At 47.9% G+C, this 71492-nt stretch overlaps 1 protein-coding gene across 9 annotated transcripts; it reads right to left on the bottom strand.

Annotated features, from left to right (window-relative positions):
* Window positions 1–40803: 40803 nt before the first annotated feature.
* Window positions 40804–63849, bottom strand: VEGFA (vascular endothelial growth factor A). Of its 9 annotated transcripts, XM_069852578.1 has the most exons (9): window positions 62891–63495; window positions 57150–57201; window positions 51838–52034; window positions 50058–50134; window positions 49616–49648; window positions 49309–49455; window positions 46800–46871; window positions 45527–45658; window positions 40804–43284 (listed from the first exon to the last, which is right to left on the bottom strand). In XM_069852578.1, the coding sequence occupies exons 1-9, from the start codon at window positions 62954–62956 to the stop codon at window positions 43263–43265; spliced, it is 798 nt and encodes a 265-aa protein (XP_069708679.1). In that variant the 5' UTR covers window positions 62957–63495; the 3' UTR covers window positions 40804–43262. The 9 variants fall into 9 exon arrangements, with proteins under 9 accessions (XP_069708679.1, XP_069708681.1, XP_069708682.1 ...); XM_069852580.1 differs by lacking the exon at window positions 45527–45658 and having other exon boundaries at window positions 62891–63849; XM_069852581.1 differs by lacking the exon at window positions 49309–49455 and having other exon boundaries at window positions 62891–63472.
* Between the last annotated feature and the right edge of the window lie 7643 nt (window positions 63850–71492).

Genomic DNA, 71492 nt, shown 5'->3' with positions numbered 1-71492 from the left:
ATGCTGCTTCTTTCAAGGTTAACTCTAATTTCTTTGCACTTGCAACCAGACCTCTCTGACTCAGTCAGCCAGTGAGGTCATCTCCTCTATCAGATGGAAAGAGCTAAAACGTGACACAGGAGATCTCTGCTCCATTGGCTGCTTATCACAGTACCTGCAGCCAAACCAGAAAACTTACTCAGTCTGCCAAATAAAAATACCTCTTGTGGGCACATTCCTTGCAGAGAATGTGAGAGAGCAAGCTGAGAAGACAGTGAGGGAGGGCAGCAAGCAGCAGTCAGATAGAAATAGAAGAAAAGATAGATAGATAGATAGACAGAGACAGGACAGTAAGTGAGAGGAAAAAACATAGGTGAAGAGCTATTAACATGAATGAAGAGACAAGGACACAAGTGGTACAAGGGGCACACTGATTTTTTAGCAGTAAATGCCATATCAGAGAACATAACTGATGGCACAGTGCTGTCTTGGGCATGCTCAGCGAAATCCTAGCGCTGTTGAAGACTATGGCCAAAATCCCATTGACTTCAGTAGTGCCAAGAAAAATGGAGCTGCCCCATGTGTTTTCTCTCCCAGCAGCCATCTCTGGCCTCTGTCAAAATCCTTCTTGCAACCTGATTCTGTTTCTCTAGTTTCAGCCATTACACTGCCAGAACCAGGCCCAAAGGGATAAGCAGGGGATAGTGATGCACAAATGGTCTTCTTGTGTTCCTCTTATTTTCCATGTGTGACAAGTAGCTAAGCAGGCAGCTAAGGGCAGAATTTAGCCCCTGCAACCCATCACCCTTCCAAATGATCTTCAGTTCTGGCAGAAGTTTTTTCTCAGTGTCAGTGTACCTTGTCTCTGCCTTGGGAAGAGGACCAACTTCCAATTACTACAAAAGGTAGCTGTAAGTTTCCAGTTGTCTCAGAGCTTTATCAAAATCACTGGAAAGATTTCCACTACCTTCAGAGAGCAAAGAGTGCAGTGGCATTGGACTGATGTAGAGTGGCAGACACGCTGCAGCCAGCTCTCACAACAAGGTGTACTGCAAGAGCTTGCTCTGTCTTATTACTCACTATGTTTTAATTATGCAGCTATCAAGTCTATGCAATGTGGCAGCACATAAGATGTGTTAAAGACTCCTTGCAGTGCAGAGCTGCCACAGGATGGGCTGGCCCCAAGACAGATGAGATCTCTGCCGTTCTTGCATGGCTTCCCACACTATGCCCAGCTAAGCTCAAGGTCAGAGTCATTAACTTCAAGGTGTCCCACTGCAAGTGACCAGATTACTGAAGGACCATCTAACAATTGAGCTGAACATCATGGCTGACAACTTGACTTGTCCGGCATTTGGAAAATCTCAACTAGAGGATGAACATTTTTCCAGCTGGCTGAAATAGATGTAGGCTCATGCGTGACGTGAGCTTCTACAAGGAGACACCTCATATCTTTCTACTCCAAGTGTGAGGGCATTTCTTCAAAGGACTTTTTTTGTCCTTCAAAGATACAAACCAAAAGTGAAAGGAAAAATAACACCCAAATCAAACTTGCACAGCAAGGCATTCCACTTTTCCTCTAGCAACAGCCACACATGTCCTCAAGCTCCCTAAGTGTTCAGAAACTGGATCATGAAGGGATTGTGAGCATCCCTATGCAGAACTAGTTCAAAGTTTCTCATCATGGTAGGGAAAAATGAACTTGTTTCCTTGGAACAAAGGGCATGGGCAAATGAGTGAAAGTAGTCCACCTCACTGTTCTTTCTGCACCTGGAGGGGAGGAAAACATGCTTTCCAACTCTTCTCAATAGCTGCCTACCCAAGCATCCTAATCTACCTTCAGCAACAGTGAATATCTTGAGGGGTTTTGTGCTATGCTGTCGTCAAGGTAGGCAATAGCTTACGGTGATTTTGCTGCCTCTGTAAAGCAGATGCTCTAAGCGTTTGTCTGCTTAGTCAATGCTTATGTTGAGTCATCAGTTAGGAGAAAGAGAAAGGAAGGGAAGGGGATCTACAACTAATGCAAGATGAAGCGCTACTTTACACCCCTGTGGCTCTGACACTTTAGTTTCAGTGGATGCACTTGCACTCACACCAAGTGATCTGTTTACTCAAATGTGGTCATGGACATAAGCAGCATAGACATTGCCTAATCGTGAACAGCTGCCACCTTGTGAGGCACATACGTTCAGAATTGGGTGCGTGTCACTTCAGTTAACATTGGAGGCTATTACTCTGACTTGGCTATAAAAGGAAGGATGGCAGGGTGGGACCCAGGGAAGATATGAACACTGCAGCAGATACTGGAAATTGTTCTTGGCTCCTAGCAGCATTGTTTGATCTGTTCAGTAGGTCATGTGCCAACCAGCCACCTCTCTACGTGTGTTTAGGCAGCTCTTGCATGTCTGAATTCTCCTGGCCAGCTGGTTGCTTTAACTCCTTCAGCTGCCTCAACCTCCAGGAGACAGGCAGTAGTGGAAGTAGCAGAGCTGGAAAGCAGTACGGGGCTTGAGTTAAACAAAGATGCTTTCTAGAGTGGCAACAGAAACAGGGAATTTTCTGGGACCCCTGAATTAATTGTGCCCTGTGCTGTTGCTGTTGATAAAATATCATGACTTCATCCTCCTGAGAAGTCTTTCTTAATATGTCTTTAACAGAAAACTAATCAGGGCAGCCTCTGCTTTCTCCAGCTTTGTAATCCTGCCATGGAAATCTGTAGCACAGGATGAAGAGACAAAAGAAGTGGCAGCATATAGCACAACTTGCTATCAATAATTACTGGCAGGGAGGGGTTTGTATGCCTGTCATACCATCCAGCTGCAGTTGCATACACCCCTCACAAAAGCAAATACTAAACCTAGAAAGCTGAAAAAGTGATACTGTTCATTGAAGGTTGTAGCAAGCCTGTGACTTTGAATCTCACACCTACTACCCCTCCCCTCCTATACTTTACCCTGTTATCACCTGATAGCTGTTAGAGTACAGGGTCTGCATAAGTGCTGTAGGCATCCCCTGAAACAGGCTTACATGGGCATCTAGGCAGTGTACTGCATGGGGAAAAGTTTTCTAGATCTTGTGACTGCTTTCTTTAGAAATATTCACTAACAGATCTAAGACAGGTTTTGATGTGATGTCCTGTTGCCGCTGCCACATATTGAAGCCCTTATACCAGCAACCCATCTCTCTGTTTGCTCATTCTGCTGTGATGATCCAAATCCTCAGGTCAAGTAGTAGAGAGCCAGAGTCATTCCCCAGAGCTTGTTTCAGCCTGTCAACAGCACTGCTGAAGGCTGAGCAGGCCTTGCTCTTCCCCATCCCTCCATTCAGGATGACAGGCTGGCTGCAAGGTGGACTGTGACACCTTCAGACATCGCACTGTTGTTTGCCATATTGCAGCCTGAGGAGACCCAGCTGGTATCCCAGAAATTTCAAACAGCATCCATGAAGATTTCTTTGTTCCACTTGCTCTGTGCTTCTCCCATGTGGGTGATACATTGCCCTTTTTTACAGCTCAATAAAAGCAAGGGCAGAATCCTGATCATGGAAGATGAGCTTGGAAAATCCCACAGAGAATGGGAATAAAAGAAGGGTGGGGTCCACTCAGCAAACAGGCCTGGGGCTGCTAAGAACGTGCAGTGCCTGGAGACCATACGCAACATGGGGAAACTATTTCCGACTACTTTACTGGCAAAACCACAACACATTCCCAATAGTGTTTTCTGAAGCTGAATGATTTTCACCTTGCTGACAAGAAGGCTAATACCATCCAGGGTGCAACTGAAGTTAGGACAGTCAAACTGACATATAAATCACATACTGTGAGAGCAGAGTAAGTCCGTCATTTTCCAGGAATAGTGAGAAGAGCAGTTAATGATGAAGGAGGTTATGGGCTTGCTTCTGTGATCCCTGCTCTTTCTTCAGAAGGGAATGTGTTGGTATATGCAACTGGTCAGGAAAGGGAAGCAAGGAATAAGAAGGCAATGACATGGCCTCTAACCATCTGCTATGAAAAATCTTCCACTCATCTTCGCCTGTTCAGGATAGAATATACTGCTAATGCTACCCTTGACACAAGTCTCAAGCAGGGTAGTCAACACATTGTCAACTTGCCTCACTTCTCTGCATTTGCCTGTGCTCCATCAAGCTGGACACTTTCCACAGGGACTTGCAGAAGCTGGGCCTTGTTTGCTTTCAGTTGATTTTGTTCTGTTTTACACCAGCAGCTTCAAATGCCAAGTATCATCTCAGTCCCCATTTACCATTACCAGTGAGCACTGCTGGTTCCACCAAGGTAGAAGATTAGTACCCAGCCCATTGCACTGACTGGGGGGCTCTGGTGTGTATGGGTGAGGGAACAGGCACCACTGCAACGTGCATCCTCCCAGAAATGAGCACCGATGGATTCTCTGGGCCTCTGCCACCTCTAAGTCAGCTCCCTCTGCCTTTAGGTCTGCCATCAAAGGCAATGCCACCTTGTTCCTACACTGCTTGTCTCCTAGCTGCTAGCTACACAGCCATGAGGAGAAGTCCTGTCAGCTTTGAGAAGCAACCTTTATCTCTGTGTCTTTTAAATGACAGGCATCTGCATGGACTTAACTGCCAGCAGAGAACTTCTGTGGGCCTGGAAGCATGTCTGGATTCCCGTTGAGACTCTGCACCTCTGAAAGATGCTACAGTTGTTGGCTTTTTGTAGCTAGGGCTTTGGGACTTCTGAGCGCTACACAGAAAGGCCCTAGGCACTGCAGTAGAGATATCTATCCACATGAAGAGAAGGACCATCCCAGAATGTTGCACTGCAATGTAAAACAAGCCAAGATGAGCTGGGATGCGTGCCTCCCTGGTGAGCATTAAAATAGCAATGACAAGCTAACCTAGAAGTTTAAATATCAGAGAACAGGACACAGCAGTGGAAAGACCCTTTTGCATCCAGTCCTCTGTTACAATAAACAACCATGACACACAAATGTGCTCAAAAGCACCTTTGTAAATCAGGCTGACAGGTGCAGTCTATCAAAATACCCTCCTTGAATGTGAACTCTTCTAGCCACTTAGCTGGCAGCAATGAGCATAGTGGCAGGGCAAATCAAACTGCGGCCAGCTTCAGCAACCAGGATGGATTTGTTAGACCAGGACATGGGCACTGTTCCTGGTACGTGTCTGGATAAAATATCAGAAGCATCATATTTAGACTGATTTTACCATGGATAAATTTCTTTTATAAAACTGTAGCTTTAAAAACACAAGGAACTTATATACTTATTAACCTTTCATGCCCTAGCCTCATGTGCTACTTGCAGAAGAGACAAGAAATACTCCCTTGCTCAAGCTTTCTACTGTCTACATATGGCAGATTAAAAAAAAACAAAAACCAAACTTTTTTTTTTTTGCTGAGGAAGGCAAGTAGGAGAACATCAAGAGCTGAGTATTTATCTACTATGTTGAAGTCACTTTAGGCTGGACAAAATTCCCCTTGTTAATATGGAGCAGCCTGTAAGGAATTACAAGGCAAAATCAAATGTTTGAACTGCTTGTTGGTATTGTTATAGTGCTCTGTTTAACTGCTCTGACAAACCTGCCATTAGTTGTAAATACCTTTGCTGTGCCAAACCAACCCAAGTACTCCTAAGTTACTCTGGGTTCCCTGGCCTCCTGGCAGCTATTGCCCTTTCCTACTTGTATCTGTGGCTGGGCAGTGCTTTGGAATGGGTGCATGTTTACAGAGGCTGCAGCCTGTGAGGAAAACACCTGGCCACACGCAGCATCCTCACCCATATTCCACCAGCACACAGTGCACTTGGACTTAGCATCCCAAGTGTCCTCATGCTTGGCAGCCAGGGCACATTTTCCCTGGTACCTTTGTACCATCCTTTCCCACACCTCATCCCCCTTCACCCCAACCTGCCTGACCACTTGGGTCCTCACACCTAGCCCTAAGTGAATGTTTAGGTCCGAGCTAGTGAGGCCTTTATTACATTTTTATGTGTTGCGTATGATCCGATTTTTCTTTATTCTTTTATGTGAACATAAGTTCACCAGAAACTCAAATACATCTCACTTGCCAGGTGATGACAGATCTCCCAAGATGAAATGGCGTATGCACTAAATGCTTGCACAGCCTGGCCCCGGAATGATCATGCGTTTGTTAAGATTACACGTGGCCCTGTGACTTCATCATTGAGAATATCCCTAAATGCCACGGCAGCCTGTTACATTCAGGGGATACAAAATGTCCACAGCACCCCATGAGCTCCTCCACCACTGAGGGACCCTGACTCCCACTGGCAAGGCAGCAGCAGCCAAACAGACCAGCATGCCCCTCCATTTTTGTCGGTGTGTCTACGACACCATTGAGAACGTGTGACGAGCCCTGTGTGTGTTCACCCATGCCCTATGGACTCTGCCTGGAAATGCTGCACAGCCCTGTGATCTTGCTGCCTTGGCAGAGGTGGCGTTCAGGGAACCACATCTGAGGAGTAAATATTTGTCACAGTGAGCCATCCTTCTGGCCGACATCCTACTGGCTGTCAGGAAGAATCACACCAGGTTAGAAAGACACACCATCTTCCTTGCTTATCACCTGCAGCAGGCCTGCAACCAAGAACATGTGAGTGCCCTGCATCAGCAAGCAGCAGCTCACCTCCTCAAGCAGCAGCTCGCCTCCTAATATGTATGGCAGCAGCCAGCAAAGTGACATGCATATCCCCCAATAAGAGTACTCAGGACTCCTGCATCCCTACAGTGAAGATCACCTGCTGCTTGCAGGTGATGGTCGGTCGAGCACAGGGCTCTCTACTTCCCGTGCCTGTGCTCTGCAAGAAGGGGTCTCACTGTGGTTTCATCCTGAGATCCTGAAAACTGTAAGACTCAAATAGGTTAGTCCCAAATGCTTCTCAGGGAAAATCAAACCCTTTGGTAGAATTGGGACATGCACAGTTTTTAAACATTCCCTCTACGCACTGGTGCAGTTTTTACTTGGTGCATGAACCTACAGACAAGGGGAATGGTCCCATCTGCACAACTAGAGAGACTCGGTGATGTTCTTGTCCTGCAGCCTTCAGACAAAGCCAAGTTTTCCAGTGTCCTACTGGAAGGTTCTCAAAAGTGATATTATGGGTAGGATAAGAGTCTCCAGAGATTAGTTCTGAGCACAGCTCATTCCTGACTGTGGACATCTTTCAGAACAAAACTAGCTCTATTATTCCTTTAGGCATGACCCAAAATCATTCCCATCATACTTTGGAATAAACATTTGTGTCATGTCAGCAGAGAGGAAAGCAAAATCTTGCCTTTGCTCTGTGTTGTACCTATGTGGCTGCATATCACAATGCTGCTAACTGGCTGTTCTGTTGGTGTACTCAGTGCTGCACTTGCATCCTGGGTTCCTTTTCTGAGCTCAGTCCCTCAGTCTCTTGTCCAAGCAGCTCATGTTGTAGCTGGGATGTCCCATTGGGCCTTTTCAGAAACAAAGCATGCCCAAAGCTCATTAGCAACCCCTTGGGATCAAGTGGAGTCACATTGAGTAGCTGCACACAGAGAGAGACACATGGTCTACAAAGGGTGTCCATGTAAATTACACAGATGCCCCAAGAATTGTGCATAATTTTGGAAATACTCTCCGGGGAGCATGGTGTAGCACAATTTCTATCTCTAGTGTAAGTTGTTAGGTCTATCTTCTCCACTTGGGATTTGTTTGGTTAAGTGACTTTGAGTTTCTTTCATGGCTCAGGATGTTTCATGTGTGTTCCCTCTGCTGGTACTTTGTAAGAAGGGTCAGGCATTAATTTGTGTGGGTTTATAATTGATGTGCCTGCACCTGGAGGTCCCAATAGCAATTTGCACCAGGAAGAATGAAACACTTACAGGAAAGCCTTGCTCATTTTCTGCACCACAAGGGAAGTCTCTGGACCCTGCACATGACTCAGATGTGGTCCGCAGCAACTGTAGGATTCTGGCATCAGCCTGGTGGTTTTGCAGGGCTGCCTGTTGTGCTCTAATCACCTGCTCTCATCGGGCAGCTGCCCCAGCGTGACGGGTTTTCCTGCCTCTTCAAAACACAACGCTGGCCAACGGGCATGGGCAGAGTTTACTGTTGTCATTTTTCCACATGGCAAACATGTCCTATTTGTCTGTGGGAAACTGCTACCAGGGAAGAAGTGGTGACTTCCTTGTATGTCCTGCATGTTACCTTTTCATTGCATCTTCACTTTAAATCTCAGGACTGAGATTTTCAAATTGCCCAAAAGGCTTTGAAAGTCACATCTCCAGCATCTTCATGCAAGAGCTGCAAGATAAAATGCTCTTCAGCTCTTCAAACATTCTCAGTTGCTTCAAAGCATACTTCAAAGCAACCTGAGTGGGGATTACATCTGACAGCAATGACCAGAGAAGCCCATGTTTGCAGCAGGAAGGACCTGGGGAATTGTTCCCTTCATCCAACTTTCAGTAAGGCAAGTTCTAAGAAGAAGAAATCCTAACACATATGCACAATCCTTGGAGACCTAGGAGGTCGAGCAAACCTCAGCGCCAAGTGCTTACTAGTCCTGATCCTTCCCTTGTCTGTCACTGAATTTGGGAATAAGACCCAAAAGAAAGGTTGGTAGTTTTTGTGGCAACTTCAGCCTCCGCTCACCAGGGCCAGCAAATGAATACTCTGCAGGGGCAAGTATATGGTGGTAAATTAAATTACTCTGGTCCAAAAACCAGCCTCATTTGAGTGAGAGCAGGATTTTGCTGATGCTGGAAAACATAGTGCAAGAGATGAAAAGCCCCTTTAAGAGTCCCCAAGGAAGACCTATCTTCCTAGTCTGGATCCTGAGCTTCTCTGGACCTGAATTCCAATGTGTGGTCTTCACACCCAAGTAGCGATGTTACAGAGCATGGTCCTTTTGTAGAAGCAAGGACACACAAATGCATACAAAGGTTATGAGTGTCTTTCTAACGGCCTGCTATTTGTCTGCACCAGGTGGAATGTGGAGAGGGGATCAGCAGCCCTCTGGGGACTGAAGAGCTAGGGAGGTTGTTCCACTCACTTGGCCTTTGGAAGGACACTAAATGAGTGTGATAGTATCAACACAGACTCTAATTAATGTTTTTTCTGATGGACAAAACCCCTCTGGTACTGAAAAGAGAGACCTGTGTACTTCAAATGAGGAGGATGATACAGGGTGACAGCTGGAGAGGGGGAGAGAGAGGTCCAGCATAACATAGACTGTAGTCCTGATTTGTACAAGAATTGTACACATCCCCTACCTGTCTCCAGCTGAGGAATGTGAGATTGTATGGGCTCCTGGTTCACCCAGACTAGCCCTCAGTTCTTGAAAGTGCTACATTTCAGAAATATATTGAATTCCATCCTAAAAGCAAATAGGTATTTGCCTGGAGTAGAAGACTGTTTCAGAGCCAACTTACTGAATGCAATCTCTCCAGGGTCATGGCATGTTTAACAGAGGTCATGAGCTCACTGGAAAAGTGATTGCAGAAGTGAGGTTTTAGCTCGAGGTCAGTTAACCAACAGAAGCTGTATTGAGCCTCCTTCAAATTTCCCTCCTGGTTCACTGTCCTTGCCCCACGTGCATTGCCTCTGTGCCTTTTAAAATGGAAGAGGCAGCATGCATGCTTCAGTAGCTAGTGCTTGTTTGATTTTTTTTTATTACCTGTTTGCCTTAAAATGGTCTTAGTCTATTCTGCAATTTCTGGACTCCGTCACAGAGCAGAGTCTTAAAGTTACCATGTAAATCAGCTCTTCTCATTCTATATACATAGACAGGGAGCAATAAAGAAGCTATAAATAGAAATCTGGCACTTCTTCAACTTATCATCTGAGTGTAATGTGGTTGTTCTTTAGACAGGAAAGAAGCTGACCTCTTGCCTATATTATTTGCCTGGAAGAGAAGAGAGATGGGTTTTTAAGGTGGAAAATTCCTGCAAAAGCAACAAGTGAATGGCACAGAGAGGTCTGTTGGCCCAGATGCCAGGTCTAGGTTTCACCCTGGATGACCCCCTGCATGGAGAGGAAAAACATGTCTTTTCTCTGCATGGTGCCAGGTGAAGGAAAGAGTTGAGAGCAGCAGGGACTCTGATTTACAGGACAGCTGTCCTCAATTGGGGGACATGATCAAAGCACCCTGCGATTCCTCACAGGAGTGATGGGAAGAAACGGCTGACTGGCTATCTGCTTGGCATGTTCAGCTCTAGCGTAAGGCCAATGCAAGTGCTTTGTTTTCATGGACCAGAGCTTCTCAGAGTGGCTGCTGAGGGGAAGTGACTGAAAATTAATTCTCAATTAAGCTGGGGAAACAGTAGGTGGGAAGTTCCACTCAAGCTTAAGTCCTGTAATCTCATCTAGAGGTGACCTCGTATTAAGAAGGAATAGGGTGTGAGATGTCCTGTCCCCAAATTTGCTGGTGTGCCCTGAAGGAGGTCATGACCCCTGAAAACATGTGCTCCTCTCCCACCAAAAGCTGATCATAGAATCATCAGGTTGGAAAAGACCTCCTGGATCATTAAGTCCCAACATTCCTATCTGCCACTAAATCATGTCCCTGAGCACCTCATCTACCCATCTTTTAAATACCACCAGGGATGATGACTCAACCACCTCCCTGTGCAGACCGTTCTGGTGCCCAGTGACCCTTTCCATGAAAATTTCTTTTTCATGCCCAGCCTGAACCTCCCCTGGCGGAGCTTGAGGCCATTCCCCCTTGTCCTATAACGCATCACTTGGGAGATGAGGCCAGCTCCCTCCTCTCCACAACTTCCTTTTAGGTAGTTGTCGAGAGCAATAAGGTCTCCTCTCAGCCTCCTCTTCTCAAGGCTAAACAACACCAGTTCCCTCAGTCACTTCTCCTAAAACTTGTTCTCCAGACCCTTCAACAGCTTTGTCGCTCTTCTCTGGACTCGCTCCAGAGCCTCAACATCCTTCTGGTGGTGAGGGGCCCAGAACTGAACACAGGATTCGAGATGAGGTCTCACGAGTCCTGAGAACAGAGGGAGAATAACCTCCCTGGACCTGCTGGTCACGCCGTTTCTGATACAAGCCAAGATGCCATTGGCCTTCTTGGCCACCCGGGCACACTGCTGGCTCATGTTCAGTCACTGCCAACCAACACCTCCAGGTCCTTCTCCTCCGGGCAGCTATCTAGCTAGACTTCTCCTAGTCTGTAGCACTGCACAGGGTTGTTGTGCCCCAAGTGCAGGACCTGGCATTTGGCCCTGTTAAACCTCATCCCATTGGTCTCTGCCCAGTGGTCCAGCCTGTTCAGATCCCTCCTTACCCTCAAACAGATCGATGCTTCCTCCCAGTTTAGTGTCGTCTGCAAACTTGCTAAGGGTGCACTCAATGCCTTCATTTTTATTGCTATTTATATTTATTGATAAAGATACTGAACAGGGCTGGACCCAGCACTGAGCCCTGGGGACACCACTTGTCACTGGCCTCCAGCTGGAGTTGACTCCATTTACCACCACTCTCTGGGCCCGGCCATCCAACCAGTTTTCCACCCAGGAGAGTGTGCGCTTGTCCAGGCCGGAGGCTGACAGTTTCCTAAGCAGAATGCTGTGAGAAACGGTGTCAAAGGCTTTACTGAAGGTCAAGAAGACCACATCCACAGCCTTTCCCTCGTCCAGTAGGTGGGTCACCTTGTCACAGAAGGCGACCAGGTTAGTTTGGCAAGACCTGCCTTTTGTGAACCCATGTTGACTGGGCCTGATCACCCAGTTCTCTTGCATGTGCTGTATGATAGCACTAAAGATCACCCATTCCATGACCTTCCCCGGCACTGAGGTCAGACTGACAGACCTGTAGTTCCCTGGATCCTCCCTGTGACCCTTCTTGCAGATGGGTGTAACATCCACCAGCCTCCAGTCAAGTGGAACTTCCCCAGTCAGCCAGGACTGCTGGTAGATGACAGAAAGGGGTTTGGCCAGCACATCCGCCAGCTCCCTCAATAGCCTCGAGTGGATCCCATCCAGCCCCATAGACTTGTGAGTGTCTAATTGGCCAAGCAAGTCTCTAACTGCCTCCTCTTCGATTGTGGGAGCTTTGTTCTGCTCCTCTAGCTCCTGGGGATGTACACAGAGGGAACAACTTTCCTTACTATTAAAGACTGAAGCAAAGAAGGCATTAAGTGACTCAGCCTTGTCCTCATACTTTGTCACGGTTGTTCCTTTTGCATCCAATAAAGTCTGAATATTGTCCCTGGTCCTCTTTTTACTATTGATGTATTTATAGAAAGATTTTTATTATCTTTCAGGTACCTAAAGGCAGATGTCACTTAAGGCAAATCCTGCTACCCTAGCTGTGATTCCTCAGACTGTCAAGCTGGAAAATACATTAAAATGTGTGGTTCCACTTCCAATGTGTTTATTCCTTCAGTTCCTCCAGCCACCTCTTCACCTTAAAACCTCTTAGCCCTAGTCTTCCACATGTACCTCACACTGCCTGCCAAGAGGGCTGGTTCTTAACCTGCACAGGAGCTTGCTTCTTCAGACCTGCTTTGCCACAGGATTCAAAACCCAAAGCCTGAGCCATGTGTGCAGCCACCCTTCTCTAAACAGCTGCCAGACTGAGGGAAGTGGTTGAAATTCAATGCCCATGCCCAGTCTTGACCCCTGGCATTGTTGCCATTTCCAGTTTTATTCAGTATGGTTTCCTGGATAAATAGCTGGATCTTCCTCTCCTGACCCTTTGTAAATATTATTTCAACAGTTCCTTTGAAACTGTGTAAATAATCACCTGTTTTCCACCTTAACACAATATTTTTGCTGTTCTTTAATATGCAGATGGGTCTTCTTAGTCCCTGTCTAAGTTAGCACTCTCATCCTGTGGCTCCCACTTCTGTTTAACTCTTAAGCAACAGGTTATTGCCTTTCACTCACAACCTTGAATTTCTTGCATCCCAAATAATTTCATGGTATTTCAGTCGCAGTGATAGCAGAGAGATTCTTACAACATTGGCTGCCTGTGCCTGTCTCACATAGATATCAAGGATCCTGTCAAAAACATCCAGCCTGCCAAGGCTTCTTTCTTTGAAGAACTGAAATGTTAAATCTTGATGTCTTATATCACTGTAGGACACAAGTGAATGAAGTGAAACTTGCCTTTTTGTACCTGAAAGCTTGTCTTTTTTTCGTAACTGTGTGATCTGGTCCAAGGAAGAGGCATACTTTCTCCCTATGGCACTTTATTAATTTAAATGATTTTATCTACCATTACTGTTACGCAGACGTGGGAGACTGTAAAATGTGAAGGGCTGGGGTGAGGCAGTAGAAACAGTCACCCCATCTATATTTCAGAATTTAGTGCAACCACAAAAAACATCCATGATATAATCCTAGAATTCAAATCTGCATCATCGTCATCATCAATCTTCTTCATAAAGGCACTGATAAATTAACCAAAAATGACAACAAAGGGGAGTCTTGGAGGCCTCCAGATTTTGCCAACATACTGCTAAATGCTATCTTTTTTTGTACATATTAGCTACCTGCCTTACCTGCCCATCTTGAGCAACCTCTCTGAAGCAAGCCGTGGACAAGTGTGGCAGCCAAAGGCTGTTTTTCGTCCGCTTTCTTCTTCTGCTTGAAGACCTTTGCTCCCTCAGCAAATCCTGACAAACTATATGGCACTTGAATGAACAGCTTAACTGTAAACACAGAGCAGGACCAAAGGTGAGATAAACAGGAGGCCGTGAAAAGCAAGCAGCATAGCCCAGCAGCTCTCAGTGATCTGGGAACAAGAGGCAGATTTGATGTCCAAGAATTGGACTGAGACTGATGTTTGCTTGCCCCTGAGATCACAGGACACTGTTTTGAGGACCCTTTCCATGAAGTTCCTGTAGGAAATTCACTGTCTGCTAACAGCAAAGTGGAAGGGAAGAGCAAAATGAATCTTGCAGCTCAGACCGCTGATTGACCTGCTGACATGCTCACCCACTGCCTGGTCATCCATCACCCTGGCCTCATTAGCAGGAATGAAGTTCTACTGTGTTTTGTGCTTCCTCCACTAGCATATCTCCCTGGGACAGGAGTTTTCCTTCACCAGGTTTGCACAACACACAAACTCGGGGAGAATCAGTGGAAACACTTAGTAATAGGTAACTGTTGTTATTCTAAGAGCAGACTTGCATTGCTTTTGGCAATATTTGACACAACCAGCCCAGGAATGTGGAAAAGCTCAGCAGGACCACACTGAGAGGACACCTCATTCCTTGCAGAGAAGGGTGGGATCAGTTGCTGCCTCCCAACAACCAGTGCTACTTGCAAGATCCGAGCTCACCTGCCTTCCCGCAAACAACTCCATGAATGCATGTGGTGTCATGGTGCAGTGAAGAGAGGTGTCAAGGGCCCAGCTGTAGGTCCAGAATGACTTAACCAGGTGATACGTACTTGGAGTGCTTCATCTGCTTTGCACCTGGCTGCAGACATGCCAGCAACATGTTTATGAAGCTGCTTCTGTGTTATGTTACTATTTACCACCATACCCCACTCAGCAGGGCCATAGCTGAAAACAGTGTTTGCAGGCGGAGCAGGCTGGCATATTTTTAAATATAGAATTTGTCCTAAAACCCATTTTGTTTAAATGCATTGCTTTTATTAACCAGATATTTATGTCATGGAAATTTACCATGGCAAAAATATGTCAGTATGGGCATCTCCTTTGTTCTGTGTTGAGACATAAATTTTCATAAATTTATAAGTGTCAAAATTTTATCCCAATTTTCATTGTAATACTTTTTAACTTTATGAGAGCTCCTCAGCATGCACACCACCATATGAAAGACTTGAAATATTGGAGTTTTCTTTCCTTCCTTAAATCATGATGGACAGCTGTTATTTGGTACTAATTAAAACACCTTATCTTTTTTCACAGATCAAAGTGTCTCCTGTTTGTGTTGTAATGAAGCAGTTTGACACTTTTTGTGTTTGACTTTTTGTCACTGTTTCATTACAAAACAAACAAAAGTCACTTTGATATGTGGAGAAAGATAAGATTTTTTAATTAGTACTATATAACATCTGCCTTTAATTGTGTTTAAAAATAAAGGAATTGAAGGCTTTAAATCCCTTGCCATGCTATGCACTAAAACTTTATCTTAAAACAGCCAGCGATTATTGTAAAACAGGAAAAGAACATGAATTAGGATTTCTAACTAGTGCTTTGAAATTTGAGAATGTGAATGAAATACAAAATGTGAAACCCCAAATCCCAAACTGGAAACTCTATGAGAAACCATTGTGTAAAACAGTTCCAAAAATAATTGATTTGGCTTGCCTTTCAGAATTTCTCTTCCCATGGAAAAGTTGAAGGTCTCACCCTGAAAATCATCAGGCAAGGTCTAAGAAGAACTTACATCACCCGCCCCATTTTTTGGCATGTCAGGACAACCCACAGCCTTGGTGTTCCCCTGGCTCCTCATTGCTTCTAGATATTGAAATAGCCACATCTGTAAGATTCTTATCTACTGCTCTATATGAACATTGCCTAGAGCAGCAGAGTCCCATTCTTGGCTAGCATCTAGCTGTACTACAGATGAATAGTAATAAAGCAACTTCTGGGAAGGACACAATGCCTTTTTCCCAATGGGTTCACGTTTTGATGCAGCCTTTCCAGAGACGACTGCCTTCAAATTTATTCCATTAACTCTGGGTTGGCCAATGACTTCAAACACCAGACCCTTTGGTTCTCTGCACCAGCTCTATACCAAATTTTGGGCCAAATCCAGACTTTCAGCTCTCCTCTCCAGACCAATTACCAGTCTGGGTGCCAGCTGCCTAAGGGAACTGGTTCATGTTTTCTGATCGCAGCTGCTCATAACAGCAGTGATTCACCTGAAAATTTCTGTCTCAAGGGGAACATTGATGTCTGCAGCAGACAGGCATCTTTGCTGGTGACTTCTACCCCTGAAGTCTGCTCCTGCAGAGAATGGGGTTAATAACTACCAGTTTTCACATCTCCCAAGTGCAGAGGCAGATCTTATTTCAGCCAGCTCACCAGAACAGCACCACACACACCAAATGCTGCTGAGAGAGCCAAGGAGGGTGGTCTACTGCATTCACTGCTACAAGAGTCCCTGGCACAGCTAAAGGACCTGCTCCAGATGAAAGAGTGTGCATGGAGAGGGGAAAGGATGGCAGGGGAAAATGGTAGTAGCCTATCTCAGCCAGCAACTAGCACCGCATGCTTCAAGGGAGGTAGTAAAAACCCTTGTAGTGGACAGTTATGCAATAGGCTTCTTTGTCTAGCTCACAGCAATTATTGTCATGCAAGATGAAGATTTATATTCCGTGTAGGTTTTTATCCCAGCTGGTGTAAGGGTGGATGGTATTTTTATTGCTACTGTATGGAAAATCTGAGAGTACTGTCTACCCAAGCTCCCGGCCCTGGTCGTATTTTCAAACAGTGAGTTCCACAGGTTGTATACTGTGTAAGACAGTGTGTTTCTTTATTAGTACTTCAGGTGCAGTGTTTTAAGACATTAGCTTTTTCTTTCTCATTCTGGTATTTTAATGAAGGATACATAGCAGGGTCTCATGAGCCTTCTCCCTGCCATTGTTCTTTCATTCCCATGTTACATCCCTCTCACTAAATTAATAGTCCTAATCTTTTCTTTGTGAAATCCTTCCAGGTATTCTAATAATTTGCTTTGTCTATCTTTAGATCCATTCTATTTCTGATATGCCTTTCAGAAAAATGACAAAATCTGAGCACATTGTTTCAAATGTAGACATTATTTCAATTCATGGGATGATATTATAAGACAATCTTTTCAGTACTAGCTAGCTATTGTGATCACTATTGCTCAAGGAGCCTGAAAAGGGCCCTGATATTTTCCTGAGTAAGAAATAATTAATTTAGGGCCTGTCGTGTTACATAAGTAGTTTAAATTGATCTTTCATGTTCTATTACTTTGTACCTACCCATGCTGAAATTAAACTGCCAGCTGCCTGCTCTGGAGATCCTCATGCTCCCCCCTTTCTGAGTCCTCAAAGCAATATATGCAGCCCTGGAGCCCAGGGTCCACGTTGAATCCTGTAAAACCAATACCGAGGACCCAGAGAAGAGCAGCAGGTGCTGCACAGCCTTCCAGCAATCTTGCAATGAAGCATGGTGGGTGATATAATGACCATCTTCCCCTACTGCTGGGGATACAGCCGCTGAGTATTGTTGCTGCTCCAGGGAAGGTGATGTGAGCCCATAAGCAATGGTTGCTGTCTGAGTGGCTAAATCCTTACCTCTGCAAACCCTCAGGCACTATTATTTCAGTTTCCTGCTTAATACCTGCTCAGTACCTGCCATGACACTTCTACCAGTCCTCTTTTCCTCTAGTCTTGGTTATCACTGAGAGAGGCAAAGCGTATCTTTTGGATGGTCAGGCAAGCTCCACTTGAGAGGGCAAGTCTTGTTGATCTCACCCCTTTGCTACATATTTCTCCATCAGTCAAGATAGAATTTGCTGTATGAACTTAGCTCCATACACTGGCTCCCACCTGATCATCTCATCTCTTTAGGTTTGCTGTTTGGTTTTAATTGTGATTGGTGACTCAACACAGGCTGGAGGAGTTGTATCAGTTGTATCAGTTGGAAAACAAGCTTGGTTGAACCTGGATCATGAAAGCTCCATACGCTCTTTACAGTGACAAGAAAGATCAGAGTCTGGAAGACAACTGGCAAAGACCCATAGCTCATCAAGATTTATCTGTTGGTACTAATTCTTGCTACCTTGAAATGGCTTAATTGGAGTTGTTTATATAGACTTGGCTAGGTCTTCAGAGGTGATAAACCAGCATAGCTCCTATTAATTCAATGAAACTGTCAGTTGACACCAGATAAGCTTCTAGCTTGTAGTACTTTCTTAAATCCAATCCGATCACCTCCCTTTCACAAGTAGCTGGCCAGCAGTTTCCCTTCCAGGATCCCCACAGACTTTTCCTTCTGGAATCCAGCAGGTTCCATGTTCTTGCTGTCTTGCTGGGCACAAAGTAACATCTGAGCATTAGCCTAATAAAAAAAAAAAAAGGCACAGATTTTTTTTACAACAGAGATCTATTAGCAAGTGAAAGCAACAGCTTGGAATGGTGGAGGCACAAACGTAAGGAATCTGTGGTATTTGTAAGAAATGCAGATAGCAGAGGATCTGACTTATTTCCAAATGCTACAGCAACTGTTCCTATTAACGCACAAGGCTCTGTGCAGCCTATTGCATTGCTTGCCATAGGAATATATTTGTGGATAGTTAAAGGCAAATACACTACACAAACCTTCTTGTAAGTAGTTCTTGCCCCCTAAGGTAGAGAGATCACCATTGTTCCTCCAAATCACCTTTCACCAGCAGATTTCTGGGCACTTTGCAAACACTGACTTCAGCAACAGGGAAACCCTCTGTAAGGAAATTAATTGGTGTTGCTGTGCTAACAGTGATTGAGTAGTTTGCTGTAGAACAGTGGTAAAGGGAGTTCAAGATGAATCTCTGCTGGATTCCTTGTGATGATGTTTCAACTCAGTTTCCTATTTAAAAGAATTGATTCTCCTTTCAAGTGGCTTCTTCTCTGCCTGTCTTCTGCTTTCCTATTTTGTACATCACATAGATAAATTTTCTGGTATTCTGCTGTCCATCACACTATATCCCCCAAGTCTTTTAGCAGGTCTTACCCCCATTTATCCTACTTTTTTTCCATTTTATTTCTAATTCTTTCTTTCGGTTCAGTCTGAATTCAATATAAACTGCCTTGCCTGACTTCAGGATAACTGGATATTTTGTCTTTTGTTTCCCCAACGCTGCTTACTGCATCTTCCCATTCCTCATTACTCCTGTGCAAAGCTCCAGATGACATTAGATTTGTCTGTTCTCTGAGGTATAGGAGTATTTTCAGCTTTATCTCTCTAAGTCCATATCCTGGCCATATTCTGGAGGGGGAGGCAAAATCTGAACAATCTTGATTCTCAGTCTCTGCACTTTATTCCATGCCTTAATATCCATAGGAATAAGACCAAGTTGCCTGGGCAGGGAGACATCTCAGCCACACCTTTGCTCCAGACACTCACAGGGTATAAGACCAGAGATTATACCATAGCATACCCCTATCCATAGTGTAAAATCAGGTTTTCCTGACTGTACCTGAACAATGCCACAAAAACTCCATCTATTCAAATATCTATACCGTATCTTCTTACAATAACTTCAATCAGACATTGCATGTCCGAAGCACTCGGCACCTCTAAACTTAAGTTCAGATAGTTGCTGAGACAAGCAATGAGATAAGTGGTAAGAGAAGACCCTCACAACCCAAAATAGGTAAAAAAATGAGCCTATAATCATAGAATCATAGAATCACCAGGTTGGAAGAGACTCACCGGATCATCGAGTGCTACCATTCCCACCAATCTCTAGACCATGCCCCTCAGTACCTCATCCACCCGCACCTTAAACACCTCCAGGGAAGGCGAGTCAACCACCTCCCTGGGCAGACCATTCTACTGCCTAATGACCCTTTCAGTGAAGAATTTTTTCCTTATGTCGAGCCTGAACCTCCCCTGGAGGAGCTTGAGGCCATTCCCTCTTGTCCTGTCTCCTGTCACCTGGGAGAAGAGGCCAGCAACCTCCCCTCCACAACTTCCTTTCAGGTAGTTAGAGAGAGCAATAAGGTCTCCCCTCAGCCTCCTCTTCTCAAGGCTAAACAACCCCAGCTCTCTCAGTCACTCCTCATAAGACTTGTTCTCCAGACCCTTCAACAGCTTTGTCGCTCTTCTCTGGACTCGCTCCAGAGCCTCAACATCCTTCTTGTGGTGAGGGGCCCAGAACTGAACACAGGATTCGAGGAGCGGTCTCACCAGTGCCGAGTACAGAGGGAGAATAACCTCCCTGGACCTGCTGGTCACGCCGTTTCTGATACAAGCCAAGATGCCATTGGCCTTCTTGGCCACCTGGACACACTGCTGGCTCATGTTCAGTCGGCTGTCAACCAACACCCCCAGGTCCTTCTCCAGGCAGCTTTCTAGACAGACTTCTCCTAGTCTGTAGCACTGCACAGGGTTGTTGTGCCCCAAGTGCAGGACCCGGCATTTGGCCTTGTTAAACCTCATGTCATTGGTCTCTGCCCAGCGGTCCAGCCTGTTCAGTTCCCTTTGCAGAGCCTCCCTACCCTCCAGCAGATCGACACTTCCACCCAGCTTAGTGTCATCTGCAAACTTGCTAAGGGTGCACTCGATGCCTTCATCCAGGTCGTTGATAAAGACATTGAACAGGGCTGGACCCAGCACTGAGCCCTGGGGAACCCCACTTGTCACTGGCCTCCAGCTGGATTTCACACCATTTACCACCACTCTCTGGGCCCGGCCATCCAACCAGTTTTCCACCCAGGAGAGTGTGCGCCTGTCCAGGCCAGAGGCTGACAGTTTCCTAAGCAGAATGCTGTGAGAAACGGTGTCAAAGGCTTTACTAAAGTCCAAGAAGACTACATCCACAGCCTTTCCCTCATCCAAGAGTCTAGTCACTTGGTCATAGAAGGAGATCAGATTAGTTTGGCAAGACCTGCCTTTCGTGAACCCACACAGCAGGTCGGCATCAGGTTAAGTACAACAGCGGGTCTCCTGATTGTCCCCACTGGTGCTCTCACCACAGACTATATGACATTTCTCTCTCCTTACTTCCCTCTCACTCCTCTTTTCACCCCTCCAAGCCACTCCTCTGCTTTTATTTTAAGAGCTCACTCTACCATTTCCCATCTATAAGGTGATATATGAAAACTTTCTTAGAAAAGAGTCATAAAAAGAAGAAGAAAATGAGAAAGAAAGACCCAATGGAGAGCAGAAAATTACAGTGTCTGGGCCGTATTTACAATAATTATAATTATTATAAAGCACAATAGGGTGTAGAAACCCATAATTCTCCTGGTGCTTTCTGATTTTTAGATCTATGTTTAGAAAGCACATGCCAGAGAAACAGTCAGAATAGGAATGCCATGAAGTCACTTTACTCTCTGTGTTGTAAAAACATTGGGGAGAATCTTTGTCTGTGGGAACACAGAGACAAGCAGCTTCAGAAATGAGCCCATTATTGCCCATCCTAGGGTAACATATCACATGCTAAAGTGAAAAAACGAAGCCCTCTCCCAACACCATTTCACAAGAAGAGGCCCTCATTTCTCTGTCCCTGTCCACGTGTCATTTAAGGGACCAGGTATTTCTCCCACTTCTGACACTGCTGACCCTTACCCAAATGTCAGATTCCATATCAGCAGCCATGGTTCCCATCCCAGAGTAAGGCAAACTTGGAGTTGTTCTCAAACATATCAGGGTTGTATCTGAAGGCCACCTAGTAGCACCTGAGGCAGTCTGACTGACATCTGCCCTATGGGACTCCTTCTTTCCTCATTCCTCTCCCATAGAGAGAAGTACATGTGTAACTCCAGTGGTTTATTTTGCTCACCATCATAGCCAGAGAAAGGAGCTCTGAAAAAGTGCCTTCATGTGTAAGACAGAAGGTGAGAAGGCTTGTGAGGATCCTTTACTCCTGCAAAGTTTTCTAGCACAGCTCAGAGGAGCTTCCCTCATTTTGGCAGCAAATTCTATTGCTCATTCCTTCAGCTTTGCTCATAAATCCCATGCAGCCTCTCCAAGGAGAGGGGCTGAAATCTTCAATTCTAATCAGATGTCTTTTATGAGGGTAAAAGCTTGTATTCCTACCTAATCCTGCATAGCTGCCCACCTTGAAACCAAACCTATTCATTCAGATCTTCTCCCAGTAAGGATAGTATTATGAGACTTGTGTCTCCTCAATGAAAGAGAGAGGTCTCTCTGCACAGTTCAGTTATGTCCACAGTAGTCTGTGTTGTTGGTTGTTATGTGCTTCCACATCCAGTACAAGCTGGATTAGTTTACCTCCACAGATCTCCCTACTTTTTCCCGCTCAGGTTCAGATTCTGTCCTCTGTGTTCTGACTCCTGAGCTCCACAGTACTGTTCTCCTAAGCAGCAGCTCTTCCAGCTGCCGTGGTATACACCAATGTCTCCTGCAGGATCGCTTCACAGGCAGTAGCAAACACGGTGTTTGAAGTGTTATGGAGTGCCCGCATCCGTTTCAGAGCTACACAGAGAGCTTGGGGCAACTGCTTAGGCTATTTGGCTGGAAGCAACCACCAGCATATAACTCAGCTATTGTACCAATGGACATTGAGGACTTTCTAAACAGCAAGATGGATTAGAGGTATATTCACTGGAAAAAGGTTTCTTTCTAAAAAACAGGTCTTCAGTTGTCTTTATTGATATTTGAATGGGTGATAATAGCACCTGAATGTGAATACCCACAAAGACTTATGTCCAGGAAACTTGTCTGGTTAACAGAGTAATGCTTAGTGACATCTGAGTAAGCTGGTAGGAAATCTCACAGGGAGCAGCTCTGAAGAAAGAGACTGTCCGTGGTTTTGGATAGGAGTGGATACACCCTGCCTTCAAGCATCAGTTGTTTCGGGATCTAGGTACAGGAATCAATTCTGTGCACTGCACATATATGTATGTATGCATGTGCATGTATATTTGTGTGTGCATTTTCTTTGAGCATTATGTATTATTGCTCAGATAAGGAGTGGGGCAGAACTGCAGCATGAACATTTGTAATCAGAAGAGAATAATCCTTGCAGCATTTATACCTACCTGCAAAACTCCTCCTGACCTTGCAATATATGCCAAGTTCATGTTCTTCACCTACTGGATAAAATACCAGGAGATTACTCTTACTCAAAAGTGGGTTGTTTCATACACCTTCCTCAGGCTTTCCCTCTCCTCTGGGACAGGTCCAGCACAGGCACAGCAGAGAAGAATGGAGAAGCACGGAAGCACTCAGAAGAGGGCTTCTTCTCAACCCTTGTTTCCTAAGGGGCAAGCAGGAATTTTACATGGTGCCTTCAGCAGCCAAGATGAGCTCTCTCTCTGAGAGGTAGGAAGGTTGCCAAACCAAAGAGGTTTTCCCCAGGCAAGGCTGAGTCACACCTGGCCTGGTGTTCTTGCTTTCTCACGAGACTGACTCCTACCCCACCTCAAATGAGGCAGCCTGAAGTGGGGAGAGAGGATGATCAGATAGATGCACATACAGGTATCTTAGATATGCACCTGCCACTCAGCCAGCGCCAGGGAGACGCCATGGAGAAAAGGAAATATTTTTTTTCTCTGGCATTTTTAGTGTGGATAAGAGAGTTCAAGCAGAGCAGAGAAGCCCAGTGATAATGTCTTCTCTTGCCTTGAGCTAAGCTGCTAAATTACATGGGACTGGCTCATCTATTCAAGGAGAAAGATGAAGCACCTCATTGCTTGCCCCAGCTAACTTTCCTCAACATACAAAGCCTGTGAGCAAAATGCCAGGTGATCCCTGACATCAGAAGTATCTGAACAGGGCAGAAAGGGTCCCACTAATGTAATCCTGTGGGCAATAACATATAAGCATGTATGCACTGAAATGGCTTGCAGACGAGGCTGAACCTGAAGCCCAGTAGCCGTGGTCCTCCCAGTTCATTGGAAGCCCATTGTTCCTAACTCACCCCCTCTCCCATTCACGCTTCAGGGCTCTGGAGAGCAGCAAGCAGCTCCCAAGTGTCTGTTGGTATCTAGAGGAAACTCTGTCTGCTGAAACAGCTGAAATACAGATCTTTCTTCCACTCAGTGTCTCAGAGCACAGGACGATTCTCTTACACCCCTGCCCTTCCCCTCCTTTGTAAGACCTTGGCTTGCTGTTTAAAGAACTTGTAATCACCATAGGTTAGAAAGTGTTCTGCCAAGATGTATAACTAAAGATTTTGGTGTACCCCAAATAGTTGTGGGTAGTAGAATAAAACAGCTCAGCAACAAGGGCCCTAGCCTGGACTGGTCTCTTTACATATCCTGTCACTCAAATCCCTCAACTCTGCAGCAAAACTGGATGACACAGGCCAGCATGAGATCAACAGAGAGATGGGAGGTCTCACTGGCCTGGGAAGATGTGTCCTGCAGCATGTGGAGAAATGTAGGTACTCTGGTTTAATTTTACTTTGGAGCCATGCTCAACACAAGAAAGGTATGAAGGGATGGTTTTGGTGTCAGTCCAGCACCTTTGCTCCATGGCAAATTCCACATTAGTCAGGAACAGAGTACAAAGGCACAGGTCTCGTGTGCAGAGCCTATCCTATGGTTGTCTCTCTCCGGTGACTGATGCAGTACCAGACACCACAGCCTCGGAGAGTTTTCCTGAGGCTTAGTGATTGATGCTGCAGTCTCTGGGCAAGGGAAACCCACCCACAGGTGCATAGGAATGACTCACCACATCACTCCTGTGGCTGTGCATTTATCACCAGTGTCAGTAGCAACACTGGCTCCAAAGCCACACACCCCTTATTTTCCCTGGCATCACTGCTGATAATGCCCCAAACCCTCTGCCTGTTCTTGGGGGCTGCCAGCTGGCCTGCGCTCGCCTTCCAGTCCTCCCATCCACACCCCTAGCCAGGCTGGGCTTTTCCTGACAAGCTGTTGTCTATGTCAGGAGAGGAAAGTGCCCTTTTGCAGCCCACAGGCTAAGGGAAAGGGTGGGATGGAGCGTGGGATGAGTCTGGTACCACACCGAGCCACAGCCCTGCCATGGAGGTGAAGTGTACCCATAGTGCAAGTGCCACGAGACCTGGCTTCATGCTCTGCTGCTACAACTCACCTGACATGTGGCCCTGGGCAAGCCATTTTATATCATTTTGCTACTTCCTTCTTTCTGTCTCTCTCCCTGTCTGTCTTGTCTGATTAGAACAAGGGGGACAGGCAGGAAGATGAGCCAGGGGATGCTAAGGTTGGACATTAGGAAAAGATTCGTCACCCAGAGGGCGGTGGAGCACTGGAACAGGCTCCCCAGGAAGCAGTCACGGTGCTGAGCCTGACAATATTCAAGAAGCATTTGGACAATGCACTCAGACACATGGTGTAAATTTTGGGGTTGTCCTATGCAGGAATATGAGCTGGACTTGATGATCCTTGTGGGTCCATTCTAATTCAGGTCATTCTGTGATTCTGTAATTAGGTAAAAGCTTTTCTGGGTAGAGATCACCTCTCCCTGGGCAGTGACATGGGCAGCTGGGAGCACTCCTAGACACAATTAACACCCAGGCAGGGCAGGCCTGCTGGATATGACAGTGTCAGCAGGAGCAGGCATCCGTCCCTGATGCAAACTTTTATCTTGTCTCAGTTAGCAGACTGCAAAAATCTCAGACCTTCTGTGATTTAGTTGGAAAGTCAAGGCTCTCCCCTGAAGAACCAGTGCCCAGCCGGAGCAGTTCCTTAGCTTCAACACATCAAGGAAAGCATGGATTTTGCAAGAAACACAGGGCGCGTCTCTCTTCTAAAAAACCTTGTGGGTTTGCCTCAAGAACAGGGCAGAAAGGCTTTCTCAAGCCTTTGTGGTGCTAAAGGAAAGGCTTTGAGCATTGACTGAAGATAGCTGAAAGAGTCCTGTCTTGCAGGTAGAGGCACACAGGCAGTGGAGAGAGTGTGACCCTGGCATAGTTATTATAAGGGCTTAAGGCTGCTCTCCTGCGTCATGGCAGAGATAACATCAGCCTACTGAAGACAGCCTTGAAGCAGCCTAATTGCTTCTGCAGGAGAAGGAAAATGTGGGCCCCAGGAACTGCTTTGGCTTTCAGCTAATTGCCAGGCAGTAGTGCTGCAGGGATTGTGTATCCCAGAAGAAAGGCTGCTGAGGAGGGATGCTGTGGGCAGCCAGCACGGAGATGAGCTCCATTTAAACACCATGAGAGATGGGTGGACAGAGCAGTACTGAGACAAGGAGTCTCGCTTGTTCATCTGCTCCTCTCTGGGGAGGTAGCTGCAGGCTAGGGTGCTACACCCAGGACAGCAGTCACGATCTCAGAAGAAATTGGCAAGGAGTCTGTTAGGAGGGCAAAGGAGAGGTGAGAGGAGTGATGTGAATAGTTGCTATGAGTTTAAATGGTGGAGTTGCAAGGGATCTGGAAACACACACAGCCTTCCTCAGTCCTTCCCTATCCGCCTTGCTACTTCATTGCTGTTTGCCAGTAGATTTGAAGACATTAAGAAGAGAACATCACGAGATTAGCACAGCTACAGACATTGCTAACCTCAGATGCAAACACCACAGACAGCATTGCTGAACGGCAAACCCGAGGTGTGTGGACATACCAAACCCAGACTCTCCTCACTAAAAATCCACATGCTCAGGATGCTTCCGACATGGCTTATAAATAACACATTGGCCTTAAATATTTGGAAACCCACAGTTATGTCCTCTAGGATTCAGGCCAAACAAAATAAATAAACATTTTGAAACTATATGAGTCTATGCATTTGAGAGCTGCATACTAAAAGTTATAGTGGAAACAAATGTAGTGTTCTTCATCTGCCCTGTGAACATACAAGAACCAAAGTGTGTTTCAGGTAGTGTCCCCACTAAGACTGAAGCTGAAGCTAGCTTGAGCATGCACATTCTGAACATATTCCCTTTCCCTCCTCCTGTGTGGAGTCACCTTCTTCCTGCCCTGAACAGCCCAAAAGCTTGGCTTGTGACTCTGGCAAGAAGCACAACAGGACCCATCTATGCTGGCCAGGCGCTACGTAGCCCTGCCAACTGCAGGACAAGATACTGAGGTTTGTGGAGCTTGCGAGGCAGCGACAGCTCAAGCAGTCTTCCCAGCAAGCCTTTGAGCTCATTCACAAAACAGGAGCTCAAATCCCCGCGAACCCACATGCTTACCAAAAGAAGCCTGGAAATGATCTGAGGGAGAGCACAGATGGAAATCATTGTCATCAGGGAGGCCAAGAGCTTTGCAGGAAGCACGAAAGGATCAGATGTTTCAATGGATAAAAAAGAACATCCAGAGCTACACAAGATATAATAAAAAAGTAAGACATCTAAGCCTTCTTGCTCCAGGACACAAGCCAGTTCTAACTGACAAGGATTAAGACAAAATGACACATCTGAGCAGGTTGTTTCATAATTACCCGCAGCCACATTTCCTGCCCTCTTCCCTACAGTGTCTGGCACAGGTCCTGTCCCAGACTCAGCTCTGAATTAGACCACTAGGGAAACTGGCAGGAGTAGAAGGAGGCTCTGCGGAGGGGAGACAAGGAGACAAACTGAGAAACCTCAGTTGCGGTAAAGTGCCCTCATTCCGCTCATTGTCTTCCCCTTATCCCCACCTTCTTCCCCACCACTTCTGTGGAGGAAAGATCTTGCGTAAGTTAAAGCACTGATGACAGAACAGCCTGCTTTGGATATTTAGGTAGACAGGGGAAAAAACTAATTTTCAGACCATCTGTCCTGTCCAAAGAAGAGCAGCCTTTCCCAAACTGAGCTAACTCCATGCAATGGCAACAGTAAGCAACACGATATTAAACAATAATAAATCAAAGCTGACATCATCTGGAGCACATCCGGACCCTCCCCTGTGGGGATATCACTCTTCTGTGTGTCAAAGGAGGGAAGAAAAAAGGAGGAGGAAACATAATCCAAATCAGATAAAAGACAGTGGGCCTAGGGTGGTGTTTCTGAGAGAGAAGATCCCTCCTAAAGACTTGCTGTGGGCACCATAAGCATAGGAGAGAGGGGCACAGGGTGGAAGGATGGGGCAAGATGACCTGTCTCATTTGTGACAGATAATTTTCTAGAGCAGCAAAGCCACCCTTAGTGCAGAGGACTAGGACCATCCATTCCTGCTGCAGTATGCAACACACTTGCCCTTCTTCCAAACTATGAGAGGGCTGTGCATTTTAATGGCTTGGGGAGACAGATTTAAACTAGCTGGGGACTAATGGGAGAGTATGAGCAGCAACAGCCAGCCAAGCGTGGCGTAGGAGAGGTGTTCAATCCAGATGTCTGGGTGACCCACTGCTACTGGTATCCATGCTAACAGGCAGAAAACTGGGTTAAAACTCAGATCAAAAACCAAGCTCATTAGGGTTTGTTTACCAAGCTATGATCCCACCTCTGGAATGCAATGGAGACATACCCAAGGGATGACCGGGTTTAGCAATCTCCTTGTAAAATACTAATGGAGAAGTGAATTAAGGGGATTTTACTCCAAGGCCTGTCTCAGAGCTGTATACTAACCACTTCAGGGTAAATCTACTTTTTGGTGTCTTTAATGTGGGTAAAAAAAAGAAGCCACTTTCCCAGTGGTGTACCAGCAATGAACACCAGTGTCAGGGAGGTGTGCTGCAGACATACTTTCTGTTCATGTCTCCACTCTGCATGCCCCAGGTTAAGGTATTTATAACTAGACACATAGAAGTCCCTTCTCTCTCTAGTTTGGCGAATTCTTCAAAGGTATGTCCAAGAAACCAGCTAGTAGGCAAGGGAAAGGTGGCAGGTAAATGGTATTCAGAGAGCACAGCTTCATCCTAAACACTGAGAGCATCTCCTAGGTGCAGATCTACCACTGTGCTACAGATACTCTCAGCCCAGTGCAGGGCTGCACACAGCATGCAAGGGCAGTGCCGTACTTCATCTCCTTCAGCCTTTAAAGGAGGTTGCAGACATCAGAGAGAATGGTTCTGAAGAAAACAGAGTTCAAGGACATGACATAGCTGAAAAATTAGCTTTGGATCACACTACTGACAAGCCCATCAGACTATTGGGAGCTACTGGGGGCCTGAGCCTGGGCTGGTGGGGGCCATGGGACTGGAGAGTGGGGCAAGGGCAGAGCCAGGGGACTTGGGACCAGGCTTTTGGGTATTTAAAGGGAGTCAAAGTGATGTGGTAAGGAATTATCTTGGTTACTTTTTTCTCTTACCTCCTTTTCCCCTGGCCATGCGTACCCCATCATAACGACTTTCTTCCAGTGATGCTGGATGCTCTTGAGGCCAAAGACTAATTCTCCAGAAATGCTGTGCAACTCCAAGAACCAGGGATTATGATACACAGCACTTCTTCCTTTGCTGCCATCACTGTAGACACTGAGATGTGCACATGGGAAAAGAGATGATTTACAGCAAAAAGGAGAAATAAGGTGCTTGAGCTTCTTCCTTTCAGTTTTAATGAGCTTCCCCGTAGGTGTGCCACTGCTAATGAGCGTTGAGTCATGCTGGCCAGAGCTTTCTCTTGCACAACCTCTCCCTGCCTCCCTAGTTTGCTCTGTATCTGCCCTCTGATAGTGCTATACGTGATGACTAGGGCAAGCATCACTGCCAGCAGCAGGTTTTATGCAGTATTTGCTGAGCTTTACTAGAATGGGACCTGATTGTTTCATTCTGACGGCTGTTTGCTCGGCCAGCTCACTGTTTACCTGGCCATTCCTCTCCTCTGCCCCATCCCTCCACAATGCTCCACAGTGGCCCTAGCCACGCTCACACCAGTGAAGGTCTGAGCACCAGGGTGCAGCCCCAGCCAGCCCAGCACCCCAATGTGCATCCCTGCACCACCTATTTCTGGGGCTATGATGCTCTTCTCTGACATCACCCATACCCCACTCCCTGCCCCTCAGCACCAGAGGAAGCCACCCACCCAAGCACCACTTCCAGGGGTCAAATGGTGGGGCTGCAGGTGAAATCAGCTGCACTGGATCCTCTCCCATGCCAGCCCCCTTGCAGCATCACACTGGCCCCCTTCAGCCCTGCCAGGGCACAGACTAATCCGAGCAAAGAATACATCGGCTTGATGCAAGGATGGCTCAGATCCCAGTCAGGTGGAACCATCCAGGAGCTTCAGTGCAACATGACGGGTTCCCATACATGCTTCATTTTGCTTTCTACTTATCTTCCAGGCTGTCAGCAGAGGGGTCACACATGGCAGGCAGCATACAGGCACCCTGTTCAGAGGAACTGATCCCATCAGGACTTTCTCAACAACCTCTGTACACAGGGGAGCAAGTCTTAAGCTGGTGCTTGAAGCCTTCTTTACCAGGACTGACAACTCCAAAGATAATGTGTAAGTAGGCAGTGTTCCCTTGCTGATTCAGCTAAATGCAGTGGCACACCAAGGGGGAAAAGCTGAAGTATTACCACTGACTCAGACGTGTCCAGAGATTCTGTTAGACCTACCCCAGGCTACGAGAGCAGGTAGAGCTTGTCTCTGAGTATCAGTGCCTTCGGATTGCAATGGGCAGGAGAGGAAATCCTTTGTGGGGAGTATCGTGGATCCCATCTAATACACCTTGGAGAGTGAAGACCTTCCACCTAGCAACAGGCGCAGGCTGCAGAGCTGCAGAATGCAGTGCCTTACACCAGTTTAGATTCATCTCTGGATCCGGCCTTCAGTCTCTGAGCAGCTCCACATGCCAGGGCACAGTGTCCCAGCATTAAAAATACCAAGGCTGACAGATAGTGTTTATTAATAGTAAGAGTGGTGTTTATTGCTGAGCAACAGTCAGCAGCTTGGAGGTTACTGCTTGGAGGTTATGAGCCAAGGTCTGTGAGCATTGCCACATTGCTCCATTCTCAGGGGAAAGAGGCTCCATTTGTGGAGACAGAAGTCATGGGGATGGGGGGCAAGCTAGGGGCCCAGCTGCCTCAGGGACCTGCTGTGCACAGTGGAGGGAAGCATCCTGGACTGAGGCGCAGGGTGGCTCCCATGGATTGGGGTACTCCAGCTCCTCGGGGGTGCCCTGTATATCACACAGCACAGCTAGTGCAAATGAATGTAGAGCAGACATGCCAGTGCTGAGCATCCACTTTTTCTCCTTCACCTGCACTCGGCTGCACTGGAGGCACTATCCCCTATCCATGAAGTGTCCAGGTCCTCACAGGTCTTGCTTAGACCTGCACATGGTCTCAGCTCTGCCCTGCCCCTCAGTCCTAACCTGTGGCCCCCGCCAGCATCTGGGCACCAGGATGCTGTTTAGGAAGTTGTTGGTTTTAACATTCCTGTTTCACAGAGAAAGAAATTGAGGTGCAGAGAGGTGAAACAATCCACCTGTGGTGGATTAGTGATCCAGAAGTGACCAAGTAGGGCAGTTTACTGAGATCTATTTATCTGACCACTCTGAAGAGCTCTGAAATGCCCCTAGAAGAGTGGCAGAGGTTCTAAGACTGAAAAAAACTTTAAACATAATAATCAGCTATCATACCCCAGACTCATAGTTCATATTATGGAGGTGGAGGCCAAATCCAACTCTCAGCAGACAGTTCCTTACAGTCCTTGATCTTATCCTCCTAGCAGGTTTTGTAGGATGCTTTGCACTCTCCAGGTTTCTCTTCTCCAGAGCTGTGCTCTCTAGCTTTTACAAGTGTATGGTTAAAACTCTACAGCACTAGTATGCTACAAGTAACATCCCACTTGGTCCTTTTTTGCCTAGGTTTTTTTTTTCCCCTTTTCTCTGTCATTACATGCAACATGTGAGGGTCTCCTAAAGGATGATACCCTTGCATTATCTCTTTACTTTTTGCTTCAGGAGAAGACAATTGCAGCTGGGAAGACACTCCATCCTCCCCACACAGGCTGCTGGAAATAACACACCTGGAAATAACATTACAGGACTGATGAGTGCTCATCTTAATCAAGGCATGACTTTCCATTGGAGCCACACAGAGAGGAGCAAAGTCCTGGAGACAGGCTGCAATGTAAGCAAAAGTCGTGCTTTGCACAGCGTGCAAAACTTTGTCTTGCCACTCATTGTCAGCTATCGTGGAATCTCTGAGCAACTGACAGAAGCTACCAACTAATCCATCTTCAACTCTTCATAATTAATTCATTCACAGATCATCCCCTAGGGTAGCTCAGTACTGTTATCGCCACTAATAGATGAGGAAACTGAGGCAGAGACCAGAGTAGCAATTGACACTGCCCTAATTAGCAAGAGAGGCACAGGGCTGGGAAGAGGACTCTGGAGTACTAGCTCTGGCACAGTGCCAAGGTATTACCTGTATTACACAAGCCCATAACTTTTAGCCAGTTTCATTTATACCAAGCGAACACACATTATGGCAAAAAATTCTTTCATAGAGGCCACAGTTTTGGTTTGTCTTGGCTAGAAGATCCTATCCAAGACTCTCTTCTTTCTCTGTAGTAGCCTCCGAGCAGGTTTCCTGTCATTACTCTGGCTTGCATCTTTATCCTCATCCCCTCACCCGCACTGAGTTACAGACCAGTCACCCAGTTTCAGCCAGAACCCTGGATTCAAAGGATCCACCGTTTTCTGGTGAGGGCTCAGTATGCCTGGCTGCCTGGGCTGGGAGACCCAAGATCCTGGTTCAGAAGTACCCACAGACCAACCTTTGTCACTAAAATGTTCCACACATATACCATCTAAACACGAAAATAAGGGGTCTCTGGATGCATTGGAGTCTATGCATGCAGTCATGACTGAGTGGAGATGCCGAACATGCACACGGACCTCCTGTGCTTCCACAGCAAAAAGCAAGGTACCTCTTCTCTTCACTCAAGGACCCCAATCTGGGTCAGGGAGCCAGTTCATGGATGTTTAGTCTGGAACAGTCTGTAAGACATGTTTAGTGGTGTTCCCGTGATATTTCACACAATAAGCTTAGAGAGGACAATGCAGTTGCTTTGTGAGACATGGTGATGCTGTGTCTTGTGACACAGCCTATTAGCAGATTGGCTAATGCTGGGTGTGCAGCTGCTTTCTGTCACGGGAAAGGCTGAAAGCAGCCAGAATATACCTGTGAATCCTGCCTTTAATTACTTAGAGCAAAAACCATTGTGCTCCTAGTTTTCCTGTATCCAAGTACCTAGCAGACACATGCAAAATAACAGTCAATAATCAGAACAAAAATCCCCTTTTATGCCTTGATACAATCCCGCTCAGTAAACAGGATTCTTGAAACAGGCAAGAGATGGATGCTGGCATTTCTTTCAACGAAGAAAACTTGCTAAACAGCTGAGTGGATTTTGCTACCTCTGTTTAACCCCAGCTGCCTCTACACCCCCTGTTTAAAACATTTTTACAGGGTCTTTACAGGGTCTGTCTGGCAGCCCTCCATCACCGCCTAATTTTGATGGGGTGAGATGTGAAACAGCCCAATGAGGGAACATAATGTTTTTCCCTTAATTTCACCAAGGCCAAGTTTTCCCTTTCTTGCTGAGGGTGGCTGGGTGGTAATGAAGACCCTGGCAGTGAACTTCCTGTGAACTGATGGGAACAGCCCTTCTCCCAGAGCAAGGAGACAATATCCAAGGGCTATGGACGAAAAATACACAGTAGTCAGCTAATAAAGAAAATTAACCTGGTGGACCTGATTTGCCTGCGTTCTCCAAAGCTGGAGTTCTTTTATAAGGCTTGCCACAGAAAGCTCTTAAGGATAACAACTAATCCCTGGCTAAGGGTCAAAGTTCTCGCTGGGCATTAAGATTTGGTGATGTGATTAAAGAAAAAGTGAAAACTTACTGCTCCAATGAGGAAGCTGCAGGGTGCCAGTGCTCTGGTCACTGTTGAATGATCCCAGGACACCAAGGATGAGGAGCTAATGGGTTTGGCTCATGGTGCTCAGATGTCTGAGGAGTGTGAAAGGGATGTAAAGATTGAAGTGAAGCAGTGCAACCACCCTCTGAAATGACCCCTGCATATGTGCAAGGTGACGTATCCTGGCACAGAACAGCCAAAACTTCACCTCTTCCCCAAAAGGCCTTGAAGATCCCCTCTGGAAAAAAATATTTAGTAGTTGCTGTGGATACCTCTGATAGGATGCCTGGGGTCTGTGTGTATCTGCAATCCAAAAGGCAAACAGGGCTCAAGTGACTTAAAACCAAGAGAGAAATTGTAAAAAATACCCACAGTGAGACAAGGACATATACACAATCCTCTTCCAGGCTTAGGAAAGGTCTGAGATTGACAACACCAGAAGATGGAGAGTGGATTAAAAATAGGGTGAAACCTGGATGTAAAGTGATATGGTGAGAGCCTGGAGAGCAGACTCCAAAGTGTGCCCAAGGGAACTCAGTGGCAGGACTTACGGCTAGGAAGGAAAGTCACTGCTGGCAAATCACCCACCCAGCTGTACCACACAAAGGTTCAAAAACTAATGCAATCTAGGGATGTTTGCCTTCTTAGCTTTTGGAGTATAGTTGGGTCATGTTGTATTTTACTTTTTCACGAGCATGAAGGATTGAAAGCTTTTTGGGTTGTCTAAAAGCCGGTAGTCTTGAACATTGCACAGCTCTTGTGCTGATGTAAATAACACAAAACTCACAATGTTGGCCACCGTGGTCTCTAGCAGCTGCATCTTTGCCTGCACAGGCGCCCCACAGAGAGGGGAGACTCCAGGGAGTCGTTAGCCAAAGAGACAGCCCTCTCTCGACAACCCTTTCTGCAACAGGGCTCCCTGTGGCATGAGGGTGCTGAGGGACTATGAAGGGAAGGCTCCCAGGTACTGGTGAAGCTGGCAGCTCAGGCACTCCTGAAAACCCTAATGACAAGTTTTCCAGCACTCAAAGCAACTTACACCAGTGAGAGATGTGTCCATGGGAGTGCAGGAGGTTTCGTAACTGGGAGGGTTCTCTGCACCTAGGGCTGCCAGATAACCTCAGGCTTGCCCCACCCTACTCCTGAGACACAGTCAACCTATTCCTCCTCACCCTCCCACCTCACTGGGCATCCCTTACCTTCTATCCTCATCAGCTTTGCACTGTCCCCTACTTTTGCCAGCCAGCAAAGCCTCTCCTGAGCTGTTCCTTGCTCTTTCCCCTGTGTTCCACATACTCCTCTCCCCTTCCCAAAGAGTAGATGGAACGAGGTGTTATTGGCACCAAAATACCTGTTGAGGTTCTCTCTCAAATGATGGAGAGGAGCAAAGAGATATGATTGCAGCTGGAAGAGGGTTATGAAGGAAAAATTACTTACCTGCTTTGAGGGACAGTACACAGGCACCACTAACAATTCCAGCACGATAGGAAGCTGCCTGCTAATTGGTAATAAAATAATCAGCAGTGAACAGCTCTTGATTGTCTGTCAAGGGTCCAAAAAGAGGAGGATGGGATTTGTTTTATGTATGGAGAAATCAAGGCAGGGGAGGACAGCAAAGTCCAGCTAGGAACTGAAGAAGTTCTCCCACTTCCCACGTCTCTACTCTGCTCCACTCCATAGACTAGGACTCACTGAATCCTACAGTTACTCTAGCTGCGATCAGACATTCCTATCTGTTGGTGTGGGACAAATACAGCTCATCAGATGATTAAACACAACTAAATGTAGGGCTGCACCTGTGCCCACATGATGGGGCACCACCACCCTCACCCCAGAGGTGGGAGCCACAGCACACTCCTTACTCAGCAGTACCAAGGAGAAGGTTCTCCATGAACTCCCCAAGCTGGTGCCTTCAACAGAAGTGATTGTGAATTCCAGTGCAAACTGAAAAATCCTCCAAAAGGATTTATAGAGATTAGAAATGAACAGGAAACAAAATGAGATTTATCTTGGGAGAAGATAAGCTAAAGTATCTAGGGCAAAGCTGCTTTGCAGTAGGAGGGGTCACCCTGGAAAGCAGAACTGCCAGAAGAGGTTGAGAAAGAGCAACCATGGAGAGATACATCCAGAGAAGGGTGCAAGGGGATATGTTCAGAGCTAGCTGCCTGGTTCCTCTTCTGTGGTTCTGGAATGATCCACCTTGAGTGTGTTCACAGCAGACATCCTTTGAGGGAAAAGGAGTATAATTGTTATAAATGAAAGGTGTCAGGAGATGAGGAACAGAAATTATTGAGGGTAGAGCTTGATGAGCTGTTGCCAGGGGTTTTGAAGCAGGACAGAGTCCAGGCAAATGCAACATGCTGTGGGACACGAGCTGCACAAATACAGACATATTCATAACAACAGTGCATTTGCAAATGGTTAACAAAACAACCTAAACTCAGAAACTGTTCCTCTTGGGATGTTCCTGAATCAGTGACTGGTCCCAGCAATTCACCAGGGGCGTGGATCACTCTCAGTTCCACAAAGTGACTCACGAATGTCAAAGCCTCTTGTACTGTACATCCAGCTACCCCAGTGGGGTACTGGTACAGAGGGCGGTGCCACTCTCTGACTCATGAGCACCTCCTCCGGCAGCTCAGCCATTTCTGCTAGGTGTCGTGTATTGACTAGGTCCATGCTGCACAGTCACAACACAAAGCTCTGGCAAACCAATACTACAAGCAAGAAATCAGCCCAAAGTCTCAAGACCAGCTTCAGATTAGTCACCAAATAACTCAGGATGATCCTGTGACTCATAATTTATGGTGCCTATGGAGATCCAGTGCCGTTGACCCTCCATTCACTGAACTTCCAATGGTGACATAGATCAGAATAAGTAGGAGTTGTGTCCTTATTCCCCAGGAGCAATAACACTTCAGAAGAAACATGATCTGGTCAAGAGTCTCCAGGCTTCTTCTCCCAGAAGTGAGGTCCTTACAACGAAAAAAAGAGAAGGCTTGAATGTTCTGGAAAGCTGCCCAACATGAGGAAAGGTACTTGGAGGAGGAATGAGTCAATTCAAGCTGGGGTAAAAAAAAACACCAGAGGTGACTGACAGCAAGTTACTTTTCCCATAGTACCTACATTGGTCTCTGAGTAGACAAACAAGGGGTTTCTTTGAAAGGAATGAGTCCATAGTAAAGCTCTGTTGGTGCTTTTTCTTCTGCACTCATGGAGTCAGAGCTGCACACAGGCAGGGGGACTGCTGGTGGGAGCTCAGCTACTTGACAAAAGGCCGATGACTCAAATGCATACTCCCTGGGTACCAGTATGTTCATGGCACAAGCTGCCTCCAGTGCCAGCAGGTTCTGTGTAGGTGAGAAGGACTGGAAGACCAAGCAGTGAGATGGCAACTTGGATGCCTTTCTAAAGTGTACATCATGGCTCGGGTGGGTGTTATGGGCAAGACAAAGATGAAGGGCTCTGGTTGGTTCAGGCAGGTCATGTTTCTGGCCTTAAAATTTCTGAAGAGTTGATGGAACTGAATTATTTGCTTAAACTGATGATTGTACCCATGTTATTCCACCTCTCCTAACTTGTCCATAGTGCTTGTAGCTATGGGGTTAGGTCTCTCCCCCTTTTGCTTAGAGACTGCTCCTGCTAAACAGGGTTGCACACTAAAGGCCCAAGGGCTTGTACGAGACACACCCTTCCTTCACCCCTTCACCATAGACCCATTCAACCAAGATTCAGAGGTGCTGCAATTTACAGCCAAAGCTTCTCACCTCCAAGGTACTGCACTGGTTGCGAAGAAAACATGCTGACCCACATCCCAGATGATTTTGGCATTACACGGGCTTCCCTGAGGGGTGTTCAGTAGGAATTGCCACTCAGTGGCAGTCCTGGTAGGATGTTCAGCAGAGCCAGGCACCTTTCCCAGCTCAAGTCCCACCACACAACATGCTCCAAGCACAGAGTACACTAGCAGCTCCCAGAATAGCTGGTAAGTGAGGTGTTGGAATCACTCCACAGGGGAGGAACTGCCTTGCCAGTATCAGGCTTGTAGCACAACACCTTCCCCACACTGCATGCTTGGCCCAGAGATGGGCGGTGCAGAGTGGGCAGCAGGGGTACCTGGGTGCTAAAGGCATGGTAGAGTCCTATGGCAAGGCTGAGTTTGCAGAAGGCAACCCCAGTGCATAAGAAGACATTTGTGCGCTCCAAGGTTAAATAGAAAATGTGTCTGGGGCATTCGAAAGAGCAAGGTAAAAATAAAGAGTGTGAACCAGAGAGATTAACCTCATATCACAATGTACAGATATAGCACTGAAGCACAGTTATTTCCTAATCTGTCCCTCAGCCTGGATGTATAGAGGTGCCTCAGGCAGCGTGTCAAATGAAATCCTTATGGGAAGGCGTTTTTGGCCTTGGGAGCCAGCCTTGGGCAACTAAATGGGTGGCACGTGCCCAACAAGCCTATTTGCCAAGTTTGCCTGTATAAGCCAGCAACTTCCTCAGAGGAGATGGTGAGCTGCACCTCTGGAAGATATTGTGGGACACCCTCCTCAAGGCATGCAGCCACCAAACCACTGATGTCTGAGGGGAACTTGGCCCTCATTCCCTCTGTGGTACAAAGCCCATAAGGTTCTCCTAGCTCCCTGAGCCAAAGGGAAAGCCTTCACTAATCCTTCAGTCAGGCACTCTTCACATTCCTCTAGCACCCTCCTTCACTGCTGGAGCAAGGGGTATAATCTCTCTCTCTTATCCGCAACTCACCACCTCCTGCTAGACAGAGGGGACTTGGCTGGGGGTTCAGGCACTCGTGCCTGGTCCCTCTGGTATGGCCAGCAGCTGATTGGCCCCACTGCGCTGTGGAGCACAAGGTGCCACAGCACGCAGTGGGGACCAGCAGCTCCCTGTGGCGTTACACAGTGCTGCCATGGCCACACATGGAGTGCTAGGAGCAAGCATAGTTCCTGCATGGACTGGGACTGCAGCCCCTGTGTTGGACAATCAGGACTAGCCTTAAATTGCAGGCCTCCCAAGCACAGAGAGGCCGCCCACAGCCAAAGCTCCCCCAGGAAGGCATGCTCCATGGGACAGACTTCTTTTGAGCTTCCGAGGTGCTCCACAGGACCACCCTGGAGGACAGAAGCTTTACAGGCATTTCTGACATAGGTGCTGCAGGTGTCAGTGGAGCCTAAGCAGACCCTGGCTGACTTGCAGACCCAATCAAGAGCATAACGTGTTAGCAACAAGGGGTTAAACCAGCTAGCAGGTGCCAAATCAGAAAGACAGAAGGGGTTTCCAACCAAAAGCACCTTTTTTTCCATTGCCAGTGGGGTTTTCTGTTGTGTCTACACAGGGCATCCTTTTCTCCCTCTCAAGGTGCCTCACTTCTTTGAATCCCACAGAGTAAATGAAGCAAGCACGAGGAAAGCACCAGCTGGCTGCCTGAAGATAGCATTTTAATTAACCAGCCACCAAAACGTGGACGTGACTAGAGCCTTTGAGGGAAAGTTTTCACGTACAGGGTGAACGGCTGCGCGCCAAGACCAGAGCGGCAGCCTGCAACCTGGCCTCGTTCCACGTGTCCTCGCCTCACCTTGGGACGAGGCACACGTGAGCCAGGTGCAAAAGGCTGGGCAGGGTGAGGGGCAGCCACACTCCTGTGTCCCAGCCCCTTCTGAGCTCTCTTTCAACAATGAGCTGCCATCGGTCTCCCCATAAGAGGTGGCAACCCAGCCATACCCCACCCTGGAGGACAAAGGAGAAGAGCTGGACCGCTTCCAGGAGCCCCAGGTACCTCATTCAGAGCTGGCCTGGGCAAGTTCTTGCTGCAGAGGTTCGAGGCAGCTGCCTTGGCTCTGCTGCAGCCACAGGCAAGTGAATCCTGAGCAGGTATTGTCCCAGCTGAAATGTGCCGCTCAGCCAGGCGCAACCACTTCCTCACGGAGTGGGAGGCTACCAGATCACCTGGCTCTGCAGATGTCCTGCTTCTCCTGAGCCCTCAGAGATAGGGAGAGAGAGGTGCAGCATGTTTTTCTCCTCCAGGCTCTGGGATCAGCTAGCCCAGCCCACCACCAGCAAGCAGGATTTGACACGTTGCAGCTGACAGTAGGGACCCACTGCCTCATCCATCCAGGAGACTCGTATACCCTTAAGCTGAGATTCCACATCCAGCTCAGCCCAGGAGAGCAACACTGACCTGCTGGTTCTGGTCTTTTCAGTCTGATGACTTGTAAACATTTCCCAGGTCACGTAGAGACAACACACTCTACCAAGAATAGGCTTGCTGTCTTTGTTCCCTTGCACAGCCATCTGCAAAACAGTCCATCGATTCCCACAAACCAAAAGCCAGCGGTGAATACACGAGGGCAGAAACTTCTTAGGTTCTTTATGCAGTAGCACCTGTGGATGGCTGCCTTCATCTTCTCACTCCACAAGATGTTACAAAACAAGACAAACCAGAGCCTCCTCAAGTACTCATCGTCTTTCCTCCATTCTGCCCTCTGCAGAGGCTGTGACTGCAGATGCACTTGTAGAGCTACCTAAGTTAGCCCTGCGTAAAAGCCAGATCCTTTACCTCCACAAGAGCAGTATCGAGGCAGCCATGAACTCAGTGGTCTGTGTTAATCTGGATGAGTCTCCTCCCAGATATCCAGAAATATCCTGTATGCTCCTTTCCAGTGTGGCTAGATGACTGAAAACATGATACTTTCACCTCCTTGGCCGATGAAGAAAGGACATTGCTTCCAAAAAGCTTTTCATCCCAAAGACCCCAAAGTACATCACAAAAGACGCAACGATATCAAGATCCCTCATGAAGTGATGTGCAGAGTCAGAGCTGAATAGTTCTTTGTTCAGCGTCATCCAGGATGGTGACATCTTGCTGAGCCATCATTGGGAATGCGTAACACACACCGCTCCAACTGCAAACACCAAGTCCATTACCAGTGAAGGGCAGGCTCAGAATATTCCTTTCATCTTGGATTGCAAGCTTCACCAGTATCGCATCTACTCAGGCCCATGCAGCACATGGGGCTCGGCTCCTGACAAGACAGAGGTGTGGTGGGGACCATCACTGTGCTCCTTGGTATTAGAGGCTGGGAAGGAACCCTGGAGTCCTGCCCATCAGACCACCCTTTTCTCACTGAGTGGGGAACTTGGGCTGATTTTGGTGCTTACCTCCCATCTATTTCAACAGACTTTAGGTACCTAGATGCTTTTGGAGCCTATGGGCCCAAATCCAAGAGTCCGACTGGCAGGTTGCTGGTGCTCTGTAGCCTCCAGAGACAATGCCAGAGGATCTGTGACACAATGGAAGAAAACGAGGATGCAAGGCAGAAGGAGAAGGCAAAGGAAATCAAGCTCAGAATTAAATTCTTTAATACAAAAAAAGGTTTGTTTCTTGTCGTCGTCGTCGTTTTTTAAAGATATATCTGTAATTTCTTTGCTTAAAAATAAATATGTACTAAGGAATATCTTGAAAAAAATCACTAGACACAATATGTAGTGTTAATATCTTTTTTCCCCGCAATTATTACAGATAAACAGTAGCACCAATAAATAAAATGATAACAAATATTAAAATTAAAAAGGAGAGAGATTCAAGATGTAGAATTTTCTATTTTTCCTGTTTCTTCTTTTTACATATATAAAAAAATCGTAGCGTCTATTTAATCCGAATCACACATATACATAAACATATATATATATATACACAAACACATAGCCAAATATATATATAGTATGTAGATGTATATCTAACCCTTGTCTCAATAGGAATGTGTAGGGGTAGGTGTTAGAGAAATTAATTAAATAACTGCCCATAACATGCTACTGACTCTGCCAACAATTGGGGAGAGATGGGACAGGAAAACAGGAAGGTTAAATTTATACACAACCAGTACAAATAAAAAAAAAAAAAAAAGGAGGTACGGCTTATAAATAGTTGAAATTAAATATTAACAAAGAATACTGAAAAATCCCTACTCTTTAATTAAATTATCTGTTTAATTTCTAATTTAAAAAGGGATATTAAATAAGTATATAAAACACTTTCTCTTCCCTCCCCCCCATCGGAAGCCTCTGTCTTGCGCACGATGCAGCATGAGTATTATACGTTGCAGATGCAAGCACCCACCCGTGTGCTTTCTCTCCTTCTGAAAGCCATCAGTTGGATGGGGAGTTCCTAGTGGTTAGTAGTCACTTGTTGTGAGTCTGGTTTTAGACTGTCTTGTCTTTTTGGAAGCTTTCCGTGTTGTACATTATCAGGCGTTGAAATATTCAGTTGCAGGTGATGTTTGGCAGCATTCTGACACAGACCGAGTACCTTTTTGATTGTTATTATTATTAAATGATTTTAATCACAGAACTAGATTAAATATATCCACATAGATGTACAAACACGCTTTCAGGGGGTGTGTGTGCGTGCACGTGCGTGTAAGGTGGGTTTCACATACACCACAGCGTATATTGCAGATACACACATAGCCAAGATTCTCAGACACAACTTAGGGATTCCGGCTGCCTTCACATCTGATTCCCCAGCCCAAGTTGTGGAAAAGGGGCTTGATATTTACAGTACGTCATAAAAAAAAAAAAAAATTGACGTTCTTAAGGTTCACACTGGGAACACCAACGGAAGGCAGCAATAGTTGCTTTTTTTCCCTCCTTCAATCTTGGCATACATATATATTATTTTTTATATATATATATGTATAAAAATAAATATATATATATAAAAAAGAGAGAAAAACACAAACATACATACACACAGACAAATGCACACGTTCACAGACGCACACACACCCCTCTCCACTGTGTATATACTTTTGATTAATATCCCTTTCCAGAAATGTTCCGTAAGCATCTTGGATGCTCTTGAGTGGCAGCTCTGTGCATGAAGAAAGCAGACAGTGCTGAACAACTGTGTGGCTGTGCACCGGTCCCCATTCTTGCTTCAGCACACTGTAGGCCTTGCGTCCTTTTGCAGCCACCAAGGGCAGGAAAACTAGACTCCTGTGATAATTCCTTGAATGGAAAGTTAGTGCGCATCAGCTGCCCACCATGCTTAAGAGTAGCCAGGACGCCTCTCTGGCAAAGTTTCTATAGTGAATAAAGTCAACGCAAAATGTACACTGACATCCCATGTCCCAGCAAGGCAGGCAGGTTATGAGACGAGTTTAAGGGCGAAAGTTGGGGGAAGAGAGGGGAGGAGGAATCCTTGATCACGCAGATGGCCATTTCCTTGGCCTTTGACCCATCACACCCTAGGATGCCGCTCTTTGGAACTCCCTGCCCATCCTCTCCATCACTTCTCCTCCCTGTCCCAGGCAAGGAGAAGATGGTTTGTGGTACAGCACACTCTACAGAGAAACAGCGGAGGACGCACAAGTCAGTTAGAGATAAGAAGTTTACACCCAGCGCTTCTACTCAAGTCCAGTCTTAGCTTGTTTCTTATGCCCCAAGTAGCCCGCTTGTGTCCACAGCAGTCGAGTATTATCCAGTGAAGACACCAATAACATTAGCAATGTTAAAAAAAATAATCAGTATATATATATATATAATATATATGTGTGTGTGTGGTTAAGATATACATATATGTATATATAGATGTGGTTTAAAATATATATACATATATATATATGTATAGGCATGTATACACACATATATATGTATGCATGGGAAAATCCATCAAATACACCCCTATAGTCTTCCTGGCTCTGTTATTTAGCAGCATGAAAAGAAAAATAAAATAAACCAGTTCAAAACCCAAAGGTGAATTCTGTGCGGCGGGTGCCTTGGGGAATGTTCCTTCCGGAGTCCATCGTCCGTACTGAAAGTGCTGTGCTCTACCGATCCTTCATTTTTAGGGTTCATTTGGATTAGTGTTTTGTTTTGCTTTTTTCTGTCCAGGTGAGAAATCAGGCTCCAGAAACAGGGCTGTTCCCCCTTCTTTTCCGCTGCTCACCGTCTTGGTTTTTCACATCTGTCAGAGAGGAGAGGGAAGGGGAAAAAAAGAAAGAGAGGAGGGTTTAATGTTTGTGATGGGGGTGCAAATAGGACAGGGAAGGGAAGGAAAGGATGTGGCTGATGTGTTTAAGAGCACATGGTGTTAAGACATGACATGACGTCACTGGTGGGGTGAAGCGCTGTGCAGATGGGGCAAAATAGCTGAAAATATCAACCCATGAGTAGGTTGATGAATTCTATTCCCCCAGGCTCACCTAGACGGGGCAGGGAAGGATACAGAGGTAAATTCAGGAGCAGGATCAGAGGCTTCCTCACAGAAACTTCAGCACAGAAGCTTCCTCACCATATCACACCATGCACACATAGATACATACAAACAAACAAAGCTAAGCAATGCATGCAGAAAAACACAATCCCTCAGTTCTCCACCTAGTCTGTTGTTTAGGTTGGAAGCAGCGCATACAACGAGGCCTCATGCAGGCAAGAAGGTGAAAAGAAAGTGCCTCTCATTTCACTAGCTGCCATGAGCAGGAGTTAGAACCAGAGAACAGCAGATGCCTGAAGAAGCAGGAGAAATGAGATTTTACCCTCCCCTGAAGGGCCAAATTCTAATTCTACAAGAAAGAGCATGAGGAGCTTCAGCTTAACCAGCTTTATAACTGGAAAAATATAAGCTACCCATTCCTATGACTACTTCCTATTCTTCTGGCCAACATACCAGCTCTGGAAACCTCCTTTAATGCCAATTATCCCACCACAGAGAGGGACTAGTAAGAAAAAACAGTAAATTCTTTCTGCCATCATGACTTCTTTGGGTTGTTGTTTTTTTATTTGTATTTGTGCTTATTTCTGACCTCTCAAAGTCTCTTCTGGGGTTTGGGAAGAGTAGCAGAGGGAAAAAGTCAAAGTTAGGTCTAGTCTCATGCTTCAAGAGTTATGCTTGCTAGAAGAAATCTAACTCCAGGAGCTGCTCTATTCTGGCCCCTGTACCAATTACTTTCCCATTAAAATTACAGCACCCTGGAAAATTCCTCTGTATACAGAGCAGTTTCTACCACAGTGGCAGTGCCAAGGCTTCTCTGGTTTAAGCACAAAGCAGTTTTCACACCTAAAGGAAGTACTTGCCATTTGTAGCAGCCCTAGTCACTTAGCCAATTCCAGACAGGCAAATGAATGTCTCCTCTTTCAGGATGTAGCCCCAGAAGACTGTGGATCTTTCTCCCTTATCCTCTCCCATCCAGCCACTGCTACTGCAACACTGTCTTGACAGGAGGAACCTCTCAGATTTTGTGCAAGGGGCCTGAGTTCACAGTCACAGCCACGGGCTCATTAGCAACCCCATTTCCATGTCTCTCTCTGGATAGGTGGTAGGATGATCCCACACCAAAGATGCACACGCAGCTGGTCACTTCAAGACACCCCACTGAGTTCAACAGAGCACTCAAGTGAGAACCACACATCAGTTTCTGCAAGTCTATGCCTCAGATGTGAGGCCACTCAGATGACACATATAAGAGCATGGATCTCTGACCAAACACTAATCACACAGTGGTTTTTTGTCTCCCACTTCACATATGAAATACAGACCTCTGCCTGCCTTCACCTAGAGACAGAGTTAATCCTGCTGTATCCCACATCACAGCCCTGAGTGCACCTCCTCAAACCACAACTCAACAAGATGTGGACAGGGAACTGCGAGCACAGTGTAAGGGGACAGGGTGCTCTCCTTGTCTTCTAAGAACAAAGAGGCAAAGCAGAATGTGAGGACAACCTTGTAGGAGAATCCTGGCCTGGCTTTCCTTGCTCTGCAAACAGTAAAGTGACCATAAGTGACATAAAAAGGGACTGGAAGACAAGGGTGCTCAAATCCTAGTCATGTCTTTGTCCAACAATAGGGTCAGAACTGCATACAGATAACGTACAGAGGGCTATGGACCCTCCCCCTGGCTACCTCAGCAACGTGAACTCCGTTATCTTGTTTTACGGGAAAGGATACCATAGACACAAACGCCCTGTCCCTGGGAGCCGTCCTCGTCCAAGTCCTGACAGTACATCTGAAACGCTGAGCCGCCCTTTGACACAGGGAAACTCTGTCCTCATCTCAGTTAGCCCCTATGCCCTCTGGCCCACGTAGGACAGAGAAAAGAAGCAATCATATAGCACTGAGGCCAGAAGTCAGCAGGAAGCAAGCTCCCCCCTCTTTCTCTTTCTCTCTCTTTCTCTTTGTGTGTTTCTCTTTCATCCTTCAGGACACAAACCTGCAAGTGCGCTCGTTTAACTCAAGCTGCCTCGACTTGCAACGTGAGTCTGTGAATTTGCAGGAACATTTACAGGTCTGGGGATCTTGTACAAACAAGTGCTTTCTCCTCTCTGAGCAAGGCTCACAGTGACTGCAAAAAGGCAAAAGGAAAGATGTCTAAGCTACAGCGCTTCAGCAGAAAGAAAATACACATGCAAAACCCTAAACATCAAAGCAATCCCCTTGCCCCCTCCCGCAGCCCCCATGCTGCCCACTGGAGTGTCATGGGCTGATGGATTTTCCAGCAGCACCCCGGCAGCCCCAGGACAGCACCCCCTTGCATTAGCGTAAAGAGAAAGAAAACAGGCTCTCTGCACAGTATTCACAAATGCTGCATTGGATCCATCGGCACAGGCTAGAGGGAGGAAGAAGGAGGGAGCAAGGCTGGGAAGGTGAGAGGTCCCAACCAGCTACTGGCATAACAATGAATGGAGTTCTCCAGGCTGTCTGAGTAGAAAGAGGCCAGCAACTAAATGTGTTAAATAGCCAGGGTCTCTCCTCCCCTGGAAAGCAGCTGGGCTCCAGCACCGCATGCTTACCCTTGCAGCAAGCAGAGCCATCCTTTCTGTAAGCCCCATCCCAACCTTGCCACCTAGGAGTCTCCTATGGAGGGGCTGTGAATTTACAATGCAGAATTCTGTGAACCACTGTGAGAGAGGCAGAGTGAAAGAGACAGAGAGATGGGAAAGAGAAGCCACCAAATCCAGCAGAGAAAAAAAGGAAAAAAAAAAAAAAAAAAGAGAGAGCTCCCCCAATTCCCCAGCACACCCTTCTCCAGCTTCCCATCGTCCCACCTCTCCTCTCCGCCTGTGACTCCACCAGACACGCACACAAACGCACGCACGCACACACACACATGCACGGCAGATGCCAGCCTGCCTGTCACCAGTCATCGTAGCAGTGAGGGCACAAGACGAGTGGGGAAAAGCGGATGACAGAGTTGCAACTGCCAGGCATGGAAAAGAAGTGCAGGGTGCTCACACACCCACCCGTGCTCTTGTGCCTTGGGAAAATGGTCGCCACTGATGATTAGAGAGCCAAGCAAGCTAAAGCCACCTTCCCTGAGAGACGCTTAGAGCCAGAGCGGTGCCACCACCAGTGCTGCCCCTGCAGGATCTGCAGCCCACCAGTGACTTGGAGGTGAAGGTGAGATTTTGAGTGAGCAGCAAGCAGGCGGTTTGGTTTGGGGAGAGGGAAGGAAGAGACTCTACAAGCAGAGGACACAAACGTACAAGCTGGGTGGTTTGTACCGGCCTTTCTTGCGCTTTCTCTTTTGACCCTTCCCCTTTCCTCGCTTTGATTTTCTGGAAGAAAAACAAAAAAACAGAAAAAGAGAGAGAGAGAGAAGGAAAGAAAGGGAGAGAGAAAACGGAAGAAAACGCAAGGAAGAAGAGAAAAAAAAAATACAGCCATGTGCCTTGCTGGGAGGGGGGAAGCACATGAGGCAGGACTGGAGGGCAAATCCCAGGGCCAAAGCACAGATCTCCACCTCACACACACATTCACTGACCCTGCTGCGCTCCGGCCAGCACTGCAATCAGCCTGCTCACAGCCAAGGCAACATCAGGGGACTCAGCAGAGATCACGTCCACCAGGGCTGCTGCCGGCACAGGTCAATCTGTTGGAGCCCCAGAGGGGCACCTACCCCCTCCAGAGAGGGGCAGTGGGAAAGGAATGAGGGGTGACGGAAAGGAACAGAAAGCTCCATGAAAGCATCACACAACCGCAGTGAGTGCAGACAACCGTTCTAGGCGACAAGCGTGGGCGCACAGTGACTGCAAGAGGCAAACTGAGTGGAGGGGCTCTCCCCAGGGAAAAGGAAACTGCTCTGACCTAACGCACTGCCTGGCACTGGGCCTAGGAGGAGACAGATGAGCTCCAACAGCTCTGCCGCAGGGCTTGTGGTAATCCTGCCTCGGGATGGGAGCAAATGGGTCTTGGCCTCAGAAGCCCACAGACGAGGTGAGAGACCTGGTCTACACAGAAGTGCTGTTTGGGAGGGGGCTGTCTAGCCCAAAGGCTCTGCTCATCCACCCCACCTCCTGCCTGTGGTTCACAGGACACCAGGGGACCTCACTAGGTGTTGAATATCCCCTCCAGCAGTCTCCATCCTGAGTACCAAAGGGGAAAGGAGGAGGCCTGACCTAGTTATGACACCCAGGAGATGACAAGGAAGCGGCTTTCGGATTTTCCCTCCTTTTCTTCCCTCCCCTCACCTCCTACCTGGATCTGCCAGAGAGGTGACTGGATGGAGTCAAAGCACTCGCTCTCTTCTGAAAAATTCCCAACTGTTCCTGACTCTTGGGCAGAAGCTGCGACAGGCAGGGTGGCAGGGGCTAGGACACACTGACCTAGACACTAACTGTGGATCCCTGCAGGCCAGTAAGAGCACAAGGAGGGAGGGAGGCTGGAGCTCCATGAACCATGTCACCACAGGACCAAGGGAGACACATGCAAGGAGAAGGCCCTAGGCAAAGCACCAGGGCTTGTCAGGCAAGTGAGCCCCAGCATTGCAGCAGTTCAGCAAAGGCTCCCTCGCTCCCTAGCACAGCCCATCTCAGGAGGGAGCTGTCGAGGGGACATGGTGGGGACAGGAGGGAAAGCACCATAGGTGTTTCTTAGGCCCTGTTCAGGTTGTCTCACTGGAATGAGTATCAGAGCATCAACTTGCTCCCAGCCTCTGCCCTACATGTCAGGAGTCACGGGGAGGTGGTGAGGGGAAGAAAGTCGACCTGAAGGGAAGAGAGGGGCACCAATATAACAGGACTTTCAATCCAGCACAGATCAAACCACATCAATCTCTCCCATCCCTTCCCTTCCTTCCCCAGGGAGCGCAGAGCCAGCAAAGAGCAGGCAAGGTGCTGTTAGAATAGGAAAGGGAATGCAACACAGTCCGGGCTGGCTGCTTCACCCGCACCCCATCCTCAGCAGGCTTCACACAGACCCAACTCTTGCACACCTTCAAACCACAGAGCCACGCAGACAGACCGTTCCCAACACGGCCCTGCACAGAGAGGAGTGTTGGCTGCACGCAGCCTGATGCAGCCGGGAGAAGATTTTCAGGGGGAGGAGGAGAGGCTGGAAGGCAGCTAGAAATGTACAACCACCAGGAGAGGGGTGAAAGTTCTCTCACTCTCCTGCTTGCTCCTTCTGTCTCTGTTTCAGCCTCGTCTCCCATTATTCACCCCCTTCCTCTCCAACTCTGCACTTCTACAAGGCAGAGTTGCTATCCCAGCCATGTGCACTCCAGCTGACCCTCTAAACCCAGAGGTCACTCTTTCTTTTCAATGTTGTTCCATATCTTGTGATTGTCCCTGCAACTACTGCAGGACGAGAGCTTATTTCTCTATTTTCACAACCTCTTTACTATGGGGAGGAAGGAAAGGGAAGGTTGTGCCTTAACTCCTTCAGCTCAACACAGCAAATCCTTCAGACTGAAAAAAACTTCTCATGAAGATCTCCACCGAGAACCAGCTAAGACATCCACCTCCCTTTATGCCCTCCCAGGCTTCCACCCAGCCAAAACCAGTGTCACATCCTGCATGGCATCAGTCTTGCCTCCACCAGGCCTCTGTTGCCACCTCTCCCTGTAGCCAGCAGAGTTCCTACCCAAGCTGCTGTGAAAGAAGCCAGCAAGTACTCACTCAAGCAGCAAGAAAAAAAATTAATAATAAAGAAAGGCAGCTATTTGCAGTAATCAGAAACACCCCAGTGAAAGGGAAGGGAGAATGGGGGCTGCACCTTGAATCCATTCTGGTAGGACACACACGACGGGACTTCCCTGACTCGGGATAAAGCATTAGGAATGACTGCCATGGCCGTGGGTCATGCAAGCTCCAGGTCTGGGGTATGAAGGAAGGACTGTCAGATCTGGGTTTCTGTGCCCACCTGGAACGGATTCAGAGTGTCGCCCCATGCACTACCATATGCCATTTCCAAAAACACCTCAGCGTGAGTATCTCCGACCAAAGAAAAGGGCAAGGGGCAGTGGGGAGAGGAAACACCAACCAACCACCAAAACAGAAAGGAGGAAAGGCTTGTCACTTACTTTTCTTGTTTGTTTTTGACATCTTTCTTTGGTCTGTGGGAGAAGAGAGAACAAAGCCTCATTAGAAGGGTGCTTACCACATATGCTTCCAGTATTATCCCCAGTTCCTGGCAAGTCCAGGGAAGGACACGTACAGCTGGCATTGCAGATGCCTATGGCACAGGTTAAGTGGTACTCCTCAAAGTGTGTGCTCTCCTGTTGCACCTTGCTGGCAGCTGGTGCCAAAAGACGCCAGGTTGCAGGGTAGCATTTTCCAACTGTGATATCTAGAGATGGAGGAGCCTCACCAGCAAAGGACTTTTCCCAGGCTCAGCCATCCCACTGCAAACCAACTGAGGAGACTGCAGAAGCCTCTGGACAACAGTCCCAACCCAATGGCAGAAAAAAGGAAAGGCTCAGAATAAGTTTATTGCAAGAGGAACCAGTGCTGCTCCATTCTCACCTGCAGTCACATTTACTGTGCTGTAAGAAGCTCATGTGCGCTATGTGCTGACTCTGATGGGGTTTAATTCTCATGATCTGGAATGAAAGAAACAGAGAGGGTCACTGCCCATTCACTACTTATATTCACAGCTCCAAATCAGCCTGCTGCGCGGCAAAGCATTTGCAGCCCAGGTGCTCCTGGAAAGAGCATGGCACAGTATGAGCTGGCTTTGAGGCCCCATTCTCCCAGTCAGGGAAAGCCTTTGATCACAAGCAAGCAGCAGCACCATACTCGTGCCAAAGCTCTGTTTGCTTGTGCATGCAAGGTGCCAGCACTGGTGGACTGCCTTGGAGACAGGCACGGGAGAGGGTGTAACACCATAGCAAGCTTCTCACTGAGCCGTCCCTGGTCAATGCTAGAGAGACAGTAATGGAGCATCCAGCCTGCTCTCACCTAAAAGCACGCTTCAGCCTAACACCAAGGCCCAAAGCAAAAATTCCACACCTGACTCCTTTTCCGTAAGTCACCATTGCTTCCCAGCTGACACCTCACTTTCCCAGTGACTTGACACACAAAGTAAATCTGGTCAACAGCCCTGCAGAGTCAGATGCTGCCCATCCCCTAGCCTCAAGGAAATTATATTAAAAGCCATGCAGGTATGGTCACAATCTCTCAATCCAGAACCAGGCTGGATCACTAGGTCTAGCACTTGCAACAGTGGTCTGCTCAGCTGCCTCTGATCCTTTACAGTCATGCTGGCACACCAGCAAATCACTGTAATTCAGCAAGGAATGGTAGGAAGAAAACAATCCCTAGCTACACCATGCTAGTATGCTCTGGCCCAGGCTGGAGCCTGCAAGTGGAAAAGCTGTATGGGTAACCACGGAAGGGCATAGATAGGTTCTCTGCCAGAGTTCAAACACAGCTCAAATTACAGGGAAAAAGACCTTGCCGGTTAATCACTTAGTCCTCCCTGTCCCCCATCAAACAGTGGTGGTAGCATTTACCGTGGCTATTCAAGAGGCTGAGGGAGAAAAATAGGTGAGGGAGCTACGGGTTAAGGGCAATGGCACCAGCACTATTGTGGATGCAAGCAGACAAGGGCAGTGAAAAACCTCTTTAAAGCAGAGTTTGCAACTTCCCCAGGTGCTCAACCATTGCTATCACAGCCATCTCTGTCTCTTCCAAGGAACTAATTCAGCTGCCTTCAAACAAAGGAGGAGGATGCCCAGAGGCAGAAAGGCTTTTCCACTTGACACTGAAGAAGCGTATTTCTTACAGCCCCTTTCCACCCCTGCTGTGCCAATGTAGCTAATGATCCAAATCCCATGCTCTATCTGTAAAGGCTGACCTCACATGCCCTCCAGGAGAGAGTACTGACAGCCTTTCTCCTTTTGCTCTACTCCGCTCACCTGCCTTGGAGCAACAGCTGTGTGGACCAAACACAGAGTTAAGGTGGAGCACAGGCCCAAGAGGCATGTTCTTTGGTGCCTCAGAGATAACAGCATCAGAAATGCTCCTAGCTACCACATTTGGGCATTAGCAAGGTCAGAATCATAAAACAGATTCACCTCTTAGGCTTGAACAGACATGGGCAACTCATCTTTTAACCCTGCATGGTGTAATGCTGGGCACAAAGGTGAGGAGAGAGGTGAGCCCTCCTGACCCGACAGTCTCCAGGTCCCTGGGGTAGGCTGCCCTTCCTCTGAAATAGCTGGGAGCTGGGACTTGGTGTGGCTGTGATGGCTGACTTGCTTCCTTCCACTCAAGCATGCCAGCTTGCAAGCTGGACCCTCACCTCCATCGTGACGTTGTGCACATCCACAGGGACACATTCTAGGCCCTCATCGCCGCAGCAACCTGCACATCGCATCAGAGGCACACAGGATGGCTTGAATATGTACTCCACCTCATCAGGGTACTCCTGGAAAATGTCCACCAGGGTCTCAATTGTCCTGCAGAAGCTGCGCTCGTAGACTTCCAGAAATTTGATAACTAAAAGAAGGAATGGAGGGAATAAGTTAATGCAAACTTAGCTCAAGAACGTCTAGTGTTTTGCCCCTTAAAATGAGCCAAACAGTTGCAACACGCCTACCCTACGGCCTTCACTAACAGTCTTGCAGGCCTAAGTCCTTTATCTCTGTCCTACACACACAGGCAAGCACACACAAATCAAGCAGGGAAGAGAAAGAGGCAATCTCTTCCTACTGCTGCTTCAGCACAGAAGCAAGACAGACAACAGCACAGGTGTCTCCTCCTCAAATTCCTTCCCTGCTATCCCCCATGTTCTCAGATAGGCTGCCACCATGCACATTAGCTCAGCCAAAAAGCACCTGAGTCTGCTGCAGATGATCTGAAGATTAAGGCTGCTTCCAGTTTTCCTTCTAACCCCTTTCAAAACAGCCAGTGGATGTCCCAGTGGGGTTTAGAAGGCAAGGGGATAAGCCAGAAGCATCTTTTCTACAGACCTCAACACAGAGACACTTCAAACAACAAGCAGAGGGTTCCAAACCATGCATCCACGTATCATCACTCCTCCTGTGACCTACTTCTTTTGCCCATGCAGAATCGGACTCAACAGGCCACCTCAGAACCACGACAGCACCTGCTACAGGTCACAGCCTCACTGCCTCCACACTGATTACTTCCACAGACCAAGGAGTCAAGCCACCCACTGAAAGAGTCAAAGCAAGCCCACAACACCCCCAGGATTAATTAGACCATATACTTGGCTACTGAACCTCAATGAAGCAGTGTGGGAGGGGGAATAGGGTGGATCTGTCATTATCCCCTGCCTTGCCTACAAATAGAGCTTGCGATCTGCACTGATTTCACACGTGTTTCTCAATGTCTCCCAGTCTCTTGCTAAAGCTTCATTTTGCCACTTGGTCAAGGGTTGAAGAGATTTAAGGAGATGAGAGATAGGATAGATAAGAACACATGCACAAAATCCAGCTGCTAGTACAGTTCTGCAAACAGTGAGTACCTGGAGCCCTCCAGGCCTCCTAGCTCTGTGAGTACACCGGCAAAGGAGGATGGACGCCTCAAATGGAGCAGAGGATAAGAGCATACACAAAGAGATAGTACCTGCCCCATGCTGTTATGCACTATAATGATCCACCTGTACAGTATGCAGAGTCCTACCGCACCAAGGTTGATAACTTCAAGTGATAAGCGCAAACTGCTTGCATCATGGAAAAAAAATGGTCTCCAGTAAGCGTTTCTAAAGTTCTCTGAACTTGTGACGAACTGGCATAAAGGTTACTTTGCCACAAAAATGCAAAAGCTGCAGGGCTTGGAGCTCACAGCCTGCAGTTAATTGTTGAAAGTTAATTCTAGGTCATGCAGAGCTGACAGTGACACAGTGCTCAGAGTGGGTTCGAGAGGGGAGGAGCTTCCATCCAGGGACTCTGAAGTGTCAGAGAGCATGAGCAGCTATTAAAAGAGAAAGTGGCCTGTGAAAGGGAAATGTGGCCTGGCAGGCATGGACTGCCTGTTGGTATTCCTCGTCTAGAAGACAGCATGTTTCTGTTCCTTGTCCCTTCTCTTCCACTTCCCTCCTCCTCTAACTGCAGTAAACCTCCTGCATGTTCTCCTACCTTTTCTGCGGCTACCTCGTTCTTCCCGTTCCCCTTCAGAGTGACCTTAGTCACCACCTATCTTCCAATAAGTTGAACAATTTAATATGTGGGAAATTCTGCGAGCACAATGACAGCCGATGAACTGCACTGTTGATTATTCACACTGTGCCAGTGGAAAGGATCTGGGAACTCTGGCAATAAAGGCACAGTTCTGAATAAACATGCTTAAAGATCTACGTCAAGGGGAGGGAGGAAAGAAAAGCAGGAGGGAAAGAGGCAGTTACCTGCACAGATCAAATGCTGCTTACTGCAGTATTCTGGGCCATAAAGGAGGCAGAAACCAAAACAGAGTAGAAAACTGAAGTGAAACTGATTCGTGTCTGCCATACCTTCTAAATCTTTGTGCTGCACAAGCAGCTGGATTACACCAGAGAATTGGGACTACAGTGCCGGCCACAGGACACCATATGCAACTTTTGTAGAGCCTTCACTTTCAAGGCTGCACCCTGACGACTATAAGATCTGGTAGATGTGACAGGGCCAAATCTTCCCATAAAGAATTGGGGAGGTTTTGCCTTTACTTTTAACATATGATGATTTTCCAAAGTCTGAATCAGCTTCTGAGAAAGAAACCAGGAATCTTTCTCCAGCTACCAGTCAGAAGATCCTGCCAGGATCTTGAATACTGGAAACAGTATTCGCAGAGACTATGCAATGTTCCGTAGATCATTTGCACAGTTAGCACCCAAACCAGAGCACATGACTGAGGTACAGTCAACCTCACAGCAAAGCCCTGCCCCTGCTACCATACCTACGCTTACTCCTATGTACCAGGAGTCATATTCCACACTTTGCTGGGCTGATTCAGTCTGTGCTTCCTTTCCATTGGTTGTGTCAGGAACGGGAGAAGGTCTGTCTTTCATGGGGAAACACAGGAAGGTCACTGAAGGACTAACACTGCTTGGCCTGCTCCCTTCCTGCAATTTGGGCTTCAGCCCACGTTAAAAGTTAATCCCACATTTAACTCACACCCCTACCCTGCAAAACACCTCCAGATTTGAGTCAGAGGTTCGTCTTTGTGAATGGAGGGGGGAAGTAAGGTTAAAACCCAGTCAGGGCCCACATTAACTCTTCAGGGCAGACATAGCCACAGCAGGCAGGATTAAGTCCAAATTTGGAGCAGTCGAGTGGGAACATGCTAGACTAGAAAAGGAGCGAGTCTATGATCGTTTTGCCTCCCTCCCTGTCAATGGCTTAGCAGCAATACAGACCCACTGTTCTTTTAAAAATAAAAGCGCAGCCACAAGTGCTGGTGGTTTCCTTTATTTATACCAGAAAATCTTTTCTCGTGGAACAAACAAAGAGTGTTTGTCTGACTCCTCTACAACTTCCCCTGCCACAAAACATGTGGAAGGCTCTCTCGAGCACAAAAGGGATAGGGGCTGAAGCTAAAATTACAGTCTCCAACCAGAGTAAGTCCACCCCAAATAAAAACCTTTCACAGCTCAACATCTCAGAGCAAGCACAAGATGGCCAATGACACAAAATCACTTTTCACTCCAACCCCGAAGCCCACAAGAGCTTCAGTGGAAGGAAATATAGGACTTCCCTTGTGGAACAGAGGAGGAACTGAGGTGCTGTGAGAGAACCTCCAAGGTCATACAGCAGGACAGAAGCAGAGCCAGGAAGGTAATGCCAAGAGTCCTGATTTCTAGCTCATAGATATATTTGCATCGCAGAACCAGAAATAGCACCAAGGCAATAGCACCAAAGTCTCACCACTCACATTGCCAGACCAACTTCTCCCACGATCCCATCAGCCTTTTTGTGACAGGGAATTAAGTCCTGTTTGATTCCTTCCCTCCCCAGGAAGGCAATCGGACACAATAAAGGGCACAGATGAGGAGACTAGCTCTTTTCTAACAACAGCAGAGGACTGGTTACCAAAATAAGCCTCACAGCAGGCTCCATCTTGATCCCTCTGAAGTCACTGAACCTTCTTCTGTTGACTTCAGCAGGAGCAAGGGTCAAGCGCAACAGGCAGCAGTCTGCCAGCAAATCAGAAATTTTACCCATGCAAAACGGACACCTATTCCCAAAACAGCCTGCCACAAACCTCTGGAAAAGCACATGCAGTCTGTCACACCAACAAAGATACAGAAATCACAATGGAGTTGGAAAAAAAAAAAAAAATTAATAAAATCAAGCCAATCCGGGCCCACAGTGCTAGAGCCCTCTGCTGACCTCCAGCTGGAATAACGCTGAGGGTCGCAACCCTTGGGGACCCTGCAAGACCTCCACCAGACCCTGCCACACAGCAGCAAGCGGTGTGCTCCGCTAGGAAGGCATGGGGACAAACACGGTCAGGATGGTCTTAAAGCAGCTGATGATCACCTCAGCCTTAAGCCTCCAAAGTCCACAGCCCTTTTACCCTACTTCTGAACAGAAGACAGCGGAGAGAAAGCCAACCTCCTGCAACGCATGAGGCTACAGCGGACAGGACATTTGCAGGAGGCCTCTCTGACTAACCTGAGGGCTGCTCTTCGGGTCTACATTTATTCACACAAACCAGCAAGGCAGAGGACGTTGCCACAGCCTGGCCTTTTTGGGCAGCCGGAGACACGCAAAATCACAATGGCTGCAGAGGCTCCACCTTGTTTCTTCAACAAGCAATGGTCCTGTCCATACTGGACCACCAGCAGCAAATTAAGTAGAACCCATGCGATCACACTGCTGTCCCCTGGACCTGCTAAGCCTGCTAGCTCAAACCGGAGTAAAAGGGTGTATTTTTCAAGTCTGGCTCCGTACAGTGCTGACCAATATTCTGACTGGGGGGGTGTCGGGGGCTGTCAGGAGGCACAACTCTGGAAAATCATCCCGGGCTGCGCATTTCTCCTTCTGCCCCTCCCCAGGAGACCTGTCACCTGTCTGCCTGGGGAGACCCGGCGCGCTGCCTTGGCCTTTGTTCAGGGATCAGCCCTGGCCACCCAGCTGGGCACCACCAGTGCTGCTGGGGAAGAGGCGAGCAGCAACGGTGACAAATCCCTTCCTACGGCACTGTGGCGAATCCCTAGCAAACTGCTCGCCGCTACTCCGCTCTTTGTGTGAGCGCGCGGTGCGCATGTGTGTGTGTGCGTGTGTATATATATATATATATGAGAGTGTGTATGTGCACAGGCGCACGCACACAGTTTTCCCTCGGAGTTGTGGGAAGCGAGCGGCGGGCTGGGCTGGCTCTGCTTCACACCCCAGCTCTGTCACCATCCCAGCGTCACGGACACACACACACACACACACGCAGGACACACGGGGTGGGAGGGGGGACGGCGGTGGTGGGGGGTGGCACACGACGACACCCGCTGCGCTGCAGCCGCGAAGGGGTTAAGAGCGGCGTCGCCTCCCCCCTCCTCCGGAGCTCCCGCTCCCTGCCCATCCCGCTTCCCGGGAGGTGGCAGTGTTGGACACCGGCGGCTCCTTTCCACACCCCCCACCCCAATATCACGCCAGCCCCCCGCCCGCCACCTCTTACCTTCATTGGGTTTCCGCTCCCCATCCCCCAAGGCAGGAGCCGCCTTCGACAACTGCAAAGATAAAACGGAGAATCCGGTCACACCGTGCGATCCCACGGCCCCGGCAGCAGGGGGAGCCCCCGAGGCGGGGCAGCTCAGGCCCAGCAAGGGCTCCCATTCCCCCAGGGACAGACCGGAGCAGAGGGAACGGGGCAGGCATCGCCCGAGAGGGGCCCCAAAGGGAGAGACGTGTCCCTCAGGAAGCGCTTTCATTCATTACTGCCCCTCGGGTTTCATTCATTACAGTCAAAAACCAGGGAGCGAACTGGGGAGAGGAATAATCGGGGTGAGCTTGTCCCGCTGATGCGGTAGGCAAGCCTGGGCACCTCCGTTTGCCCCCGTGAAGGTGAATTCAGAGGGCAGGGGAAGCAGAAGGGCGGCCAGGCGCAAAAGGGCATCGCTGGCCTCTCGGATGGCTGTCATGGAGCGGTGGTGGCCACTGAGGTGTCGGTATCTGGCCGGGTGTCAGGGCGATTAACTGTGACAGCACTGCTTCGCTGAGGAGCGACGCCAAACCACCCAGGTTTCCTTCCTCTCCTCTGGCAGGGAAGGCGACGCGGGCTGGGTTCTCAGCCCCCGCGTGGCACAGCTGCAGCGCAGCTCCTATCCCTGCGCTCCCCAAGGCTTCGCTGGGAGAAAACCCCAAAAGGCCCCAAGCTCTGTCTTTGCTCCTGCTGCCTTTTGGGATGAGGGGCCATTTCCAGACTGCTGATGCAGGCAGGAATGGTCACAGGTAACCTACTCCCTGACCAGGATGGAGAAGTGTTACACAGCTTTACTAAGGAAGTCTTTTTTTTTAATTCCACGTGAAACAAAAACTCCACTCTTCCTGCTCTGTGAGAGGGTTTTAGCTCTGACGTAACTTTCCAGCCAAGTCAGGTTTCCCCCTGCTGTTCTGTTCTGAATCCAAACTGAAAAATGCCTGACTTTCTTCACTTCTCTGAGATACGTTGCCACCTGTGTGACACCACCCACCACAGAACCTGCTGCCTTTCAGCAGAGGCCCAAAAAGAGGATGGTGATACATACACACAAAATTCTGTTTCATCAGCTATATGCTGCACGGATGCCTAGAAAAAAGCCCTGATCTCATAATGGGAGACAGGATTGAAATGAGCAGGCAAAGTCCACCTCAAGCTCACAATAGGAATCTGCCGCCTATGGTCCTCTAGGTAGCCCCATGCACAGAGTACCATCGCCATTGTCAGCTTTTAAAAGGAGGTGGCAAAAGAGATGCCAAAGCCCTAAAAGCCCCTCTCTCAGCCGTTCCTTTGTGTCTGTGCACAGTTCCCTTTGTCTAAGGTCCCCCTGACCAAACTGCTCGCTTCTCATTTCAACCAAAGTCTTTCTGTACCTGGGCATAACTCACCAGCCCAGACCTAAGCCACATCATGGATCTATTTCTTCTCTGGGGAGGAGAGGGCTGTGTGCCTAACCTCAGTGCCGTGACAACAGTTTCATTCCTGAAGTGTGAAGGTCACTGCAACAGCACAAACAAAATGGAGGCAGCAAAGGCTGCCACAGCTTTCCAAAGCCACTCAGCTCCCGATGATCTACGGGTCAAAAGAAAACTGCACCAAGGGTAGAAATGCCTCAATCCCTGCTGTAGCACAGGAAAAGGACACAAGCCAAGTCAGTTTATCCAAGTCACAATGCCCCCAAGACCTTTAGCAGTGGGAGTTTTGGTTCACACTCAGAATGAGCATAACAGACTGAGCAGAATTAGCTTAGAGACACCTTGAGGGTCACTCTGCCCGTTCTCTGTGCGAGGCCACTCGGATGATGAGCAAACCCACTACCTCCCTACATGTAAGTACACACAGTGCACAGGCGATGGGAAGCAGAAGCAAGCCACACACTTCCACCGTTCACCTGTGTCCAGACAGCCCCTCACCCTGCCCCTAATGCGTTGCAGCAAGAGCCAGAGCACTCTCCCAGCGCTCACCTAGACCTGGGTTGCAACCCCACCCAAGAGGCTGGGAAATGAGATTGGTACAAAGCCTGTAGAGAGTTTCTGAGCACTCCCAGGGGAGTTCTTTGCAGACATTCAAAAGGTTTCCCAGCATGACCAGTATCACGCTCTCTTCTCACTATAACAAGAAAACGTTCTGCCCTTTCCGCAGTGCTTTTCACCTGTGGCTAGTACCCTTATAGCACGTTCACTGTAACAGTAGGCGAGGCAGGGGCTTTTTGCCTCACTGTAAACCACACAGCCACATATCAGACAGGGCAACGGGAGCCAAAGGCCTTCCAAGGGACAAGCAGGCCTGGTGTGCCCTTCGGTGGGAGCCTGAAGGTCACACTCTCCTCTGCTGGCTTTTGGCATTACCCAACAGCTCTGTAACACAATTTCCTTCCAATGGATTTTCAACATTTCATGGAGGTGTGGAAGCAAGCCCTAGGCTCGAGAGTGAGATAAATGACCTCAGGAATGGGGCTGATCAAGGGGTAGCAACTTTTTTGTGCCCTTTGCAGGTCACAGCAAATGCATGTCCCACAGTGGAGTAAAATCCTCCCTAATAAATAAACCCTCCTCACACCACCCGTGTGTCTGAACCTTCTCTGCCCCCCTTCTCCTCTAGTTGCTGTCAGAAGTTATTCTCCGAAGGGAGAGAAAAGGTTAATCAAGTCATTCCTCTCCAACCATCACCCCCCTCACCACCACCACCACCAGTACTCTTTCTCTCCCTTCCCCTCCCCCTAATCTGTGCAGCCTCATTAAAAGAGCTTTGTAACTGTTTAGGACTGGAACAAACAATCCATCCACTTTGAGAGGGACTCTGGGACAGGAGTTAAGGCACTTTTCGTCTTAGGCGCTAGAAATTCTTCTCAGCGGTTTCTACTTAAGGCGGGGGGGTTAGGGGGGACAAGACTCACTGCACTCCTTCTCTATTGTACATGCAGACAGAGGTCAGTAATCCTGCAAGCTGCTAGTGGAGCCAAGGCACCTCTGACACAGAGCAGGATAGACAGGAGAGCGGATTTGGGGTTGCTCAGGAATCAGTGAGCCCATCTGAGATGTCAGCAGAGTCTTCCCTCTCCCCTACTCCCAAAGGAACACTCCTCCTCTGAGCTTGTCCTCAGATCACGGGCCTGGAACAGCTTTTGGGAAGGTGACCCGCTGCCTCCAGGCCGGGGAAGCAGGTTCTGGTGGCTCCCCATTGTGGCCTGGCACAGAGGCACACCAAAGGCGAGGAGCTTGGTGGGTGTGCGATCATTAGCAGTCTAGACACAGGCTCGCTCTCCCTCCCTTGGTCTGATCATTGCCTGTTCCCTATGGCAATACAGCTGGTGTATCCAGGTCCCTTTGCAGTTCAGGGCAAGAAGGGAAGAGTTTCCAGACCCTCATCGGGGGTGACCTGCCACCAGGCTGCTGCCAAGACCTGCAGACAAAGGAAGACGGGAACAGCCAACCGTCCCCCATTCTTTAGGAAAGGGGAGACTGGAAGGGGACAACAATGAAACTCTCTGACCCCGTGGAGCCTGAGGACTCCGCAACACAGCTCAGCACAGGCAAACTGATGGGAGGACAAGTACTGCAAAACCACCTTTTTCCTCCCTCTCCTGCACAGAAAGGCTACTGCCACCAGTGGAGGCAGACACCTGTGGCATTAGTGCCACCAGCCTCAGCTGTGACACAATTTCTCACCATCCCAGCTTTGCTGCAACAACTCCTTCAGTAAGAGGGCATCCCCCTGCCGCCTTGACCAGAAGAGCACCGTGATTCCTGCATCCCTCCTTCTTTGCCTTCAGGAAAGCAGACTGGCCCACGCCAGACCTCACTTTACCAACTCTGCCTCTGCTAGGGCATTTATTTAATGTTCTCCAACATGCCTGGCTAGCTAGATAGGTTTTATTAGGCACGACACTCAGATTAAGAGTACAGATAAATATTATCATCAAAGCACAAAACCCTAGTCCCAGCGTGAGAAGTCATGCCTTCTGCCATGCCCAGAGTCATCGTCAAGCTGCCTACGTGAGATCTGCTGGTATTTCTAACGTTCCCATCACCGTGGTGCTCAGGCAATCAACGGACAAATAAGGACAGGACCGAAGGACAGACCTCACCATCCATCTGCCTGGGCACTTATATGGCCCGCACCACCCAGCTATCTGAGCATCTCGCAGTTTCTCATGTATCCATCCCTGCAACATTCTCTCCTCGCCCCACCGACACCTTGTAACTCCTTCCTACTATTTTTTCCCACCGTTATCAGCTTCCTTTTCTCATCGGCACCGTCCTCCTGCCTAGGAGAAAAGGTAGCACGAGGCTTTGACGGGCTCCTGAGGACAGACAGACGCGGACTCTACCTGATCCGCCGTTTCCTCCTCTGGGGAAGAGGAAGGGGAGGGGAGAAGGAGCAAGGGGAGGGTTAAAGGAGATCATCACCAGAGCCCGATACAGAGTTGTCTAACCTATAGCTGGGGAACACACGCTACCGTAAAAGCTTACTGAGGAGCTGGGAAGCAGAGAGACCCCCCGGTACAGATGACGGCGGAAAAACTCTCGGAGAACGCCAGGAATTGTCCCGAGAGCCCAACGTGGCAGGCAGGCAGGGGGCAGAGAGCTGCTAGGTGCCACGCTCAAGCGAGAGCTGCGCCTCGGTTCCCATCCAGCACAGCCTAACGTGCGGCTGTCACTGGAGAAAGTAGAGATATAACAGGCTAGAAACAAAGCGTGCGGTGCCTGCATGACTTCAGTTCCAGCTGAAATGGCTCCTAACTGGGGAGTCACCTTCCAGCATCGGCGCTGAGCAAACAATGTGAACAACCGATTAATTTGCAAGCGACGCTTATTTTCACGATTGTCGGAGATGACCCGGCCCGCGTCTTCTCCGAGAGAAATGGCAGGAGAGAACTAACCTGTTAAAGCCTTTAAACCGTAATCCATGCCCGCCTAGCAAACAGCCACTTTCACGTGGGCACTCTGTCCAAATCCCCCAGTATCTCTTGGTAACACAGCCCTCTTGACTCTTTGGAAAACGGATAGATTTATAGGACAGCTTTGCACAGAAAGCCGCCTTTCTTTTCTCTTAAAAAAAATAATAGAGAAAGAAAAGGAGGAAGAGTTCGTTCTTAATCCCGCGGGAATGACAATGAGGCAAAAGTAGAAGTGACTGAGGAGGAAGAGAAGAGAAAAATGCACGGTTTTGTAATCTCGGTGCGGGAGATATGTATTTAAAAAAAAAAAAGAAAGAAAGAAAATCAATCTGGAAGAAATTCAGGATCCATTTTGTCGCCTTTGATCTCTATTTGTTTTTCCAGCGAGGCATTCTGAACTCCACTCGGCGGCACGAACCCGCGCCGGGACCCAAGGCAAATACGCGGCCCAAACACCCTTTTGCAACGCCAGGAGACCCGGGGACGGGCGGCGAGGCTGATGCAAGAAGCCAGCGCGCTGCCTCCCATCCCATCCCATCCCCTCCCCTGCCCCGCTCCCGGCCCCGGCGCCGCCGGGACCCCCCGTCCCCGCGCCGGGGGCGAGCGATGCGCGCACACGTGCCGCCCCCGCCCCGCCGCCCCCCGCCCCGCACACGTGCGCGCCGGGCAGGTGGGAAGTAAAGGTGGGGGGTGCGAAGAAAAGAAGAAGGTGGGGGAAAATAATAATAAAAAAAAATTTAAAAAAAAAAAGTGTTTTCGGCCGCCCCCCTCTCTCCCCGGGGCACAAAACCCCCGTCCCGCCGCCGTCCCCGCCGCTCACCTCCGCGCTCTGCAGATAGAGCAGCGCCGCCAGCCCCCAGTGGATCCAAGTGAGCAGAAAGTTCATGGTTGCCGGCACACGCCGCGGAGCGGGGCCCGCCGCGCTCTGCCGCCGCCTCCTCCTCCTCCTCCTGCCGGGCGCTTCGAGGGACTCCGGGGAAAAGGGGGGCTCCTCTTCGGGGCGTCCGGTTTCACCCCTCCATAAGCCCGGCGCTCCGCCGGTGCCGCTGTCGCTGCGCGCTCCGGCGCCGCCGCCCCGAGCTCCTGGGGCAGGCGGGACCCGCGCCGCCCTCGCTCGGTTTCGCGCACTCACGCCAAAGTTTGCGCGGAAAGTTTCAATGCATTTCTTTTTTGTTGTTGTCGTTGTCGTTGAATTTTTTTTGGTTTGGTTTTGTTGGCTTTTTTTTTTTTTTTTTTTCCTGAGGCCCCCCCCTCTTCTCGGCGGCTCCCGGAGCCCGGGTCGCCTCCCCGGGGATTGGGGGGTGGAAAGGCGCCGAACCCCTCTCCGCAAGTCGGGGTGGTGGCGGCGGCGGAGGGGATGAACAGAGCGTTCCCCTCCTGTATCCCTCTCTGCCTCCCTCACAAAAAAAAAAAAATCAGAATAGTAATATCAAAAAAAAAAAAATCCAAACTGTCTAGAGAGGGAGGGAACTGAGCCGGGAGGGAGGCTCTGCAGGGAAAGGAAGAGGGGAAAAATCAAAAAAAAAAAAAAAAAATCCCAGCGGATCAAAGTATAGGTGGGGAAAAAAAAAATAAATTAACCGAGAGGATGAAGCACGGCGGCGAAGCCAACAGCAGGTCCCGGTGCCCGAGGAGGGCTGCTCACTCGGTGTCCCCCGCCGTGCGCTCCTGGCCCCGGCAGCCCCGCTCCGCGCTCTCCCGCGGCGGCTCCGGCAGCGCCCGCTCCCCGCGCAGCGCCCGCCCCACCGCCCGCTCGCCGGCGCTCTGCAACTGCTCCGCGCGGCCGCGGGGAGAGACGCTCCGGCGAAGTCCCACCCTCCCCGGCGATTCCCCTCCCTCCTCCCCTCCCATCCGTCCCTTTTCCGCGCTGAGCGAAAAAGGCCGCGGAGGCAAAAGGGGGTGCGCGCCCCCCCCCCCCCCCCCCGGCGCCCCGATCGGGACCGCAGCCCCCACCCCACTCCCACCCCCCCCGGCGGGTCCTGCTTTTCGCCCCCGACCTCCCTCTCCCACCCCGCTCTCTCCAGCCTTTCTGCCCCGCCGATGGATGCACGTTCGGGTCAAAATTCACCTTGCCCGTGGGAATTGCTCCAAAGTCCAGCAGAGCTATTTAGGGGGAGGGGGCAACAGTGGACAAATTGTGGTCACAGTCATCATCCATATGTGTCCATCCTGCCCCCCTACCAAAGGCCTTCGCTTTTCAGATACAGGGGTTTCTTAGCACACGTGTTCAACAGGGGTGGAGGAGAGGGTCATCCTCAGTCGGGTTTTCTTTCTCTTAATCCGCTGCCAGCCCCTCTTGGCTCGGGGGGAGCTGCCTGCAGGGGCTGAGCGGTGCCCTCGCACACAGATAGGGGCGACGATTTTGCCAGGCGAACCCCACCCTGCTCTCTGGGAAAGGATTCGAAGGGCAAAAGAGGCAGCTCCAGTCTCACTGGGGTTACCATAGGCATTCCCCAACTGAGCTGCTCCGCGGGTGTTACATGCAGAATTTCTTCATACAGGATATACGGTAACAATATGCGTGTGTCGACGTATATAAATATCTCTCCTTCCACTGTCCTCCCAAGGACCTTGGGAGGCAGACAGACTGGAAGGCCAGGGTGGCAGATTCGTGGGTCTCACCACAGGCTAGAGAAAAGGGGGAAAGGCACCGAAGAAAGAAAAGGCCATATTACCACTAGAAAGCAGGTATTCCAGTGCTATGCCACAGAGCCTACTGATACAGGCATCGTGTTGGCTCTATAGAGGCACCTGCTGGCTGAGGGAAACACACGAAAAGGAGAAAAAAAAAAAAAAAAGGAAATAAAAATCTTTGCTTTCTATTGATCTTAAACTTGTTCTTCCTTTTGTTTATTTTTTAAGGATTTTGTTTCACCCCTTCCTGCAGCATGTGGGGATATCACCCGGGTCACATTGATCCCGAGGAAGGCTGGGAGAAGAGTGACAGATCTGTCTGAGCAAGGAGAGACTCCAGCTCCCATCCAGGCCCTCCGCTGCCCTGGCTGTGGGATCACAGTCAGCACTCCTGGTGCCCACGGCCTCTCCTCTGGGCAAGCCTAGTTGAACGTCTGGAGGAGAATATAATCCCTTTCCCCTCAAGGATAACTTTTCTACATAGGAGTGGTGGGTGTTGTTCTAGTATCACAAAAGTCGCTTTTTCTTTGCTTTCTCTGTGTTGTTGGTTTTTTTACCTAATCGTCAAAGAGGATTTCTGAAGAAACAAATATCCATCCAAAACAACCACAGTTTCCCATATTAAGAATGCGATTGCTAAAAATATCCTCCAAGAGATTGGGGGAACTTCAGCCTCCTCCATGGGAACAATATGTCACTAACTGAAGGTAAAGCTTCAGTTAAAGGTCCGGGAGGCAGAAACCGTTTCCAACTCTGTCACAGTTCACTGTGAGCAGCTTCCTCCTAATGCCTTTGCACTTAAGATCTGCAGCAAGCAAATAGCTCGCTCACTATTTTCTATTTCTTTGGTAGAAAGTCCTAGGTGTCTTTCCCCGTCCTGCTAGGTGAGCATTTTATGAATGAACGTGGCTTTGCTGCAAATAACCTGTCATTTTAACACTCTTCTGAATGGATAAAATCCCTCCGTCTGCCACCCTGCTGGAAGTCCCACACAGAAATCTTACAGAAAAGATTAACTCCACGAGTGGCAAGGGGAAGCCTTATCCCCTTAAAGCTACAATGTACTGTAAATAATGTACAGCACCCAGCTTCTAAAATTACCACTACAGGCTTGCTCATCTCATCTTTCGTTTCATCTGGATCCTGTGATCTTCCCACCTGCCAACATCCCATTACCAGGAGAGCCGTGTATGTGAAGTTTGTGCAAATGGTCATGTACTTGCCTGAATTCTGGCACCAGCAAGGACATTCATGCGCCTTCCATGTTAACGTTACACCGTAGTAAATACTGACATTGCTATAGAATCCACGGTGTTCGTGCTAAGCACTGCTAGCCAAAAAAGCAAATCAATGTGTGTCCTAGTTACACTTCTTTATTAGCCTTGTTGTCTTTCCCATGTCAGTGGCTCCTGAGACAAAAAGAAAGATGGCATCAACAGGCAGGATTTTAAATATGGAATACCTAAAAGCACAAGCTCCATGTTTAGGCGCTTAAGGGAAGACGTGTGATTTGCAAAGAGGCTGAGTGGTGACTTATTTGGAGCTGTGAGACGCTGAGAACTTTTAAGAACCTGACCATAATTTAGGACTTCATCTCACAGATTGAATTCAGTGGAAACTTTGGCATTGACTTCAAAGGGCACAAGATCAAGCCCTTATTTAGGGTCTCAAAATGCAAAATTAGGAACCTAAATATAGGCAGCAGGTTTTTAATACCTTGACACATGTTAGCAATACCCTTCGTCTAATCCCTCCATTTGACCTGAAAAGAGAGGAATGCCAGTAACTCTTCACCGTCTCGCCAAAAAGAACCTGTGGCTGACAAGGGAGAAATACAAGAAACACATTCCCTGCACTTTGTTTATTTTTTCTCCCCTCTCTCAGATCCCCAAAATAACAGCTGGAGTGATGTTAGTGGAGGAGCTCAAGCCCACTTTGAAACTGGAACAGGAAATGTGAGAAATGTGGATGTTAAAAAACAAATAAAACAAAGCAATGTTTTCGTAGAATTCCATCTTGTGGGCAAGTCTGAAGGGAATCTGGATTTGAATAATCTAAATTAGGAGAGAAGTCAGGGAAACAAAGAGTAATTTTAAATATTTTAGTGCCAGAGCTATTTCTCAACACACAGCTCACTCTCTGATTTCAAGTATAGTCCCTCAATGCTGAGCCTGGAGAAGAGCTTCCTAGCAGACACGAAAAAATCCCAGAATGGAGTGAGCTGTTGCAAGAAGCAGCCAGGTGAGCAGCTCCTAAACATTCTAAGGTGTTTCAGGTGCTTCCTGCTCTGTAAGAATAATGTCAGGGATACAAGATGCAGTAACCAGGCTATGGCTGAGTTGGCTGCAGCACGATCACAAGCCAGTGAATCAATTAACTGCACAATTGATATTATTGTGATTATTTTTGTGTTGGTTGCACTAACAGGGAAGGGAGCAGCTGGAAGTGTAACAAAAGGTTGCTCCTCTGAGATGCTTTGCCAACGCTCCCTCTGCTGTGTTATAAATAGAATACATGCATCGGGCACGGGCAGCACTCTAGGCTGTATTTGCTAGCATTAGAGATGCCCATGCACCACCCACTGGCAGTTTCACTTGCCTCTGTCACTCAGGAATTTGTCTGAAGACCTTCAGCTCCTGGAAAGAGAGAATAATGCTCATTAATATGCAGCATCATCGCTCACTCTGTCATCCTGAGTTGATTTTGTACCCTGGGTGTTTCTCCCATAGCCAACAGTTACAGCAGGTTTTAAGTTCCTCCCTTTTCCTTACTCTCCATCTATATTTTCCTGTCTTGATATGATCTTTTCGTAGCAGGCAGCAGAACTAGTGACAAGTGAATGTAGGTAACAGGACAGGTCCCCAGCACTCAGCAGTATTCGTTCAATATCTGCAGAGAAATTGAGAGACTGAAACAGCTTTTTTTTCCTGCCAAAACAACATGTAATGTCAGCCTGTGAGTACAGATATCTTGACCCTGGCTTATACACCTTCAGCTAACGGAGCTGGTAGGAATATACACGCATGGTTATTGCGATGGTACTTCACCTTACACTTACATAAGAGTCCCTGGAGAAGTGTCTGGTGGGGCAGCTTTATGCATTAAATCATTTCCTGCAGGGGAGAATTAAATTGGGTTCATTTTTTATCATTTGTCCTCAAGTTCATATTTTATGCTCCTAGAATAGGGAATGGATTTTATTTGTGGCTATGTCTGAGAACCAAAGGCTGATTTCAGAAAAGTGGTTCTGTTGTCTGAGATTGATCATTTGGTGTTTGTCCCAGATGCTGGACACATGTTGCTTGCTGGAGGAGGTATGGCTTGGCCTCAGATTTCAACATTTTGTTAACTACCAAACAAAAATGAAACTAAAATCAAGCATGCATATTCCTCCCCTGCAAATCAAGTGGCCGTTAGCAATGTTGACTTGAACAATAAATAAACAAATCAGAATCACATCAATGACACATCATAGGAATACGGCAACAGAGGGAAACAGAAGTTGGACAGTCAGCATGTGCAGCCCTCTGCAAAGACAAGCAAATGGGTCTTCAGTACAGAGGAACCCACAAAGCATCTAATCTATTCTGTGTGCTATGGGCCACAAAATCCCTCGCAGCACCTCGCTCTGCACTGGAAAGTTGTAGCTAAGGCTAAGTAGCACAAACATAATGTGCCACAGAAAGAGAGAAGAGCACAAAGCTCTCTCCAATCCCTTGCAGCGGCAGGCTGTGTTTTGCATCACTGCCTGACACAACCATCAGAAGTTGTCAGTGCTCTGCATCAAAGAGGGGAGTGGTAAACACAAACCAGTGGTGTCTATCTGACCAAAGAAAAGATCCTTCCTGCCCACGCATCTGACAGTACGATTAAATGCTGGGGACATGGGGACAGGATCATAGATGCATCTTGTCATGAATCATGTCTTTTCTCTGGCCACTCACTCACCAGTTCTCTCCTAGAAGAAGATGCAGCAGAAACCCTGATGCCTCCTTCTGCTTCCAAGGCAGGAGAAACTCTTCCTGACGCTCTTCAGGAAATGTGGGATTATTGCCCCCCCTCACAAGAACTGACCCAACCTCCTCTCACATCATCTTGGTAAGACTCGAAAGCCCTTTACAATGAAGAGGTAGATTTGGGAGTTGTAACTTCCTTAGGGCAAAAAGTTAAGGAGCAGCTACTGAAACAACACCCCTGCCTCTTCCTGAACAATTAGCGGCTGAGGTAGAGAACACCCCATCTCCAAACACCATTTCCCTACAGGTGACTCTAGACCTCCTTGCACTGTTTTCTCCTCCCATCCTCTTTCCCGCAAGTGAATCCTCCCAAACACATCTTCACGAATGACCTGGGACTCAATCCCTGCAGCAAACCCTGCCCACTCAACCATGCAGGCTATAAGCCCTAACCAAAGGATGTTCCAGTCAAATCTACAACTGGATGTCAGTTAAATATTTCCATACTGAAACTAGATTATTATCTGATGTATAAATGACAAACCATATAGACAATTGTAAAGCTTCCATCCCAGAGGTATATTAATGCCTGCCTCTACACAAGTATGCTTTTTTTTTTTTAATTTTGCTATTTTTCTTTTTAAATAACAGACTTCAACAAATTGCTTTGGATAAATTTAAATTTGATAATTCCTTTGAATCACAGTTTACACAAGATGGTTTTTCAGTTTCATCAGGACTTTAAGCAGAGCGTGTTGAATATAGTTCAGTGAACAACTTCATGAGAGCAGACTGGGTTGCTCGAAGCAGGGAAGCTTTCTTAAATTCTTTCTGTCTCTGGACGCTACAGATGCCTACACATCCTAGTGGCTGTCTGCCCAGAGCCACACCTTCACACCCTCAAAAAGGCTGGGCAATATTCCAACTAATAAAAGATCAAAACAAAGGTAAATAGGCTGTTAGGAGGTTCCTAAATTCTCCAGCTGTCAGTCTCCTGGGGGAATACTTCTTAGTTCTGGAACTGAAATGCAGGCCATATAGCATTTCTGGAGAATTGAATTTGAGAGTGAATCTTCCTCATCCTTGGCCAAGCTCATCAGCCTCCTCCTTGCTAAGTATAATCTCCCAAATTCCTTTCTCCTCACAGCATTTTGAAACTGAGTTCTTAGGGCAAAAACTCGGAGGAAGGAACTTTGGTCCAAACGGCTTCAGCTCAAGAGAACACTTCACTAGTGTCAGTTCTGGGAAAACTTCATTTACACCAGTAGGACAAAACATAGCCAAGGCTTAAGATGCCTGGGATGCCAGAAATGCCCCCTTTCTTACAAATATGGTCTTCATAAACCACCCTGCTTTTGAAAAAGATTGGCAGAATCTGAATTGGGTAATAGGTATTTTGATGTCACCAATTCACAGAGAGGTCAATAGTAAAAGCCCAAATGATTTAAAACAAAAACCACAGGAGCAGCTACTCATACAACTATCATCCATCAACAAAATTAAAGTTCAAACATATGATCGGTTTCATCATTTCCAGCTTATTTTCTGCTCGCCTGAAAATAAGTGGGTTTTTTTCTGGAACTAAGCTATAGGTCAAAGAGCTTAGCTTCTGACATCAATAATTTGATAGAGAAGTTGCTTTTTAATATTGTGAGTATTCTCATATATGCTACTTTTCTCGACAAAGGGCAATATTAGCCATTCCAAAGGATGATGGACACAGGAAGCAACATCAGTTTGCAAATCATCAGTGAATCTAGCATAATATCTCTCTCCTGACAGCAAAAAAAATACAGTGCAGCTTTACCCAATCCCCTTCCTGGACATTTCACGAGAGTTACACGGTGGGTGGGCTAGCATCTTATCCGCTCACATCCCATCCATTTTTACTATGTTGAAGGGTAGCACAGGACTTCAGAGCAGTGCTCCAAACCTGCACAGGGCAGTGCTCTCTTAACGTTACAAGGTGCAACAGCACTCAGGAAGAGTAAGCTGCTTTCCTACCAAAGGAAATTACACAGTCCTTACTCCAAAAAAAAACCCAAAACTTGCTGTGAAGTACCTGGCAATTTGTTTTCTCTGAAAGTAACCTATAACACAACTCTTAATGCAATGCATTTATACCTGGATAGCCCATGTCCAGCACCAACCAGTTGGCAAATACAAGAGAAGAAACCTGGGTTGGATTAAAGCTCCCACCACCCCTTAGAAAAAAGAGCATGTAATTTTTTTCCATCTTCCTTTCTTATTTATTTCCCAAAAGTTTCAGAAGCCTCAAAACACCCACTCTATCCTGGACTAAATGTTTAAGCCACTATACTTTTTCATGCTCATATCTCTGAAGACTGGATGGCAAACAGCCCCTTCTGCCCATTTGAAATACCTTTATGCCACAGCTGGAGCTGTGTGCCATTAGTTTTTGGGGGGTTGACTCAAATGTCTTCCAGTTGCCATGCACGGGGCTATGCTGGGGCCCCAGGACATACCTGACATCAGGACAAGACTGTTGTTCTCTGAGGCAACATCCCTTGCTTCAGCATCAGCCCATTTAGGTGAAATAGCGTGAGCTGAATCCCATTTTCAAAGAAAATGATTGCACAACCCAGTGCTATCTGTGAAAACAAACAATTATGCAAACGAAGCCAGGCAGCAAATCCGATGCAAGAATAAGTGTGCTTCATGCAGTTCCATGCCTGGCTGGCTAGACCTGGCTCTGGAGACCACCAGTCCCATCTCTGACAGTTCTGCTCACTTTCCCACTGCACACTGGCACATTTTATTGCATTTCACTTGGGGAGGATGCTTTGATTATTTGTGGTTTAGCATAGTCAG

Source organism: Phaenicophaeus curvirostris, chromosome 2 (assembly GCF_032191515.1).
Source record: "Phaenicophaeus curvirostris isolate KB17595 chromosome 2, BPBGC_Pcur_1.0, whole genome shotgun sequence".
NCBI classification, from domain to species: Eukaryota; Metazoa; Chordata; class Aves; order Cuculiformes; family Cuculidae; genus Phaenicophaeus; species Phaenicophaeus curvirostris.
The sequence above is the reverse complement of the archived record's forward strand: the minus strand, read 5'-3'. Positions and strand labels throughout refer to the sequence as shown.

Bases quoted from the DNA above. Each gene is read 5' to 3' on its own strand.
- VEGFA (XM_069852578.1), bottom strand. From the start codon at position 62,956: ATGAACTTTCTGCTCACTTGGATCCACTGGGGGCTGGCGGCGCTGCTC. The intron at 50,135-51,837 runs GTGAGGGTCCAG...CTTTCATTCCAG, and splicing joins TGCACAACGTCACGATGGAG to ATCATGAGAATTAAACCCCA. The intron at 49,649-50,057 runs GTGAGAATGGAG...CTTCTCCCACAG, and splicing joins CACAGTAAATGTGACTGCAG to ACCAAAGAAAGATGTCAAAA.